The 72,089-nt window shown below is 39.1% G+C and overlaps 2 non-coding genes across 2 annotated transcripts; one reads left to right on the forward strand and one right to left on the reverse strand.

The window, feature by feature from the left end:
- Positions 1–7,655: 7,655 nt before the first annotated feature.
- On the reverse strand, positions 7,656–7,762 carry LOC131224526 (small nucleolar RNA R71). The gene has a single exon (XR_009161002.1). It is a non-coding gene; the product is annotated as a small nucleolar RNA R71 (small nucleolar RNA).
- A 6,179-nt stretch (positions 7,763–13,941) lies between these two features.
- LOC131224536 (small nucleolar RNA R71) lies at positions 13,942–14,048 on the forward strand. The gene has a single exon (XR_009161011.1). It is a non-coding gene; the product is annotated as a small nucleolar RNA R71 (small nucleolar RNA).
- The last annotated feature ends 58,041 nt before the right edge of the window (positions 14,049–72,089 follow it).

Below are 72,089 nucleotides of genomic sequence, written 5' to 3' on the forward strand. Positions count from 1 at the left end.
CTCCCACCTATAATCACCGAAGGACTTTTCAACCAGTGGATCGTTATATTCTGGTCGGTTCTCAATGATAAGTTTAGAAAAATTTTAAGACATAGGCTGTTTCTTAACATAATCATCAGACATCCCTTCCCAATATCTCTTAGCTATCTCAGCATAATGACGTTCCCCCTCTTGCATGTTGAAACCCTAACTCTGAATTTAATCTTAAAAGAGAATACAAGAAAAATCCTGGAACAATATAGAAAGTAAGTAGAGGAGAAGTTAGAAGGAAGTTACCGAATTGGAGAGTTCTATATTAAGATCTCACAAAACAGAAAACAATGTTAGTTCCCTAAAAAAAAAATACAGTAAAAATCCTAAGAATAAAATTCTAAAATTAGAAAGTTCTAAAACCCTTAAATTAGAAAATTTCAAAAAACAAGAAAAATCTAACCTAATCCTAAAAAGAAAAAAACCTAAGACAAATAAGATATCTAGAAAAGAAAGGGAGAGAATTAGAAAGAGGTTACCAAATTAGAAGTTTCTATAACGAGATCTTGCAAAAAAAAAAAGTTAGTTTCTAAAAATAAATTAGGAAAGTTTCTAATTCTAGAAATAGAAAGATGATTTAGTTTTTAAAACTAATTAGGAAAGTTTCTAATCCTAAAAGTAGAAAGATAAGTTAGTTTCTAAAAAAAAAAAAAAAATCCAAACCTAAAAACAAGACAAAACGTTAGTCCTAATCTTAACCTAATTCTAAAACTAATTAAATTCAGAAAATGAAACCGTCAATCCCTGACAATGGTGCCAAAAACTTGTTCACAACCCCAAGTGTAGGGTCGCGATGTAGTAATAATCTCGGTAAGACCAAGGTCGAATCCATGGGGACTGATCTTGTACACTTCTGAAATTAACTAGAAGTAGAACTAGGAGAAAATGTAAACCTAAATCTGAATGAATTGAGAAAGTAATTGTGATTAGAGTTATTAAAACTAATAAATTTAAAGGTGGGAACTAGGGTTTCCAAGGATCCACATGAAGTGATCAGGGAACCCTCTTACTTGATTCAAGTCACACAGTTAGAATTGGAGTCCTATTATATCGAACTAGAAGATATAGTAATTAAATCAATCTGAACTTTCATTGACCTAATTCTCAATGAAAGAGAACTATGATAATTGGTAGGGATTCATCACCAAACCATGCCCAAGAAGCAATGGCAAACAATAAGATTTATAATCTCATAATCTCAGAGCAGGAGAATTGTGAAGATTAGGAAGGATTCCATCACCCTACTATGCCCAAGGGACGATGGTGAATAACAGGACTTACTAATTTCACAATCTCAAATCAGGAAAAGAAGATGCTTAAAGCTATTGTAGATCTGCTGTAATTTGAGTCACAATAAACCATTAAAAACTGAAAGTATTCATTGAATATCAAATTAGAATCCATAAAGGTTTATCATAAACATGAATCAAAGCAATAGAAACAACCCATCATGCTACAAGCTTCACCTCTTAGCCCTATCTAAGAGGTTTAGATAACCATAGACATGATTGGATCTAAAACCTTAGAAGAAAGAATGAAAAACTAAGGAGAAAGAAAAAAGAAAAATGCTTGGCGACGGCTCTTTACCCTTGTGCTTCACTCCTCCCAACCCCTAGATGATCCCCAGGGATGCCGTGGGGACTCCTATTTATAGTTGTACAATACCGCCTTTTGCACCGACTTGGAAAAATCTAGAAACCACCTCAAATTTACGTAATTTTGATTCTATCGAAGTGTCTTCGATATGTCCTTCAATTCTATCGAACAGTCTTTGATAGAATCGAAGATCGGTCCAGAACTGTCCAGCAAGTTTGGCCTAAAATCCTGAATTTCTCGATTCTATTGAAGTATTTTCGATATGTTCTTCAATAGAATCGAAGTCTATTCTGGCAGTTCTCTAGAACTATGCTTTTCTGGCCCAAGAATCTATTTTCAGGACAATTTTCAAGATTCCTTTTCTTCACTTCAAAGCTTCAACTCTTCCTTCATCACTTTGTTTCCTTGGATCTTTGGCATGTGAATTCTTCATTCTTAGTCTCCTAAGATCCATCTCTTGCCTTGGTGATTCTTGATCATTAAATCCATGCTTTTAGCACCCTTTTCAATCCAAGATCTTAAATTTACCTTGCAACACAAACATGAGTAAAATAGAACAATAAGCATTATCATGTTTATAAAACCAAGATATAAATGGATTATAATATGTAATATTTGACCCTCAACACCCACCTCAAATCATACAACTCTAGTTGGAGGAACCATCCAAATTTCAGTTGGAGGAATAGACAAATGACCACTCCTCAAAAGATCCTTAACCAATTTCTGAATCAAAGGAACCCTCAAGAGGATCCGGTCTTAAAACATATTCAAAACCAAGAACTTCTCAATCAGAGTATATTACAAGTCATTCAAGATCTTTCAAAGGTCATATAAGGGCATGAGATAAAAAATTCGATTGGGGAGAAAGGGACCCTTCCGACCCAACCTCTCCCCAACCCTAAGCCACAATACAAAATTAGTGACCCAAGCTCTTCAAATTAGATGGAACAAGCTAAGTCTATCACAACTCTTAGGAGTGAGAAGACAATTGACAAATCTATTCCGGTAAGGGCTGAAAAGTCTAAGGACCCGGAAGTAGATGATAATGATAGACCTAGCAATACTCCACATGGGTTGGAACCGAAACCTCAAAGTAAGCTGACTGCACCATTCCTCCAATGGTCAATTGCACCAAAATCTTTAACTAACTCACAGGATATTCTAGAGGTGTTAAAACAAATGAAAGTCAACATCCCTCTGTTAGACGCCATGAAACAAATCCCCTTGTATGCCAAAATTTTGAAAGATTTATATACAACCAAGAGACGACAAACTATTCAACAGAGAATCTTTCTGACAGAAAAATTGAGTGTCATCCTCAAGCAAGATGTGCCACAAAACTATAAAGATCCTAGTATCCCAACTATCACCCGTATAATTAGGAATCACCAGATAGAGCATGCACTTCTTGACTTGGGAGCAAGCGTTAATTTGATTCCTTTCTCGGTATACAAAAAATTGGGTCTAGGTGAATTAAAACCCACCCGGACCACATTATAACTTGTTGATCATTCGGACTGTGTACCGAGAGGGATAATCGAGGATGTGCTCGTCCAGGTTGACAAATTCTACTATATGGTAGATTTTTCATCCTAGATACTCAACCGATTTTAGATATGAGAACTCAGATCCCTGTCATCCTTGGTTGTCCATTCTTAGGTACATTAAATGCCATAATTAATTGTAAGAATGGAGTTGTGAGTTTATCTTTTGGAAACATGATGTTGGAGCTCAATATCTTTTTCAACATGGGCAAACAGTCAAAAGATGTTAACGATATCCACAACATTAACATGATTAACTCTTTCATGGAAAATAGAGCAACCCTGAATCCATATTTTGATTATCTAGAAACACAGTGTGAGGAAAGTGATCTCAATTCACTTGTGAACTGTACTAAATTAGATAATGATGATGAATGGGATGATAATAATGAGTCTACAACCCAAAATTCCCTGGAATCAATTTCAATTTTGGTCCAGGTAAATGATCATGAGGTACAAGAAGTTGTCAACCATAATGCTCTACTCCCCCTATCTGACACGTTTGATTTAAATGGGGAGGATGAGTTCCTTTGAATTAAACCGCATGATTCTTTTGAGGCATGCTTGGCCCATGCCCCTGATTTAAATGGTGATTTGATTATGGAAATGGATGACTCACTTGATATGACTCTGATATTTGAAACTACCCAGCGGAGGCCACCATTTGAATAGTCATCCCTTAACAATACAAAGTCTCTACTAATTAGTATCAAGGAACTGAGTCTTCTCCTTAAATCTTTGCCTACTAATTCTCAATCTGTCTATGCAGGGCAAGGCAAGACGCATCCAGTGACGATTGATTCTCACCAAGATGAAGAGCAAGAGAGAATGTTTCCCTCTATTCTAAGAAAAGAAGAAGGAATTATTGGGCATATCATCACAGACCTCAATGAGGAAAATGAGCCCCTTTCAACTGAATGTCTCGACTTTTTAGAAGTTTGCTTAGCACACTTTGAGAATTCTAATGACTATACGATTCAAGACATAGTGAATGCCCTGCGAGAAAATACCTTGGTAGTTTATACTGACCGAGGGAATCATTTCTCTGAAGCACGTCCTTTTACAGATCCTGAGTGTTTACTATTAAATGGGGAGGAGCTGAAAATTGAACCGAAGTCTGAGACTTCAGAATGTGTTGAGACTACACTGTCAAATGAGATTTTTTTTTGAATTTCACCTACTTATAATCTTCGATTCACCATGGTGTACTAACATCAAAAAATTTTCTGTCACGATTGAATATTATCCACTTTGGATACCTTAAGGGATTAAAAGAAATTTTTTTGCTAAGCTTCATAAATTTCTCTGGACATGCATGATCCAAGGCATCCAAGCCTATTGCAAAAAAAGCTTTTAGATAATCTTGTTGAGAAACCTACTGAGAAATTTATTGAGATACTGGCCAAAGGAGGAACCTGCTGCATGATTGAGTAACCAGTCCCTGCTTTTTAGGTTTTTGATTAGGTTTATTGCTTTTATAGGATTTAGGACAAGGATAGTTTGCTTTCAGTTGGTTTAGTCTTCTTGCTGACCCACCTTCACATTGAGAATCTTTGAATAGCTTCAATTCTCCTTCTTCAGGTATTACCATTCCATCACTTCTGTTTTCTTTTCGTTGCCTCATGTGCATTGCATACTTATCTCTTTTACATTGAGGACAATGTAGATTGTAGGTTGGGGGGTGTGGATTAGGTAAACTAATCAGTGTTTTTTTTAGTTTTTGAGCAAAAATTGTGAAAATTTTCAAAATTTCAAAGTAAAAACCTACTTGAAAAGCGATAGTTTGTGCTCTTAAGAATGTTTTGAGTATAATAATAAGATAGAGATTGAATTTTGAATTGTTAGAGTTTGATAAACTAAGTAGACTATCACTTGAAGTTCTTTCATTTAATTGATTTAGAGGAAATTTGAATATCATGTTAATCTAATTTACAAGACACGTTCAAGCTACTTTTTGTGAGTGTACTAGAATTTCTAATTGTTAACATGAGAATCATTGATAGATGTTGAGAATTGAGTCTGGAGAACTTTATCCACCTTAAAAGATGAAAAGAACCAGTTAAAAAACAGTGAGATCGACAAAAAGGTCATGTATGAGGAAAAAACTGAAAAAAGTTTTAAAATGAAGGAAAAATTCATAAAAGAATCTGAAGAGAATGAATAATCAAAATAGGACCGTCAATATAAAATTGAAAATTGGAAAAATAATGAAAATGGGATAAGTTCAGAATTAGTACTTGAGTTTTCAACTAATCTTGATATGGTGATCATGGCTAATATTATGAAATGATAGTATGGTTATGAGAAGTAAATTGATTTTCACTGAGCACATTGAAAAACTTGATATATGAACTTATGCTCTGATTTAATTGATAAAGAACCTATTTGATAGATTGCTTATATAATTTAGCTCTAGGTTTTCAAAACCCCACTTTCTCGTCTTAATTCTACTCATTCATACTCAGTTGTACAAAAGATTATTTTTTGAAAAAGGTTTGAACATTGAGAATTGAGGTTCACTTCACGCATGTTTTGCTTAGGACTAACAAAATGCTGGTTAGGGAGTGTGTTGAGTGTCAAATATTGCATATTCTCCCCTGTTTATATCTTAGTTTTATGAACATGATAATGCTTAATGGTATATTTTATACATGTTTGTGTTGCAAGGTGAATCTGAGAGCTTGGATTGAAAAGAATGTTAAAAGCATGGATATGATGCTCAAGAATCACCAATGCAAGGGATGAATCTTACAAGACCAAGATTGAAGAATTCACATGCCAAAGACCCAAGGGAATCAAGTGAGGAATGAAGAGAATCGAAGATTTGAAGTGAAGAAAAGGAATACACGTGAAGTTTCATGAGCCCAAACTCTGGCTCAACCAGCCCAAGAAACTTCGGCTTGAACTCCAGTAACATTATCTTTCAAATTCACATGACCTTCGACCAGTCGAAGATTCCACTCGATTAGTCAAAGGAAACCTTCGACCAGTAGAAGATTGCCCTCGACTAGTCGAAGGTTACGCAGATTTTGCATAGACTGCGTAAATTTGAGGCAATTTCTGAAAATTTTCAACTCAGTGCGAAAGTTGAAGTTTTTCAATAATAAATAGGAGTTCCTAGGATGCTCCAAAGCATATTTTAGGGTTTAAGGAGTGGAGCAAAAGGGTGAAGAGCCGCCGCCAAGAGTTTTCTTCTTTTTCCTTAGTTTGTTTTTATATTTTTCTTAAGACTTCTTAATTTAATCATGTTTATGTTTGGCTAAACCTTTTAGCTAGGGCTAAGAGATGAAGCTTGTAGCATGATTGGGATGTTTACTTTACTTTGATTCATGTTTGATTAATTGTTATATTTTCCAATTGGATAGGATAGGACTCCAATTCCAATTGTGTTACTTAAATCAAGTAAGGTGGCATCTTAATTGCTACAAGTGGATCCTTGGCACCCTAGTTCCCACCTTTAAATTTACAAGTTTCAATTACATCATTCACAATTACTCTTTTCAATTATTCATATTTAACATCTTCTTCTAGTTCTAGTTCTAGTTACTTTCAGAAACGTACAAGATTAGTCCCTGTGGATTCGACCTCGGTCTCATTGAGATTATTACTACATCGTGACACTACACTTGGGGTTGTGAATAAGTTTTTAGTACCGTTATTGGGGACTATGGTTGCACTTTTCTGAATTTAATCAGTTTTAAATCAGGTTAAGATAAGGATTAACTTTCTGTTTTATTCTTAGGTTAGGAATTTTTCTACTTTGTTTGTAGAAACTAACTTTGTTCTTTATTTTGTAAGATCCTTACCTAGCATCTTCTATCTGGTAACTTCGTTCTAAGTCTCTCTCTTACTTCTTATTTCCTATAGTTTCAATTCTTAGATTTTAGGTTAAAATTTGTACTTGAAAGCTGAGAGTGTTTCATGCCCAAGTGGGTCCGTGATAACACTCTATGTCTTTTAAGTGAAGGAGGATTAGTCGAAGGGTTGCCTATACATCACAGGACTAGACAACACTTGAGATCCTCAGAGTCAATAGAAGTAATGGCTATTAATCAACCTGCAAATCAACCTCAACCCCCAGTCGAGGAGGCCCAAGATGAGAATGAACTATACCATGCACCCCCGCCTCATACTTTACGTGACTATTTACAACCGGCAGGGGTGAGCACACCTTCCTATATGTTTTTTCCAAAAGCTACAGGAAATATAGATATTAAGCTAGGAGTGATCCAACTCCTTCTAAAGTTCCATGGACTTGAATATGAAAGTCCATATCTACACTTGAAAGCGTTTGACGAGATAATAACCACTTTATACTTTCCTAATGTGTCTGAGGATACGATCAGGCTGAAACTCTTTCCTTTCCCTTTAAAAGAAAAAACTAAGACATGGTTGCATTCACTACATCCATGCTTTATTGGCAGATGGAATGACATGACAATGTAGTTCATAAAAAAATTCTCCCCATATCATAAGATGAACACCATCAGAAAGTTGAGCATGAACTTCATCCAAAACGAAGATGAAACATTCTTCCAATGTTGGGAGCGGTTTAAGGATCTTGTCAGTTCATGCCCACAACACGTTTTTGAAACATGATGTATAAAAAAAATTCTTCCATGAAGGATTGACGTCTTCTATGTTTTAACTCCATGGGTAAGTGGCAAGCTTTCCCATAGACAAGTTTAAACGGAGACATTCCAATGGGGGTCTTAAAAGCTGTACGGTAAGCCCATAAAGCATTGTTCAAGTGGATTTACCAATCTTTACGGTCAAGGTTAATTATTTTTTTTTTAAATTTGCTTAATTTCCCTACTGGAAATCTTGGCTTACTCGCCTGTCTGTGGGTGGTATGGAGTACTCACCTTATGAGAGATGCCATATTTCTTCATTAAGTTCTCGAATAGCCTATTACAAAAGTGCAACTATCCATCACTAATGATGAATCGAGGCATTCTAAACCGGGAAAGGATAATTTATTTTTTAAAAGAATCGAATGACCATTTTATGATCATTGTTCCAGCACGGGATCGCTTCAACCCACTTAGTGACATAGTCTACTACTAACAATATATAAATATTTTCAAAGGATTAGGGGAATGGCCACATGAAATTGATGCCCCATCAATCGAATGCTTCAATGATAAGTATTGGGTTCAAAGGCATCATATTTTTACGAGACAATCCTCCTAATTTTGACAACTCTCAAAAGCTTTACAAAACTCATGAGCATCTCAGAACATAGTGGGCCAATAAAAGTTGTATTACAGAATTTTGGTCGTAGTCTTTTTAGTAGAAAAGTGACCACCATAGGCCTGAGAGTGACAAAAGTAGATAACACTTTGATGTTCATTGTCTGGCACACATCTCCTTAAAATTTGGTATGGGCAATATTTAAATAGATAAGGATCATCCCAGAAAAACTTACATACCTCAGTGAAGAATTTCTTCTTATCTTACGAGGTCCAATATGTTGGCGTGAAACTTGTGGCAAGATAATTCGCATTGTCAGCAAACCAAGGTAATTAGGAGATTTTAAACAATTGTTCGTTAGGGAAGATGTCATTTATCAGTGTTGGTTCAAGGAAATCTGGAAGATCAAGCCTAGAGAGATGGTCAGCCACTACGTTCTCTACTCCCTTTTTGTCTCGTATTTCTATGTCGAACTCTTGGATTAGAAGGATCCATCTTATCAAGCGGGGCTTACTATCATTCTTAAAAAGAAGGTACTTCAGCGCCGCATGATCACTGTAAATGATAATCTTGGATTCGATCAATTAGGGCCTAAAATTGTCCAAAGCGAACACTACAACTAAGAGTTCCTTTTCCGTAGTGAAGTAGTTAACTTGGGCAGAATTTAGAGTTCTACTCGTATAGTGAATCACATAGGGTTTCTTATCTTTTCTATAGCCTAACACCACCCCAATAGCTTAGTTAGATGCGTTGTACATAATCTCAAATGTATGCTCCAATCGGGTGGCTGCATGATAGGTGCGGTAGTCAACATAGTCTTGAGCTTAGTGAAAGCTTCTTGGCATTGTTCAGTCCACTCTATGGTGCATCCTTTTAAAGTAGATTATATAAAGGACGAGAGAGGTGAATAAAGTCCTTTATGAATCGTCTATTAAATTTGGCATGTCTTAAGAAGGATCGCACTTCATGTATGCTCTTAGGTGGAGGTAAGTTAGAGATAAGGTCAATTTTAGCCTTATCTACCTCAATTCCCTTGGATAAAATTATATGTCCAAGCACTATTCCATTAGGAACCATAAAATGACATTTTTCCCAATATAGAACTAAATTCTTCTCCTCACATTGCTTTAGCACATTTTAAAGATTTTTCAGACACTCGCTGAAGGATGGACCAAAGATAGAGAAGTCGTCCATGAAGACCTCTAAATATTGCCCCATCATGTAAGAAAATATACTCAACATGCATCGCTGAAAGGTGGTGGGGGCATTACACAGTCCAAATGGCATCATTCGATAAGAAAAGATGCCAACGGGGCAAGTGAATGTTGTCTTCTCCTGATCTTCAAGGGCTATCTCTATCTGATTGTAACCTGAATAGTCATCAAGGAAGCAATAGTATGAGTGACCATCTAGGCTTTCTAAAATTTGATTAATGAAGGGTAAAGGAAAGTGGTCCTTCCTTATGATGGTATTCAACTTTCTGTAGTCAATGCACATTCTCCAACCAGTAGTAACTCTTGTTAGCACAAGTTCATTATCAGTATTGGTTACGATGGTGATTTCAGACTTCTTAGGAACCACCTAAGTTGGACTCACCTATTGACTGTCGAATATAGGGTAAATGATACCCACATATAACAACTTAAGTACCTCACCTTTAACCACTTTCTTCATGTTTGGATTTTATCTACGTTGTGGTCGTTAGGAGGTCTTCGCATTATCCTCAAGATGAATACGGTGAGTACAAATCAAATGGTTAATTCGCTTGAGGTCAGTAATCGACCATCCAAGGGTTCCTTTATGCTCAATGAGAGTGAAAATAAGCACACACTCTTGTTCTTTCTTGATGTTGGAAGAGATCACCACTAGGTATGTTTCATCTTGACCTAAATACACATATTTAAGATTAGCGGGCAAAGGTTTTAGGTCAAGCTTCAGTGCTTTGAGACTAAACGGTAGAGGCACTATATCGGTTTGCGGCAATTTCTCAAATTATGGCCTCCACCGGTTAACTTCAAGTACAGGCATAGCATCAAGCATGACATCCATCTCCATAATCATGTCATCATCTAAATCAGGGGAGTGGTCTAAGCACGTCTCTAGAGGGTTAGAGTATAGAGTCAGGAGTGTTCTATCTTCCATGAAAGAATTGATCATATTAATGTCATGGGTATCGTCATCATCCTTTGGTTGTTTGGTTATATTAAAAAAGATGTTGAGCTCCAATGTCATATTTCCAAAAGATAAATTCATAATTCAATTCCTACAATTAATGATGGCAATTGATGTAGCAAGGAATAAACAACCAAGAATGATGGGAATTTGAGTGCTTACATCTATGATGGGTTGAATATCTAAGATAATAAAATCTACTGGATAGTAGAATTTATCAACTTGGACCAATACATTCTTAATCATCCTTCTTGGTATACAAATAGATCGATCATCAAGTTGTAACGTGGTCTGGGTGGGTTTTAATTCACCTAGACCCAGTTGTTTGTAAACCGAGTAAGGGATCAGATTTACACTCGCTCCCAAGTCAAGAAGTAATTGCTTAATTTGGTGGTTCCCAATTACATAAGTGATGGTTGGGCTACTGGGATCTTTGTATTTTTGTAGCACATCTTGCTTAAGGATGACACTCACTTTTTCTGTCAAAAAGATTTTCTTTTGTATGTTTTGCCATCTTTTGGTAATGCATAGATCTTTCAAAAATTTAGCATATGAAGGGATTTGTTTAACAACATCCACTAGAGGGATGTTAACCTTCACTTACTTAAGCACGTCTAGAATACCTGAGAGTTAGTTAGAGGTTTTGGTGTAATCAACTACTGAGGGAATTGAAAAATCCAAGCTATATGTCCTGGGGGGGGGGGGGGGGGGGGGGGGCGGCGACGGTAAATAGGACTATGCCAAATTAAAACTTTAACAATGGAATTTAAATGAATAAAGGAAAGATAACACTTTAAACAAATCACAATACGGAAATGTAAAGCAACCTCAAAATTCTAGTCTTGAGAGGTTGATACAAATGTTGTTCTAAGGACAACGTTGCACCATAAAAACCAAGGGTTTATGGCAGGACAACCTTACTAGAACGGTTTAAGTACCAATATCTCAAACTGAAGAGGAATGAAAAAAAATAACAAGAAATGAAAGTCTAAGCTATTGCAACATTTCCCACAATACTTGAAATATAAATATTACAACATTCACATTCACACATACATCCCACAAACTTGAATGATTAAAGATATAGAAAATAAATCACACATCCATAAAACACAAAGAGTTATAGTGGTTCGTCTGTGTGTACACCAATTGTTAAACAACAGCCACACAGCTTGCTACTCTACTCCTGATATCCTCACACAGGGGATATTCACATTCATTATGAAAATAGGTTTTTCTCAGGTTCACCTAAAACCCTCACAATTGTGTCTTTCAAATGGGCTTACACAATTCAAAAACCCCACACTCTAAGTTTTCTGGCTCTCCTCAGATAACCAACACTTAGAGATTTTTCTGGCTTAATCTCAAAGAAATCAAAAACATAAAAGATTTACACAAATGTAAAATACCTGAATTTCTCCTTTTGTTATAGCTCGGAAGAACTAAGTCGGAGTAGAAGTTCGAATATAGAAGTTCAATGTCCAATACTCACTTTGAAATGGTTCTAGGTTCTAATTGATTTTAAATTAAATAAAGTTGGGCTAGCTGTATTTGATTTTGATTCCAAGAAGTGGAATATCACAATTCCTCTTTCAAATCAAATTAGAATGCAAAAACAAAATCAAATATAAAAAGCTAACAAAAGAGAATATTAAATATGCACAATCTAGCTTAAAAAGAACACAAACTTATCTCTCAAAGTGATGCCTTGATTTTACTTGAATTGGATATCAAACTCTAAAAATCATGCTCTATTTATAGTTGTAGAAATTGCATCTTTGACTGGTCCCGTGGACATTACGACTGATCGTAGGACCAACAACATTTTGAAATTATGAGCGCGATCAGATAAAACCGTTCCACAACTAGTCGTAGGCACTTCACGACCAGTCGTGAGTCCTCCATGACTGGTCATAACTTGCCCACGACTGGTCATGAGACACCAGAATTCTTTGTTGGAGTTTGAGTCGTAGCTGCTAGACTGGTCTTGAACGAGTCGACACTGTTCACACGACCGGTCGAGCAGATTCTAGGACTGGTCGTAGCTCAACCAAAAAATTCTAAAAATTTGCAACAATTTAGGACTGGTCGAGCTAGTTCTAGGACTAGTCGAACAAAGTCTAGGACTAGTCTAAGAACATACCAAACACTTATAAACTGATTCAATTTGAATTATGTATACAAAATGACCTACCCTAAGGTCAATCTAAGGTCATTCATACCTTAAATGTATCAATGTGCTTTAGAGAAGAGAACAATGTACTTGACCTTGGATTACTTGAAGTAGATCATTATTCTTGTCTTGAAGTATTGTCCTTGTACATGTGATGCATTGCCTTGAACAAATGTATCAATGTGTTACACACAAGACACAGATTGTGGTTTTGGCACTACAAAATTTGACAATCAAGGTAACTAATAACCAATGCACTTATAGGAATGACGCAATCGGCTTACACACTTGTCCGGTTCTTCCTCTTATGGAGCAATACTAGGTCCATCATTCTCATCTTCTTCTGGGTCCTTAAGCTTTTCAGACCTCACTGGAATGGATTTTTCAATTGTCTTTCCACTCCTAAGAGTAGTGATAGACTTAGCTTGCTCTATTTGATTTGAGGAGCTTAGGTCACTAATTTCATACTGCGGTTTTGGATTGGGAAGGTGTTAGGCTAGAAGCATCCTTTTCTCCCCATTCACTAAGTGTGACTCAATCCTTTGAATTGATGATGCAAACATTCCCATTGTTGTTTTCAAATCATGAAATGCTTGCACTGTATTTTGGTTAAATAGCTCTTGGTTTTGCATGAATTTTTGAACCTATCCTCTTGAGGCTTCTTTTAATTTAAGAATTGCATAAGAGACTCTTATACGTTATCCATTTATTTATTCCTCCAACTGAAATTTGGATGGTTCCTCCAGCTGAAGTTATATGTATATGAGGTGGGTCCTCTGAAAGGTCTTTGGCAGTTGTTCATGGCATTTGATTTCTCATTCAATATCTCTTGAAAGTAAGAATTGTTAAACAATTTTCATTTGTATGTATGTTGCAAGCACAAATACCACAAATAACTTTCACAGCCTTATCGGGTTTAATAGGTTCTGCCTTCTTAAGTTCCATTGGCTTGACTTTGCTTTTGAGATTGGCCACCCTTGCACTCATATCATCTTTCTCTTTTAAAACATAAATTTCACCCCTTTCCTTTGATTGAGTAGGCTTAGAAGTGGTGGGTCTTGGGGAGGTGTCCCATGATTGCACATTTTTTGCTAATTGATCAAGGTAATCCCATGCATCATCAGCCTCCTTATTCATGAATTCACAGTTACACATCATCTATACGAACTGGCGCATCAATGAAGTCAATCCATTATAAAAAAAAAAAAAAAAACTTATTACCATATTTCATAGCCATGATGTGGACAGGAATTCATGAGATCCTTGAACCTTTCCCAACATTGGAAGAAGGTCTCTTCCTTTTTTTGAGCAAAGTACATGATTCCCTTCTTAAAGTGTTAGTTTTATGAAATGGGAAAAACTTTTTAACAAATTCCCGAGTTGTCTTGGCCCATGTGCTGATAGATCGTGGCTTTAAGGAGTGCATCCACGTCTCAACTTTCTCATTCAATGGAAGGGAAACAATTTAAGTCGCACTATATTTTCAAACACGTTTAGAAAGTGTAATATGGTGACTACCTCATCAAACTCGTTGGTGTGCAAGTATGGACTTTCAGAATCTAGTCCATGGAATTTAGGAAGTAGTTGTGTCATTCCAGGTTTAACATCCACGATTCCTACATTCAATGGGAATATCATGCAGGAAGGTATACACACTGTTGAGTGTCAAATATTGCATATTTTTCCTAATTTATATCTTGGTTTTATGAACATGATAATGCTTAATGGGTATATTTTATACATGTTTGTATTGCGAGGTGAATTGAGAGCTTGGATTGAAAAGAATGTTAAAAGCATGGATTTGATGCTCAAGAATTACTAAGGCAATGGATGGATCTTAGGAGACCAAGATTAAAGAATTTACATGCCAAAGATCCAAGGAAACCATGTAAGGAATGAAGAGAATCAAAGATTTGAAGTAAACATTCGGCTAGCTCGAGTTTTGGTTCGACTAGCCCAAGATTGAAATCGAAATCTTGCATGTGCTGCTGGATAGCAGCCAAGTAAAGTTGATGCCAATGATGATTGGACTGTTGAATGGCTATAAAATTTGGCCCAGAGTTAGCTCATATTGTGGTTCATATTATTCCCAAGTTTTAACTCTGATCATAACATAGTTGATTTTATATGATTTTTAGAAGAAGTTGTCCAGATACAAAAATGAGATTACAAGTGAAGGGTATTGATACAATGTTCATCATGGTGGACCATACTGACATGGGCTACCATGCTGATCACCATATCCATTAGTACATGCACCCATGGGGCTCCACACTAGTGGGCCTCACATGCATCAAGAAAATATAAAAGGTGGAAAGAGAAGGATGAGGAGGATGGAAGGTGGGGTGTAGACACACCTCAAATGGATGGATGGCTTGATGATGATGTGTGGTCCACTCCCTCTAGGTTGATGATAGACCACACCTTGGCCCAACCATCTCTCACTATCTCTTAAAATCTTAGAATTTTTATAAGTATAGTGAAAAGGTGACTGAAGAGAACTCCTACTTTTATATAGAATTGGGGGTTGAAGTGGCAAATTTATGAGGTCTTATTGGTGCTAAAAGTGAGGTTCAAGGTATTTTATGGTATGGGTACTGGATGGATGAGGTGGATGGTGCTAATAATGCATCGGCAAAGGTGGAAGAAATCTAGGCATACATTGGCTAATAGATGCATATAAAGGCTTTGGGTTGTAGGTGATGCATGGTGGATGATGAAGTGAAGTGTAATAATTGGTTGTTTGAAGTGATGTAGCACAAAATAAGGCATGCATTGTGTTCACAACCCCAAGCGTAGGGTCGCGATGCAGTAATAATCTCAGTGAGACTGAGGTTGAATCCACAGGGACTGAACTTGTGTATCTTCTGAAAGTAACTAGAACTAGAATTAGAAGAAGATGAAAATATAAATCTGGAATATTTGAGAGAGTAATTGTGATTAAAATAATTAAAACTAGTGAATTTAAATGTAGGAACTAGGGTGCCAAGGATCCACTTGTATCAATTGGAAAGTTACCTTGCATGATTCAAGGACACAACTGAAACTAGAGTCCTATCTTATCCAGTTGGTAAGAAGAGATTTGTCAGATCTTTGAACTTCTCATGGATCTAATCATCAATGGATGAGAGTGGTGAAGATTTGGAAGTGATTCTGTCACCTAACCATACCCAGGATACAAGGCAAACGACATGATTTACCAATCCCACAACCAATCATAAGAGAATTGTGAAAGTTAGGAAGGATTCCATCACCCTACCATGCCCAAGGGACATTGGTGAACAACGAGACTTACTAATTTCATAATCTCAATTCAAGAAAAGAAGATATCTTAAGCTATCACAGATCTTTTGTAATTTTAGTCACAATAAACCATTAAAAATTAAAAATATTCCTTCATAATCAAACTAGAATCCAAGATAGTTTAACAAAACATGAATCAAAACAAAGAAAACATCTCAATCAAGCTACAAGCTTCACCTCTTAGCCATAACTAAGAGGTTTAGCCAATCATAGACATGATTGAACTAAGAACTCTTAAACAAAAAGATCAGCTAAAGAGGAAGAAGAAGAACTCCCGGACGGCGGATCCACCCTTTTGCTATACTCCTTAAACCTTAGAAGATGCTTAGGGATGCCCTAGGGAGCCCTATTTATAGTTTTAAGCCTTAGACTTTCGTACCGAGTTAGAAATTTCTTGAAACTGCTTCAAATTTTCGCACTTTGTGTGCTGGCTGCGTAACCCAGGACTGGTCGAGGGTTTCCTTCAGCTGGTCGAGGATGATGAGATTTTGTAGTATTTATTCACTGGAGTTTGATTGGAGACACCTTTGACCGGTCGAGCCTCGACTGGTCAAGCAGAGTCCAGGACTGGTCGAGCGTATGCAGGATTGGTCAAGTTGGAGCCAAGACTAGTCGAGGATCACTGAATTTCACTTTAAAATTCCAATTTTCTTCATTCTTGACTTGGTTTTCCTAGATCTTCAGTATGTGCATTCTTCATTCTTGGTTACATCAGATCTAATCTTGGCTTTGGTGATTCTTGAGCGTTAAATCCATGCTTTTAACAACTTTTTCAATCGAAGCTCTTAAATTCACCTTGCAACACAAACATGATTAAAATAGAACATTAAGCATTATCATGTTCATAAAACCAAGTAATAAATAGGGTCCAATATACAATATTTGACCCTCAACACAATCCCCAATCAACATTTTACTAGTCCCGAGCAAAGTATGCGAAAAATAATCCAGATAATAGAATTTTAAGATACATCAATGTTGAGCATCACCTTCTCCTCAGCTCTAGCACTCAGTAAATTTCACAATCTACCTCAAAGTATTAATCTACAAATTAGAATAATTCTAAACATTGAGTTACATGAGTGTATAATGAAGCTTAGACTTTTCACAATAAAAGGTTCAATTCTCAAGTTCCATGATAACATTGATAATTGAAAGAGCATTCAGGATAACCAAAACCTAAACCAAAACTTGCCTTATAGTTCATCTTTTCATTCTTCCAGCTTTTGATTTTTCTATCGATGGCTTTCACGCTATGTTAACCTTTTTAAAGATCTTTAATAGGTAGCCATTTTCGACAACAATTATTTTTTAGCTGAGTATATTTTTATTTTTCTTTCTTTTTAATTCTTCTTATTGAACGTGATGGAAAAATTCCCCAGGTTGGTTCCTTTCATGCTTAATAATCATCAAGTTAACAATTCAATATCAAACTGACACCTTAATATGCTAGATGTGACATGTGAAATCATGACTTAATCAATGCTTAAAACTTCTAATCATGGATAAATAATTCAAACTTAACTGTGAAATCTAATAAGTAACTGAATCCAAGAGTCACAAATCACCAACATTAAGTATCTTATACTTCTAAATCATGGATAAACTTCAAAATCACTTGAATTTACAAAATTGTCAGAAAAATTTTCACCAATTTTTTCTTAAAAGACTAAGAAAACCTGATTAGCTTGCCTAATCCACACCCCCAACCTAAAATCTACATTTTCCTCAATGTAGAAGATATAAGCATGCAATGAACATGAGACAATGAAAGTGAAGGATAAGTGATGGAAAGGTAGTATCTAAAGAAGGAATTTTTGAAGTTTTTCCAAAGGATCTCAGCACGAAGGTGGGTTACCACAAGAGTTAAACCAACAAAAAGAAAACTATCCTAAACAAATGGGAAACAAACTATCCTAAACAGCATAAAGCTGACTATCCTAGACATAACATGAAAGTAATAAACTAATCCTAAACTAAGAAAGCAAGGGAAAGCTACTCAGTCATGCCGCAAGGTTCCTCCTCCGGCCAATATCTTGATAAATTTCTCAGTAGGTTTCTTAACAAGATCATCCAAAAGCTCTTTTTGCAATAAGCCTGGATGCCCTGGAGCATGACTTTCTAGAGAAATTTATGGACCTCAACAAAAATTTGTCGTTAAATCGCTTGAGGTATCCAAAGTATATATGATTCACCTATGATAAAAAGTTTCAATGTTAGTATTCCATGGTGAATCAGAGACTACAAGTAGAGAGAATTCTGAAAAATTCTCAGTAGATGATGTAGTCTCAATACATTCCGAAGTTCCAGACTTTGGTTCAATTTCTAGCTTTCTCTCCTATGGTAGTAAACATTCAAGATCTATGGAGGGAAGGATTTCAAAATAAGGGTTCTCTCATTCAGTAACAACTACCAAGTTGTTGTCTTGTAAGGCATTCACTATTTCTTTTATCATAGGATCATTTGAATATGCAAAGTGTGCCAAGCAATCATCTAAAGAGTTGGAAAATTCAGCTGAGAGTAACTTATTTTCCTCATTGAAGTTTGTAATGATCTATCTAAGGATTTCATCGTTTTTGGAAGTGGATGGATGCATGCTCTCTTGCTCTTGCCCTGCATAGACAGATTGAAGATCAATAGGTGAAGCATTGATGTGAAAACTCTGTTCATCGATACCACTTAATAAAGGCATTGTGTTGTCAATGGTTGACAACTCAGATGGTGGCCTCAACTGGATGGTTTCAAATTCCAAAGTCATATCGAGCAACTCGTCCATTTCCCATATCTTATCATCATTCAATTTAGGGGAGTGCTCTAACCATACCTCACAAAAGTTGGAAGCATTAGTTGAAAATGGTTTATCCTCCACATTTAAATCGGTCATGTCATATAGGTAGAGTAGATTATTATGGTTGACATCTTCCTAAACCTCTTGATCATTGACTGGGCCAAACTTAAGATCGATTCTAGTGAAATTTGGGCTGAACATTCATGATTGTCATCCCAAAACTCATCATCTTCTAATTCAGTGCAATACACACTTGGGATGGGTTCGCTTTCCTCACATTCTGTTTTTAAATTGGTTTGAGGTTCGAATAAATTAACCTCTCCCTCATTATTAAAACCAAGTGTGTTATATGAGTGAAGTGTGTCATTATCATTATATTTGAAAGACACCCACGTCTCTTGATCATTCCTTTGGATTGTCATCAAGATTGACTCTTCGAAAAATTGAACCGTATGCTCATTAATAGAATCCAACTCCTCATTCTAAATTCCAAAGTTCTCCACAAACGAGTTAGGATCACTCTTCTCGTATTGTGTTTCTGGATTGAGTTGTGGCTGGGACGAACGAGCCTCTAATGTCTTATTGATGGGCAATGCAAGTGCTTCTATCATTCTTCTGATGTCAGCAGAATCATATATGTTACCCTGAAGTGACTCCTCTTGGGTCGTTTCTGATTGGGTTTTAAAGGTAGAGGACCCAAGAGAATGTTCACTAGGGTGTATTACTGGTTCATCTTCCCAACATTGATGTTTCCACTGATTCTAGTAATACAGATCATATGTGAAAGAATCTGATGGTTGTTGATATATATTATCACCCATAATATAATCTCTCATTATTTTCTTCTTGTTTGATGGGTGATAATAATTCTCACTCCCATAGTTATGATAACCTCAACACTCACGTACTGTTTTATTAATTCGTGAGGTGTAATTTTTCTCCCACATATGATCACATAAGGACTTCTTAACCGGTGGAGCATTATATTCCGGTCAGTTCTCGATGATGATTTTAGAAAAAAATTGAGATATTGGTTAATTTCTATCATAATCATCATATATCCCTTCCCAATATCTCTTATCCATCTCAGCATATTGTCCATGGTGAAACCCTAAATCTGAATCTACTCCTAAAATAGAATAAAAGAAAACTCCAACAACAATATGGAAAGTAAGTAGAGGGAAGAAGTTACCGGATTGGAGAGTTCTATGTTAAGATCCTACAAAACAGAAAAACAATGTTAGTTTCTCAAAAAAAAAAATTTACAGGAAGAATCCTAAAAATAAAATTCTAAAAACAAAAATAGAAAGATGAGTTAGTTTCTAAAAAGGAAAACAACCTAGTTTCTAAAAATAGAAAATAGAAAGTTTCTAAACCTAGAAATAGAAAGTAAGTTAGTTTCTAAAATAATTCAGAAAAACCCTAATCCTAAAAATAGAAACTAGAAAAACCCTAATCTTAAACTGTCACGCCCCAAACTCGGAAACCGGACTCACAAAAATTCTCGATCGCCGAATCCAGTGTCGACAACCTCCGTAGTACTACATTCTCGGCTTCTAGCGCCCATACGCTAGATTTTGATCCTCGGATCCTCTAAGGATGACTTTCCAACATACATTTATCTTATAAAAAGCATAGCCACAACTTTACCCAAATTACAAAGGCAACATCATCATCACATATCTATTAATATAAACAGTTGAATACAGTGCTGAAAGGGAAATAATATATCGATAATTAAAGCTCCAGAAGATAGCAACACACTTCAAGCTCGACGCTGCTACGACCTAACGCCACCTGCACACATCTATAGTTTATAAGCTTATAGAAAGCTTAGAGGGTGTTGTAAGTGTGTGCACAAGGTAAGTGTCAAGTATGCAATATCAGAGCAATGCACAAACATGTTGGTAAGTCCATAATTACCACCAGCCTTATCCAGGCTATGCGATAAAAAATATAATAAGCTAATATCATATACTAAGGAAACAATGTAGATTAGTTATGCAATGCGGAGTCATAGTAAGCCAAATATCATATACTGAGAATATAATGCAATATGCAAATCCTGACGAGTCCACGAATACCGTCAACCTCATCTAAGCCATATAAATGCAGAAACATAGCAACCCAAAATGCCATATACCACGGATGTAATGTAATATGCGGTGCAAATGAAATGACCAAGTTGGAGTGTAAAGTTGGGATGATAGTACGTAGTATCGCAGACTATGGGGTTCATCATAAGGGACTTCTATCCAAATTAGTTCCATACCTAAATTTGGATAGCCAGACTCAATGTGGTAAATTCCTGATCTCAGGTTAGTTGCGCGCCCTAACCAAAATTTTGGCCATTGCATAGGTACACAACAATTAGTTGCGCACCACCTGCCCGAGTGGATGTGAATGAATTAAATGCTGAGTATGCTACTGCTGCTTACTAAGTCCACATATTAGTATCGTACATCTCTGGGATCATCACCAGGGTCTAGTACACTCCAAGATGGCTACCGCCCCTACCGCTCGCGAAGCCCAGCGAGTGGAAAAGACCTCACTACCTGCCTACCAATATTGGCCCTGCTCATTAATAGCGGACCCATTTGTAAGCTGATTAAACTAAGCCTAGCTTACAGCCCCCTCACTCGAGCAGATAAGGCCACACCCTTCTCAACTGACCATGACACAGTGGGAAGCGCGGCCACCTGGTATTTGGCACTCGATGCTCATGTCTTCCACTCGGTCTAGATATTGGAGCATCCCCTGTCCACGGGAGTTTAGGGACTTTTACCCGTAGACATCCAAAGTACCCATATGCTCAAACTAAACATTTTCGGTGTCCCATCTGGCCATCCACGATATGCTCGTGGAGGCCGCAGCCCTGATGTCGCTAGGGCGTCAAATGATCATGTCACAAAATGTGAGACGCATGACCCATACCATCCAATCATGTATTAACCTGCGCCTACTTCGCGCTCATGTGGGACAACTTCATTTCTCGGGGAGTCCCATAAACAATCAGCCCAATGACACATGCTATGTTCAATCACTCCTCATAACAAGCATGCGAATGATGTGTATGAGCATATATCATAAAGTATACTAAGTATGATTATAATCACATACATCATGATGGGCCTGTATAAGATGGCCCATGGCCCATAATAACGAACGAGTGGCGTGCACACAATCACATACACATGGTGGGTCTCACACATCACAATTGGGCCTCGCACTTACAAGGGGCTTAACACAATCACATACACATGGTGGGTCTCACACATCACAATTGGGCCTCGCAATTACAAGGGGCTTCACACAATCACAATAGGCCTTATATTGTAAGTGCAATAGTTATTTGTTACCTTGATTGTCAAATTTTGTAGTGCCAAAACCACAATCTGTGTCTTGTGTAGCACATTGATACATTTGCTCAAGGCAATAAATCACATGTACAAGGACAATGCTTCTAGTCAAGAACAATGATCTACTTCAAGTAATGCAAGGTCAAGTACATTGTTCTCTTCTCTAAGGCTTCAGAGTTTTAAAGCTATGAGATCTTGTTCAAGACTCAAGGTGAAATACAACTCAAGAACTACAAGTTCAAGGTTTCAAAGATCTCAAGTTCAAGCTTCATCATGTGTCAAGATCTAAAGTCTCATGAACTTCAAAGATCATTCATCATCTGAAGAAATGAAGGTTCAATGTCCATACTTCACATTTAAGGTATGAATAACCTTAAATTGACCTTAGGGTAGGTCATTTTGTATACATAATTTAAATTGAATCATTTTATAAGTGTTTGGTCTGTTCTTAGACTAGTCATGGACTCGGTTCGACTAGACCTAGAACTGGCTTGACCAGTCCAAGAAATTCCAAGACCAGTCCTAAGTTGTTGCAAAACTTCAAAATTTTTTAGTTGAGGTACGACCAGTCCTGGAGTCTACTCGACTGGTCGTGTGAACAGTGTCGACTCGTTCACGACCAGTCCAGCAGCTACGACTCAAACTCCAGTAACTATTCCTGGCTCCTCATGACCAGTCGTGGGTAAGTCACGACCAGTCATGGAGGACTCACGACCAGTCGTGAAGTGCCTATGACCAGTCATGGAACGATTTTATCCGATCGCGCTCAAAATCTCAAAATGCTGTTGGTCCTACGACTAGTCGTAGTGTCCACAGGACCAGTCGAAGATGCGATTTCTTCAACTATAAATAGAGCACGATTTTCAAAGTTTGATAATTCAATTCAAGTAAAATCAAGACATCAATCTGAGAGATAAGTTTGTGTTTTTATGCTATATTGTGCATATTTAATATTGAGGTTGCTTTACATTTCCGTATTGTGATTGCTTTAAAGTGCTATCTTTCCTTTATTCATTTAAATTCCGCTGTTAAAGTTTTAATTTGGCATAGTCCTATTCACCCCCCCCCCCCCCTCTCTAGGACATATAGCTTGGCCCTTTCAAGTGGTATCAAAGCCTAATAACTCATCTTAATTGTTATATTTTTTTGGATTTATTTCCTAAGCTAATCGATCTAAGCTATTTATAAGATGTTAAATTTTGATAGCCTTTTAGTCACTAGGCTTCCTCCATTTAATGGCTCCAATTATGCCTATTGGAAAGCAAGGATGAGAATTTTTTTTAAATTTGTGGATGAGAGTGTGTAGTAAGCCACGGTGAATGAATGAACCCCTCCTACCATTGAAGTAACTGGTATCGATGGATCCAAATCTATGAAAATCTCACCTTATTTTTCTTGGACCACTCTTCAGAAAAGTGAGAGTAGTGCCAATGCAAAAGCACTAAATGCAATCACTTGCACACTATCACCGGATGAATTCAAAAGAATTATATCCTGTGATACTGCAAAGCAAGCCTAAGATATTTGAGAAATGACACATGAGAGAACATCAATTATCAAGAAATCTAAAATCCAAATCCTCACAACCAAATTTGAGGAAATACACATGGAAGAAAATGAAATGTTTATGGATTTCTATGCTAGATTAAATGACATTGTGAACTCTATGTGGGGTCTTGGTGACAAAATCCCTGAAAGTAAAGTATGTACAAAGATACTGCGCTCACTTCCTGAGTTCAATTCTAAGGTAACTGCAATCTAAGAACTTCGTGATACGGATAATATGAGGGTAGAAGAATTAGTTGGGTCTTTACAACCGTATGAGTTAAATTTTAAAGTTCCTAAAGGTAAATCTATTGCCTTTAAATCTTCTAAAAATGTTTCTTAAGAAAACAATAACAATTCTGATTTAGAAAACTCAGAAGATGATATGGCCCTTCTAGCGAAAAAGTTTTACAAAATTTTTAAAAGTAATAAGAGGGTTGATTTTCAAAAATCTAATGATAAGAAAAGATCTAAATCTAAAACATGAAAATCTTTAAAAGATAATCAATGTTACAACTACCAAGAATATGGGCATTTAGGAAACAAGTGTCCTAAAAAGGACAAGCCTAAAAGAAAAGGTATGTTGGCTACTTGGGATGAATCCTCTGGCTCTGAAGCCTCTTCTGAATCAAAAGATTCTGAAACTGAGTTGGGCAATGAAGTCAAAACCCTTGTGACTCTGGCCAAGTTCACTTTTTTAGATAATGATGATTCAACTAATGAAGAAAATCACAATAGTGATAATGAAAATGAAGAAGATCTTCAAGATGCTTATAATGCCCTTTACAAGGAAAGTTGTAAAATTGTTGTTAAACTTAAACTTCAGAAAAAAAAGTTTTTAAATCTTAAAGAAAATTTTGAAACTCTTGTTTTAGAAAAATCTCACATTTCAGATTGCTTTGAAAAATTGAAATGTGATTTAGAATGCAAAACCTCCCAGATTAAAAATCTGAAATCTGAAAATGAAAAAATTAAACTTGAAGTTCCTTCACTTTTGAGTTTAAAGGATACATGGAAGTATGCCCAAGGTGATCCAAAATTAGAAAAATTTTTATCTGGATCAAGAAAATGTGGTGACCAATCCAGTTTGCGCTACGATAGAGATATTCCTCCTAAACAAAAGAATACTCCTCCTAAGTTTGTAAAAGGAGAGTCTTCAAACTCAAAAGAGAAAAGTTCTAATCAAAAGTTTTCTAAAAATACCAAAACATTTCAATCTTTTAGACTTAAAAGTAACCATATCAACTATAATAAACAGAACCGAAACCCTTTAGCTGAAAAAATTGTTGATTTGCTTAAGGAGCTCTTAAAATCTAAGTTAGTGGGTCATTTTTACAATAACTACAAACATAAGAAGACCAACTATACTCCTAAACTTAAAACAGTTATGAAATGGGTTCTTAAGGTTACTTGCTTGGTTGCCCACATGGCTTTCAAAGCTACAAGTCACTCAAAGTGGTACTTAGACAGTGGATGCTCAAGGCATATGACTGGTGATAAAGGTCTATTCACCAATCTTAAAGACATGGCTGATGGTTCAGTCACATTTGGTGATGGTAGCAATTGCAGGATTATTGGCCAAGGTACGATCTCTTTAACCTTCCCTTATTTGAGAATGTGTTATATGTTGAAGGGTTAAAACATAATCTGTTAAGCATATCTCAAATATGTGATAAAAATCATAGCGTAAAATTTACTAATCAAGGTTGTGAAATTTTAAACAAAAAGGGTTCTGTAATATTAACTGGTCGTAGAACATCTAAAAACTGCTATATTGTTAGTGATTCTAGGTCATCTAATCAATTGTGTTACATTGTCCATACCGATGAGACTGAGTTATGGCATAAACATCTTGGACATGTACATTACCGCAATCTATATAGATTAAATAAAAGAGAACTGATAAGAGGTCTACCTAAATTACAGAAAGTAGATAAAACATGTGGCGAATGCCAGATTGGGAAACAAACTAAGCGTACTCACAAAAAGGTGAACTCCAATGCCACATCAAAATCGCTCGAGCTTCTCCATATGGATCTTATAGGACCAACCAGAATGGAGAGTCGAGGTTGTAAAAATATATATTGGTAATCCTGGATGACTATACCAGATTCACTTAGGTAACCTTCTTAAGGGATAAATCAGAAACCCTTGATGAAGTGAAAAGAGTTCTCAAACGAATCCAAACGGAAAAGGTTCTCAAGTCTGTAAGATCCATAGTGATCATGGATCAGAATTTAAGAATATTAGTCTTGAGAAATTCTGTTGTAATTAGGGAATATCGCATGAATTCGCTGCACCCAAAACACCATAACAAAATGGTATTGTTGAAAGGAAAAATAGAGTGCTTTAAGAAATGGCTAATGTAATGTTGAATAGCATGAAGCTCCCTAAAAATCTTTAGGCCGAAGTTGTAAATACTGCATGCTATATAATCAACCGGGTTTATACAAGTAAAACTTATAATAAAACGGCTTATGAAATGTGGTTCGATAAGAAGCCTACTGTCAAATACTTTCAAGTTTTTGGCAGTAAGTGCTATATTTCACGTAACCGTGAAAATCTGGGCAAGTTTGACACTAAAAGTGATGAAGGGATCTTTTTAGTATATTCATTAAATAGTTGAGCATATCGAGTACTGAATAAGAGGACCGATGTTATTCAAGAGTCCATTAATGTGGTCATTGATGATCGCTTGAATACACCTGCCACAAGTTCAGATAATGATAAAGTTCTTTTAATTGACAATCCAGATACTTCATCAAGTCAAAATAACTCTAAACTGAGGACTGTCAAAGATTATCCAACCACTCAGATTCTTGAAAACCCTCTCACTGGTGTGCTTACTCATAAACAACTAGAAGATATATGTAATTACGTGTGCTTTACATCCAAGATAGAACCGGCAAACGTAAAAGAAGCTCTTACTGATGAAAACTGGATAGTTGTGATGCAAGAAGAGCTTAATCAATTTGTGAGAAATGATGTTTGGTATCTTGTTCCTAAACCTAAAGATAAACGTATTATTGAAACTAAGTGAATTTTTAAAAATAAGTTTGATGAACTTGGTAATATAATTAGAAACAAGGCTACACTGGTTGTACAAGGGTACACTCAAATTGAAGGCATAGATTATGATGAAACCTTTGCCCCAGTAGCTCGTCTTGAATCAATCAAACTATTTATATCCATTGCTTGCTTTAGAAAATTCAAAATTTATCAAATGGATGTAAAGAGTGCCTTCTTAAATGGCGATCTGCATGAAGAAGTTTATGTTGAACAACTAACGGGTTTTGAAGACCCTAAGAATGCTGATCATGTCTATCACCTAAAAAAGGCTCTCTACGGTTTGAAACAAGCTCCTAGGGCATGGTACGAAAAATTGACTAAGACTTTACTAAGTCATAATTTTCTAATGGGAAGTGTTGATAAGACTCTTTTTGTTAAGAAACATAACAATCATATCTTAATTATTCAAATCTATGTTGATGATATTATTTATGGATCTACCTCTACTAACATGACTATTGAGTTTGCAGATTTAATGAAATCTAAGTTCAAAATGAGCATGGTTGGGGAATTGAATTATTTCCTAGGGTTGCAAGTAAAACAACAACCTGATGGTATTTTTATTTCTCAAACCAAATATGCTCTGAACTTAATTAAAAAGTTCGGATTTGAGAATGGGAAAAATTTTGATACTCCTATGAGTACAACTTTAAGACTCTCAAAAGACTCTATAGGTAAATATGTGGATCCTAAATTATATCGTAGTATGATTGGCAGTTTACTTTATTTAACTGCAAGTAGACCTGATATTGCTTTTAGTGTTGGTATTTATGCTAGATATCAATCTGACCCTAAAGAGTCTCATCTAACTGTTGTTAAGCGGATTATGTGATGCGTCACAAGTTCAGCTAATTTGGGTCTCTGGTATCCATATGATACTAGTGTTTAGTTGGCTGGGTACACTGATGCTGATTGGGCTGGAAATATCAATGATAGGAAATCAACCAGTGGTGGTTGTTTCTATATCAGAAATTGTTTACTTTCTTGGTTTAGTAAAAAGCAAAGTTCTGTGTCGCTCTCAACTGCTGAGGTTGAATATATCGCAGCTAGAAATGCATGTACTCAACTTGTATGGATGAATAGAATGTTAAGCGATTACGGGATTGCACAAGATTCAATGGTTTTATATTATGATAATTCCAGTACAAAAAATATAAATAAAAATCTAATCCAGTATTCACGAACCAAGCACACTGACATTAGATATCACTACATTCGTGAATTAGTAGAAGAAAAGACAATCTCTTTAGAATACATTTTGACCGAGACTCAACTTGCTGACATTTTCACTAAACCGCTCGACAAAAGAAGGTTTAATAAATTGAAATTTGATCTTGGTATGTGCAATTTAAATTAATTAATCATGCATTTCTGTATTATAGTATATATATTGTTAATTTATTTATTTAAATTTTATAAGAAAAATGTATGTTTTTGTGTTTACACGACTAGTTGAGGACGTACTCGACCAGTCGTGGCACGACCGGTCAAGGACGTCCCACGACCAGTCGGGTAGCACGTTGGATCACTTTAATTTGGGGAAAAACTCCTTCCTCATTTCCTCTTTACTCTCTAACGGGTCCTAGCACGACTAGTCGTACCCAACTTCTTGATTCTTCAAGGTTAGTCCATTATTTTCACTTTCCTTCTAGATTTAAATGCATATCACTTCATTTTCTTTCTTGGAGTGCTTGATTTTAAGTTTCCATGAAGATTTTGGGGTTTTCTTCACCCAAATCTATTTTTGAGAAAACCCATTCCACATCTTTTGCAACTCCTTGCTTCTTTAATTTTTCTTGTTGTAAATGGATGCTAGAGGGAAAAAGAAAACTTCCTGTGGTGCTTCCTCATTTAGAGCAGCTCCTTTAACAAGGCGCCATCTTCCATCACCCGAAAATGATCCATCACATGTGCGAGATTTATGATTACGCAATGTTATTGTTGAGCGACCTGTGCATATTGAACACATTGCTCCTTTTGGTCTCCTTCCACTTCTTCAATCTGTAGTTAGGATAACATTCTACATTGGGGTGGGCCAGCATACCAGTCTATTGCGCAGGCTATGTTTGCTTGCATTTCTGATTTTTCAACTAAGAATTTAACGTTTATAATAGTGACTAGGGAAGGTCCATTTGAAATTGACCATCATCTGATTTCAGCTCTAATGGACATACCTGCTAATGACGAGGGTATTCCTATTCACACTCTAATTGAGAAACCTTCGGAATCGGAAAAATGCATGCTCACTAGAGCATTATACAATATAGATGTGCAATGGACTCATAAGGGGAATGTGCTTGCTTCCAAGTACTTGTTACCCAGATACAAGGTTCTTCACAAAATCTTTATTTCAAATCTGTATTCACGTTCAGGTAACAAAACCGAACTCACCTCTTTCATGGTTTGGATTTTGCATTCCGTCATCTCTTGTACTAAAGTTTGTCTTCCTTCTCTGATCTGTCATTCTATCATTCAATTTCGTCTCCATCCTGGACACAGTGATATTCCATTTGCATATCTTCTGACTGTGTTAGCTACTCACATGCTAGTTGCTATGCCTGTTGGAGAGGCTCCTATTCATCATCTTATTTTCAACAATTTAAATATAAATAAGATGAAATTGGAACATGCTCCTGGCCAAGTGGATGTGGGTGGTGATGGAGCTAAAGCAGGGAATGTAGAAGAAGGTGATGATCTTCCTCCTGATGATATCAATATGGATGACATTTTTAATGAAATTGAATCAAACTCTACTAATTATCCTAACTATGAGCCATCTGATTTTGATGCTCGTGTTCGTGCACTTAAGGAGAAGGTAGAGAACATGAATGTTGCCCATGATTTATAATTTAAATATATGCGCAAGTATCTTAGGCGCTTAAACAAGGGCCTTCATCAACTTGATCCTACCATACCTGCTCCTTCTTTAGGATCTGATTAAGTGTTTTTATCCTATGGTCTGTAATAACTCTTATACTACTGTGCCTTCTTTCAGTTTGCGAGACTTACTTTGGTTGTCTTTGGAATATATTGGTTAATGATATGTGAACTTTGAATTTGCTTATATATCTTTCATATCTTTCTTAATTAACTCCTTTATTACTCTCTTGTTAAGTCTTCCTCTTCCATTTCTTCTTTGCTTCCTTTGTCATATTGTGACAAAAAGGGGGAGAATATTTCTTTGGATTGATTGATTTTTAATAGATGTGGCATAGTAACATAATTTTTATGGATTTATGTGTGCTATTCAGGGGGAGTAAGTAAGGTGGAGTTTTACCTACTTGATGATGTGTGCTAGTTGATAATAACTGGTGCATGATTCTTTAACCAGGTTGTAACTGGTTTTCTTTTATAAGTGCATGATTCTTTATTGAGCATGTGATGCTACTCTTACTCTTATTCTTAATGGAGTGTGTTTTGTCACAAATTTGACAAAGGGGGAGATTGTAAGTGCAATAGTTATTTGTTACCTTGATTGTCAAATTTTGTAGTGCCAAAACCACAATCTGTGTCTTGTGTAGCACATTGATACATTTGTTCAAGGCAATGAATCACATGTACAAGGACAATGCTTCTAGTCAAGAACAATGATCTACTTCAAGTAATGCAAGGTCAAGTACATTGTTCTCTTCTCTGAAGCTTTAGAGTTTTAAAGCTACGAGATCTTGTTCAAGAATCAAGGTAAAATATAACTTAAGAACTATAAGTTCAAGCTTTCAAAGATCTCAAGTTCAAGCTTCATCCTGTGTCGAGATCTCAAGTCTCATGAACTTCAAAGATCATTCATCATCTGAAGAAATGAAGGTTCAATGTCCATACTTCACATTTAAGGTATGAATGACCTTAGATTAACCTTAGGGTATGTCATTTTGTATACATAATTCAAATTGAATCATTTTATAAGTGTTTAGTCTGTTCTTAGACTAGTCCAGGACTCTGTTCGACTAGACCTAAAACTGGCTCGACCAGTCCAAGAAATTTCAAGACCAGTCCTAAGTTGTTGCAAAATTTCAGAATTTTTTGGTTGAGTTACGACCAGTCCTAGAGTCTGCTCGACCGGTCGTGTGAACAGTATCGACTCGTTCACGACCAGTCCAGCAGCTACGACTCAAACTCCAGCAACTATTCCTGGCTCCTCACGACCAGTCGTGGGCAAGTCACGACCAGTCATGGAGGCTTCACGACCGATCGTGAAGTGCCTACGACCAGTCGTAGAACGGTTTTATCTAATCGCCCTCAAAATTTTAAAATGTTGTTGGTCCTACGACCAGTCGTAGTGTCCACAGGACTAATCGAAGATGCAATTTTTGCAATTATAAATAGAGCATGATTTTCAGAGTTTGATAATTTAATTCAATTAAAATCAAGGCATCACTTTGAGAGATAAGTTTGTGTTTTAAGCTACATTGTGCATATTTAATATTCTCTTTTGTTTAGCTTTTTATATTTGATTTTGTTTCTGCATTCCAATCTGATTTGAAAGAGGAATTGTAATATTCCACTTCTTGGAATCAAAATCAAATAGAGTTAGCCCAACTTGATTTAATTTAAAATCAATTAGAACTTAGAACCATTTCAAAGTGAGTATTGGACATTGAACTTCTACATTCGAACCTCTACTCCGACTTGGTTCTTCCGGGCTGTAACAAAAGGAGAAATCCAGGTATTTTACATTTGTGTAAATCTTCTATGTTTTTGATTTCTTTGAGATTAAGCTAGAAAAATATCTAAGTGTTGGTTATCTGAGGAGAGAGAAAACTCAGAGTGTGGGGTTTTTGAATTGTGTAAGCCCATTTGAAAGACACAATTGTGAGGGTTTTAGGAGAACTTGAGAAAAACCTATTTTCATAGTGAACGCTAATATCCCCTATGTGAGGATATTAGGAGTGGAGTAGCAAGCTGTGTGGCTGTTTAAAAGTTGTTATACACATAGGCGAACCACATAACTCTTTGTGTTTTGTGAATGTGTGATTTATTTTCTATATCTTTAATCATTCAAGTTTGTGAGATGTATGTGTGAATGTGATTGTTGTAATATTTACATTTCAAGCATTGTGGGGAATGTTGTAATAGTTTAGACTTTCTATTTCTTGCTATTTCCTTTCATTCCTCTTCAGTTTGAGATATTGACACTTAAAACCGTTCTAGTAAGGTTGTCCTGCCATAAACCCTTGGTTTTTATGGTGTAAGGTTGTCCTGAGAACAACATTTGTATCAACCTCTCAAGACTAGAATTTTGAGGTTGCTTCACATTTCCGTACTGTGATTTATTTAAAGTGCTATCTTTCCTTTATTCATTTAAATTCCGCTATTAAAGTTTTAATTTGGCATAGTCCTATGCACCCCCCCTCTAGGACATATAGCTTGGCCTTTTCACATATAATCACAATGAGCCTTATATAATCACAATAGGCCTCATATAATCATAATGGGCCTCATATAATCACACAATGGGCCTTATACAATCACGATGGGCCTCACATAATCTCAATGGACCTCATACAATTGCAATGTTATGCAAACATATACTCAATGTGTATACTAATAATAGTTGTAATCAATAAATGGCCTATATATATGGCGGGGTTCATAGAAGGACAGTAGATCTAATCCATAACATGAGGATCGGTCCTCAATAGTAGATATACCAAACCTGATACCATTGATCTTTCCATCTACGGTGACGATGTTCTCACCTCATATCAAGGAAGGGCCTAGATGGCCTACTCTTATCAAGAATGGGCCTAAGAACAGGGAGAGGGCTTCCTTGCCCGTTCCATCACGTAGTAATCTGGACTGCCTAAGGGCCCAATAAGCACATGGTGGACCACATTCCTTATATAAGGCTCGATATGAACATAAGATGGGCTCCAAGGCTTGGGTGGTCCTACAGGGTATGGTGGAAAGCATCATTATCAAATGGGGGCCCAATGGTTTGGGTTAGCCCAATGGGATTAGATGGATCATGTAAATGGGGCCCAATGATTAGAGTCAACCCACTCAGAGAAGGATGAGAATGGGCCTAACAAGGCCTAAGGGAAGGTCACAATGTGGACATTTAACCATCATTGCCCATCAATGAGGACATTTAACCCACACTGCTCCCAAGGAGTGGCCCACATAAAGCCCAACGTATAGTGGGCCCATGGCCTCAGACAAAGGGCCTAATATATATCACGATGGGCCTCACTCATGGTCCACATATGGATCGCATTAAGCCTCACTCATGGGCCACATATACATCATAATGGGTCGCATCAAATGGGCTTCATAGACAACATGTCCGGCATCAGTCATGGGCCACATTTACATCATAATGGGCCACATCACATGAGCCCGATGGGCAGCCCATAATCCATGCAAAATGGATGGGAAGCCTAGATATACAATGCGTTCATCAAGGTGGGCCACTGCCATGGACGGTGTGAGAAAGCACATGCATCATGGAGGTCCCATAGATGGACAACAGGGATTAAACAGATACATCTTGGTACGTCCGATGGACAGTGTGGATATACAACACATCATCAAGGTAGGCCTCTCAAGGCAACCCCTCAATGGGCTTACAACATATACATCATGGTGGACCTCTCAAGGCAGCCCACGGACCTAAAATGGGTGAACAGTATGTATATAACACTTACATCATAGTGGGCCTTACAAGGCAGCCCGCAACTGGGCGTATAACACATAAGTCAGGGTGGGCCTCATAAGACAGCCCTCGGCCCGAAAATGAATGAACAATATGCATATAACACACGTATCATAGTGGGCCTCCTATGGAAGCCCCAACATGGGACGCCTAGCCCAGACAGTGCAAATTGCTTCCTATAGCATGTCCATCTGAGATTTGGGTCTGCTACTCATAATTTGGGCCCCTACAGTGGAGTGGGCCTTGGGGAAGTGATAGAGGGTGCGGGGGATCCCCACACCTCACCAGTGGGCCCAACAATTTGTGGCAGCATGGGTAACATACATACAGCAGGGGCCTCTTGCTGGACGTCTAGCCCACCCAACGAATTAGGCCTGCTAGACGTCCAGTAAATGGATGACCTGGATACCACACACATCGTGGGTGTAGGGGCCTCATACACCACAATGGGCCCCCACAATAGATGGGTCACATGAATATACAACACACACTGCTAGGTGGGCCAGCAGCTGGGCGTCTAGCCCATCTACACACTAGGCTTGCTAGGCAGCTTAGATAGAACACATACATAATGGGTCTCATCAGTGGCCTCATAGCCCCTAGCTGGGCTTTCTCACAAACATTGCAGTGGCCCTATGAGGGTTTCAATGATGGATGACAGCCCCGCTGCTTCCTGCGGTGTGGATCAATTGAGATTTGGATCTATCCCTATTCCAGACCCATGGCCTAAATTGATATGGAAAATTAGATAGATGGTTTAGATAAAATACATATCACTGTGGGTCCCACTTAGACATGGGTCATCCAAAAGATGGGCCGACCCCCAGCCGTCCTCCCAGCCAAAATGGGCCGGACAGATACATCATCGTGGGCCTAGCTGTTTGTTAGGCAGTTCTGCTCGACTAGATCTGTCCAGCTCTAGGACCATGCCCAAAATGATCTCTCCAAAATGGATGGTGTGGATATTACAAATGTTGCATGAGTTCCACGGTTATCCTGTGTATATTAGAAACACATACACTGGTTGAGATGGGCCAATATACGTGATTTCCACTCATACCAGCCGGTGCCACCTGCTAGACAGGTCAGATACCAAACCATACTACAGGCCCTGAGAGTATTTAATGTGGCCAATGGATTGCCACTGATCTAAGGTGGGGCGCACAGGAGTACGGGATCGAGATGATACTTGTGTTTTCTACCATCCAGTGTCCAGGCCTGTGGCCTTCCCAATCTGGACAGACAGTGTGGATTGTAGATACATTTGAGGTGGGTTCCATGGTGTGGGATAAAACCCATACATCGCGGACGGACCCACAGAACTTGCTGATGTTGCTACAGCAGCCTTGCTGCTCATCTAACAAATGGATGGTTGGATGAAATACAAGCATCTTGGTGGCCCATAAGACTTGCCGACATTAGTCAGCACTGGGACCCACCGTCTTAAAAAAATAGATGGATGACAGGGATATAATACATACATCAATGTGGGTGCCGCCCGTCCAGAACAGAAGGGCGACTAGGATATAGAATACGTACATCAATGTGGGCCCCACCTGTCCCACGTGGGAAACAGATGGGCGGCTTGGATAAAATACATGAATTAGGTGGGTCCACATGTGTGGCCCACCAGCAGCTTGTACAAAGTTGATATTTGTATTATCCCTTCATTAAGGTCTACCCAAACAGGCATCATTGCTGTCACTGAACGGTCAGTAGGTGACCCCTGCTTGGTGGATGGTCTGGATCAGGTGGGCAACACACCATCATAAGAGAGAGAGAGAGAGAGAATCATGTGATGGAAGGGAGCTTCGCCACTATGAGAGAGAGAATCATGTGATGGAAGGGAGCTCCGCCACTATGAGCTCCTTGGGCTACAATACATACATCAAGATGGGACCCAAATAGGATCGATACCATCAATCGGTAGGCCCCACTTGGTCCATAACAAAAATTGAAATCTAATCCTACAAAACACCCACCGATGGTCTTCTTCTTCAGCTCCTTGGACTTCTAAGCTCCTTGGCTTCGATTTTGATAGAGGATGATGAAGATTGAAGGGTGAAGATGGGAGATTAAGGGGTAGGAAGTGGGCCACACCTAACTTCTCTCTTTGGGAAGCTTGGACATCCACTCTCCCTTGGTTGCTTAGGAAAAATGGTGGAGAAAAGGAGATTTAGAGAAGATGTAAGGAGAGCGAGATGGGAGGAATGATTTGTTTCAAGGAAGGGTTGACTTTGGGGATGGGAGAGAGAGGAGTGCCATGCTTTATTGGTAAGAGAGGGATGGGTAGTACTTGACTTAATTGATTGATCGATGTGATGGATGGTAGAGATTCTTTTCTCGGGATTTGTAATGTGTGGCGTTTTCTCAAAATAAACGTGGGCCCACAATTCCTAGCCTGGTTATCGCATCGGTGCTCGAGACGCGACGTTGGAACCGTGGTGATGGTGCGGTCACAAAGGAACAAGTCTCGAGTCGAGCAGACTCAGATTTATGGGATACAACTTAGGGACATGCACAAAAGTATATTACAGGTCATGAGATGTCGAAATTCGATGAGGAGGATCGCGAGTGTCTAAGGAATGGTATGGACTAGGATACAAGCTTGACAGCTCTCCCCTAATAAAAATTTTATCCTCGAAATTTATAGAATAGACAAGGGAAGAGGAAGCATCATCATAAATATATGTCAAGGCATAATCAATTTATAAAATGATGGGGATAACGCTCTCTAATATCAATCTCATGCTCCCAAGACACTCTGTAATCGTTGACAACTCCTCCTAGCGACTGAGGGTCCTGCTGAGCTACATAGAACCTGCCCTAGGCCTGCTGGGGAGGTGTATGCCCTCCCCCCCCCCCTAAAGAGGTCATTGCTGCTGAAAATGGGGGCACTCACACTTACGACGCCCTATCTCATCACATCTGAAGCAAACGCCTATGAACGGTCTCTGTGGTGGTGTTGAAGGTGTTGCTGGTGCTCAAAAGGATGGACGGTTCCTATCCCTCTGCAGCCGTCGATGTTGCTGCTGCTAGGAACTACTAGAGGGGGTCTTCCTCTTCCAGTCTCCTCTATGGTCACAGACCCTCTGCGAATCGTTCTATTCTGCCTTGTAAATCTGGGCCCTCTAAACTACCTGCTTAAAGTTCAGGAGCATGTGTCTAACGACACGGCTCTTGAGGCAAAAACATAACCATTCTCAAAACGACGGGCCTTTTGCTCCTCATCATCATCCAAATACAGCGCGAACCTTAATAATGCCACGAAACGAGCAGCATACTGCGCCATAGACATGTCTCCCTGCACCAAGGTCTCGAACTCTAACGCTCGTTACCGACGAAAGTGGTCGGGGAAGTACTGTTGGTCGAATCGATAAATGAAATCCTCCCATGTCCAGACAAAGTCAACTCCTGTAACACGGGTGATAGAGGTCCATTAGTGCTCGGCCTTACCCTGGAGAAGAAATATGGCTAACCAGACCTGCTACTGGGTCGTACATCCCATCGTATTAAAATCTTCTCCACCTCGGAGCGCCATATCTCGGCTGCTGTCGGGTCTAGCTCACCCTGGAAAGATGGGGGATCGAGCTGTTGGAACTCTCGAAGAAGGGCACTCGTGCACTACTGCTCTGCTTGGGTTGGAGAAATAATGGGGTGCCTGCCCTATGCTTGAAGGGCGACCGTCACAGCCTGCAACATCTGCTGTACCAGGGAGGCACTCACATGTACAGTCAAATCTGCACTGGTCTCGAGTAGAGGAGCGGCATCCTCAAGCTAGGGAGCAGGAGTCTCTGGTGGTGGAGTGGGAGTCGAAAGTGGTGGAGCGGAAGTCGCTCGGGTTGCTTTCCTGGGTGGCATGTCCTATAGGGAAGAACAAAGGCATCTATCAACCTTGAGAACTCTCGAAGGCATGCACGTTAAGGGTCTATAAAAGAAGATTGCTAAGTTATTCGAAGGCACGCACGTTAAGGGTCTATAAAAGAAGATCGCTAAGTTATTCGAACTCGGGACCTAATCATTCTAAGTTCTCAACAATCATAGAGTGTAGAGTAGTTATTAGCAGATATGTGATGTTATCCTTAGGTATTTCCAAGTTATGCTCTGATACCAACTTCTGTCACGCCCCAAACTCAGAAATCGGACTCACAAAATTTTTTTATCACCAAATCCGGTGCTGATAGCCTCCATAGTACCCCCATTCTCAGCTTCCAGCGCTGATACGTCAGATTCCGATCCTGGGATCCTACAAGGAGGATTTTCCAATGTACATTTATCTCGTAAAAAGCATAACCACAAGTTTACCCAAATTACAAAGGTAATATCATTATCACATATCCACTAATATAAACAGTTGAATACAGTGCTGAAAGGGAAATACATATATCAATAATCAAAGCTCCAGAAGACAGCTGCACGCTTCAAGCTCAACGCTGTTACGACTAATGCCACCTGCACACATCTATCGTGCATAAGCTTATAAAAAGCTTAGAGGGTGGTGTAAGTGTGTGTGTAAGGTAAGTGTCAAGTATATAATATCAGAACAATGCGGAAACATGCCGATAAGTCCACAATTACCATCAGCCATATCCAAGCTATGCGATGCAAAACATAATAAGCCAATATCATATACTGTGGAAACAATGTAGATTAACTATGCAATGTAGAGTCATAGCAAGCTAAATATCATATACTAAGGATACAATGCAATATACAAATCCTAACGGGTCCGTGAATACCTTCAACCTCATCTAATCCATATAAATGCAGAAATATAGTAACCCAAAATGTCATATGCTGCGGATGTAATGCAATATGTGGTGTGAATGAAATGACCAAGCTGGAGTGTGAAGTTGGAATGATAGTACATAGTATTGTAGGCTATCAGGTTCATCACAAGGGACTTCTATCCAAACCAGTCCCATACCTAAATTTGGATAGCCAGACTCAATGTGGTAAACTCCTGATCTCAGGTTAGTCACGCACCCCAACCAAAATCTTGGCCATTGTAATGGTACACAACAATTAATCATGCACCACTGGCCCGAGTAGATAGTGAATGAATGAATCAATTAAATGCTGAGTACACAACTGCTACTTAGTAAGTCCACACATCAGTATCGTACATCTCTGGGATCATCACCGGGGTTTAGTACACTTCAAGCTGGCTACCGCCCCTACCGGCCGCGCAGCCCAGCGAGTAGAAAAGACCTCACTACCCGCCTACCAATATAGGCTCAACACATTGATAGCAGACTCATTTGTGAGATGGTCAAACTCATCCTAGCTTACAGCCCCCTCACTCAGGTTGATAAGGCCACACCTCCTCCCAATCTACTACGACATAGTGGCAAGCCCGGCCTCCTGGTATTCGGCACTCAACGCTCATCTCTTCTACTTGGTCTAGACATTGGAGCATCTCCTAGCCACGGGAGTTTAGGGACTTTCACCCACGGACATCCAAAGTGCCCATGTGCTCAAACCAAACATTTTCAGTGTCTCATCTGGCCATCCACGATATGCCTGTGGAGGCCATAGCCCTGATGTCACTAGGGCGCCAAATGATCATGTCCTAAAATGTGAGACGCATGAGCTATGCCATCCAGTCATGCATTAAAGCTACGTGTATTGCGCGCTCATGTGGGGCAACTCCATTTCTTGGGGAGTCCCATAAACAATCAGCCCAATGGTATATGCTATGTTCAATCACTCCTCATGCGAATGATGCGTATGGGCATGTATCATGTAGTATACTAAGCATGATTATAATCACATACATCATGGTGGGCCTATATAAGACAACCCATGGCCTGTAATAATGAACGAGTGGCGTGCACACAATCACATACACATGGTGGGTCTCACACATCACAATTGGGCCTCGCACATACAAGGGGCTTCACACAATTACAATGGACCTCATATAATCACAATGACCCTTATATAATCGTAATGGGCCTCATTTAATCATGATGGGCCTCATACAATCACACAATGGGCCTTATACAATCACGATGGGCCTCACATAGTCTCAATGGGCCTCATACAATCACAATGTTATACTAACACATACTTAATGTGTATACTAATAATAGTTGTAATCAATAATTGGCCCATATATATGGCGGGGTTCATAGAAGGATAGCAAATCTAATCCATAACATGAGGATCGGTCCTCAATAGTAGATATACCAAACCTGATACCATTGATCTTTCCATCTACGGTGACGATGTTCTCACCTCATATCAAGGAAGGGCCTAGATGGCCTACTCTTATCAAGAATGGGCCTAAGAACAGGGAGAGGGCTTCCTTGCCCGTTCCATCACGTAGTAATCTGGACTGCCTAAGGGCCCAATAAGCACATGGTGGACCACATTCCTTATATAAGGCTCGATATGAACATAAGATGGGCTCCAAGGCTTGGGTGGTCCTACAGGGTATGGTGGAAAGCATCATTATCAAATGGGGGCCCAATGGTTTGGGTTAGCCCAATGGGATTAGATGGATCATGTAAATGGGGCCCAATGATTAGGGTCAACCCACTCAGAGAAGGATGAGAATGGGCCTAACAAGGCCTAAGGGAAGGTCATAATGTGGACATTTAACCATCATTGCCCATCAATGAGGACATTTAACCCACACTGCTCCCAAGGAGTGGCCCACATAAAGCCCAACGTATAGTGGGCCCATGGCCTCAGACAAAGGGCCTAATATATATCACGATGGGCCTCACCCATGGACCACATATGAATCGCATTAAGCCTCACTCATGGGCCACATATACATCATAATGGGTCGCATCACATGGGCTTCATACACAACATGTCCGGCCTCAGTCATGGGCCACATTTACATCATAATGGGCCGCATCACATGAGCTCGATGGGCAGCCCATAATCCATGCAAAATGGATAGGAAGCCTAGATATACAACGCGTTCATCAAGGTGGGCCGCTGCCATGGACGATGTGAGAAAGCACATGCATCATGGAGGTCCCGTAGATGGACAACAACGATTAAACAGATACATCTTGGTACATCCGATGGACAGTGTGGATATACAACACATCATCAAGGTGGGCCTCTCAAGGCAACCCCTCAATGGGCTTACAACATATACATCACGGTGGACCTCTCAAGGCAGCCCACAGCCCTAAAATGAGTGAACAATATGTACATAACACTTACATCATAGTGGGCCTTACAAGGCAGCCCACAACTGGGCATATAACATATAAGTCAGGGTGGGCCTCACAAGACATCCCCCGGCCTGAAAATGAATGAAAAATATGCATATAACACACGTATCATGGTGGGCCTCCTGTGAAAAGGCCGAGCTAAACGTCTTGGGGGGGGGGGGGGGGTGAATAGGAGTATGCCAAATTAAAAATAAATGTGGAATATAAAGATAGACAGCACAATCAAATAATAAAGAAGCACAAGTAAATAGCAACCTTAAATGCACTAGTCTTGAGAGGTTGATACAAAACTTAGTTCTAAGGACAACCTAACACCAAAAACCAAAGGCTTATGGCAGGACAACCTTATTAGAACGTTTGTAAGTATAAAAAACCCAAACCAATAAAGAGGCAAAGAAAATAAACTAAGTTATTACAACATTCACCACAAGTGCATAAAATAAATTACACCATTCACCACAAATGCTCAAAGTAAATTACAACATTCACACACATAAGCACATTCAATCATCCACCACAACTCCAGGAATTATAGTGGTTCATTTGTGTCTATACCAACTATTAGAAAACAGCCACACAACTACTCCACTCCCAATATCCACACCCATGGGATATTGGCTTTCACTATGAAAAAGGTTTTCCAAGGTTCACCTTAAAACCTTTACAATTGTGTCTTTAGATGGGCTTACACAATTACAAAAACCCCACACTCTAAGATTTTCTGGATTACCTCGGGCAAAACCAAAAATAAGATTTTCCTGGCACAACCTTAGAAACCACAAAAGATATACAAAATGTAAATGGTACTTATCTGGAAATTCTCCTTCTGAAAAAGCCTAGTAGAACCAATCTGATATAAACGAAGATGTTCAATGTCCAGTCTCACAAATGAAAGGTTCTAAATCTAAATGATTTTTAGATTAATTTAGCTTGGGCTAGCTTGATTTGATTTTGATCTCAAAGAGGGTAAAATCACAATTCCCTTCTTTAAAGAAATAAAGTTGAATAGAGATCACAAAATCAAATGTAAAAAGCTATTTAAGAGAATTTAAAATGAACCCAATATAGCTTAACAAATGTATGAACTTATCTCTCAGAGTGATGGCTTGATATTTCTTGGAATGAATGAAAAACTCTGAGATTTGTCCTCTATTTATAGGTGAAAAACTGTTCACTCAACTGGTCTAAGGGTCGGTTTGACTGGTCGAAGGACCAACCAAATTTTAAAATTTCTGGCATGATAATAAGATAAAGTCGTTACTCGACTAGTCGAGTGGCCTGCTCTACTGGTCGAGCAATGCACTCGACTGGTTGAGTGGGACCAAAAAACCTTGCTGGACTTTGAGTTGAGCCTACACGACTGGTCAAGCACTGTTCACTCGACAGGTCGATCAGTTCCACAATTAGTCAAGGGTCCAACAAAAAATTTTAAAAATTCACAACAAACCTTGGACTAGTCGAGCCAAAGCTTGGACTAGTCAAACAAAGACTAAGACTAGTTGAGGAAATGGCCTATAATGTAACACTCCGGATTTCGAGGGTCAAGTAAAGCTCAACTCCCGAGATCCAACGCACCACTTACGTAATATAGATAATGATGTTTAAATGTTGTCTATATTAATACATTAAACATGAGAGGTATTACACTAAATCGGCATATCATACTCCAGAATTAATGTAATTAAGCAAGCGGAAGACTAAGACAGATATATAAGGTATATGTACGTGTTTCACAACCTCCAGAGTACGAGTATATTACCGAGCCAAATATATATATGTTTTAACTCAAAATATACAAAATAACAAAATGTAAGTGTCCGACTAATCCATATATCCCTGAAATCCCATTGAAGCAGCACGAGGTCTACATAGACCTGCCAAATAGCTGAACATAGGAGAACTCTTCCTCCTCATCTGCGAAGTCCAACTCCACTGCATATACATCCTCATCACCTGTATCTATAACAGAGTTTGGTTGGTGTTTTAAAACACCGTCCCAGAGTGGGAGTGAGTGATCAACTCAGTGGTACTATAAGGCAAAGGTTAACATGTTATCAATTCAATCAAGCAGTACAACAATCATTCCCTAACTACTCTTATTAATGAAGGAATGGTATGCAGTAATGATACATGCCCTCGTACGACACTCCCTCAAGTGACTACATCAACCATTCATGCATGGCAAACTCCCTAAAGTGCACTTCCTTGCTAAAGCACATGCAATGCGGTGCATGATCGTGTTGGCCGAGTACTTAATTAGGCTTATTCATACAGCAGATTCAGGAAGCTAAGGTACCTCCATTTATATCATTTACTCAACTGAAAGATCCATCTAGGGTCATCAATCCTAGTTAATCATATATGATAGGCAAGTTATAAGGCATTACTCCTAATGAAAAACAATGGATAGATAAGTTCGAGAGTTTATACTCGAGGTCACTACGGGGCGGCTCGTCACCTCAGCGCAGGACGACAACTCGAATACAGTGTCTCATACCACCATATTCGGCTCACGAGTTTGGGTTGCTCACTGGTGACTATGGGGAGGCTCGTCACCCCAACGTAGGCTGACAATTCAACCACGGTGTCCCATACCACCATGCTTGGCTCATGAGTCTTAACGGATCGTAGTACCATAGTTGAAACGGGTCTTTAAATTGGTAAGTGGTACCTTAAATTCAAGCAGTGATGCCTATACATGATAAACACACAATACGCCAGTCGGTTGATTATACAAGTTTGATTAGTATGAGCGCACGCTGAACGTAATCGACATAGAGCGCGTAAGCACTCCCCGTGGCCTAACCGCTATCCACAATCATCGTACGACTTGGATTCACCGAACGTATCAATGTGGTGAGACTAATTCGGCCACTCAAACGAGAATTGTTACCGACTTCCTGGACTACATTGTAGTCCCAATCTTACTCAAATATAGCATGTGGATACATGTGATAATCATATAAGCATTTAGCGAACAATCCAAATACAACACTTATTTGAGCATTTTATCAAACATATGGAACATGTCGCTAAACACTTGCATTAAATCCATAAGTTGTGTAGCGGCGATATGATTTCATGAAAGAAGCCATACATATGGTTAAGGAAATTAAGAATCCTATCTTATTACCCTTAATAAATACAAACCATCAATATTTTTTTCATTCAGACATTTTATCAAACACTTAAATTACACCTTACTAAATACATAGACTAAATTAGTTATGACATTCACTATAACAGCTCATTTCACAACATCGGTCATAAAGCATATAACACACATGGATCTTAGATTAGTAATCATGACAAGCACAAATCAAGATTTCACATTCATTCAAACATTTCAATAAACACATGGAATGCATTTTCATACAACATAGTTCATACATGTGTAATATATCGAAATTGACATGTCTAAGATGATATGGCAACAGTCAAGTGAAACATAAATCATTAGCTGACATTGAAAGTCATGAAAACCATAACCTAAATATTTATAGTCTGCACCTTTCGTCAAAAAGCTCGATTCGGACCTAGTTCAGACTGTACGTTTCCGAAAACGAGACGACAAACACCTACACGATGTAATAGGTTAGCTAGGTCGATAAACTACCAACTTGGATTTCTACAACGAGATTAGGGTTAGAATTTCTTACCCAAATCTTAGTTGAAAATGATAGTGTAGCGAAACGGGAGAGGTGATTCAGCCCGTGGAGTAGTGGGAGTGAATCCTAGCAACGATCTCCCTATCTCTCTCTCTCTCTTTTCCTCACTCTTTTCTCCTCTTTTCTCTCTTCTCTTCTAGTGTTAGAGAAATTCGTATGAAATGGGAATGGGGTGGTTTAAGGGCATCACATAGGCCCAGAACTGCTGTAAATGGCCCCAAGGCCATGGTATACTTAAGTTACAACCAAAGGGTGCCTATTTCGGGCAAACGGGACTCATATGGATGTCCATTACTCACCTACGACATATAGTAAGTTCTCTAACTATAGATCTAAGCCAAGTTATGATTTGGTACGATCAGATTAGCCGATCGACCGTGGAGGACCCGTGTCAGATCAACGGTCGTTACCGTTCGATCAGGGCCATAAGTATACAGATATGTGCAGAGAAATTTCCCTGATCCATGGTTAAAGTTCAGTCAGAAACTGACGGTCTGAAATCTTCAATTTTGCCCGCAAGTGAATGGCCCAAATCACTTAAGTTTCAATACATTTTATAAGGATATTCGCATTTCTCACACACTTTGCTCAGGGCTCAAGTTGTACATTTTTGGATACTATTTGGGCTCGATTCCTACGCTGGTCATCAAGCCCAATAAGGCGGACATAACCATATAGTTTCGCGGTCATCGGACTTTTGAAGTGCGGTACAGGTCTGATTCGGAGTTTCAATGTGCTCCCGAGAGCAACTGGCTTTTGGAATTTCTCCTAGGCTATTAAGTAGTGTTGAGTCATTGCTTTTGATAGTTTTGGGTCTTACCATTTGTATAGATAGTGGTTCAAGCTAAATCCACTGCCTATTTAGTTTAATATTTAACTAAATTTCACCTAAATTTCTACAGGATACGATCCTTTGGGATTTCTGTCTGAGGTGGTACTCGAGCTTTTATATGGATTTTTCCGAGACGTAACATATAAACTTATGAAATGACCCACAACATATTCAAAGAATGTGACTTAACCAATGGTCAATCTAGGGTCATCCATACCTTATTTGTGAGTTTGAATAATTGAAACATCGTTCGCCCTGTAAATGCACACACTTGAATTACTTGAAGCTTGTCTTCAAATCTTGAACTTGAGCTTGAGTAAAGACTTGTGTTCTTGAGTCTTTAAAGTACTGAACTTGGAGATTATACTCGAACTTGAGCCTTGAACTTGTACATGTACTTGAGCTTGAAATCTTGAACTTTGACAACGCTTCTTCAACTTGAATACATAGAGAAGTTCGACGACGACTTGGATAACTGTAAAATGCATGAAGTTGATCTAATCATCTCATCAAAACATGATACAGATTCTAAATGATTTGCCACAACAAAATTTGACAAACCTGGGTACTAGATTTACAATATAGCATTTACATCCTATGGTAGCCCCAACATGGGACGCCCAGCCCAAACAATCCAAATTGCTCCTTGTAGCATGTCCATATGAGATTTGGGTCTGTTGCTCATAATCTGGGCCCCTAGAGCGGAGTGGGCCCTGGGGAAGTGATAGAGGGTGTGGGGGAGCCCCACACCTTACTAGTGAACCCAACAATTTGTGGGTAGCATGGGTAACATACATGCAACAGGGGCCTCTTACTACACGTCCAACCCACCCAACAAGCTAGGCCTGCTAGACGTTTAATAAATGGACGTCCTGGATACCACACACATCGTGGGTGTAGGGGCCTCATACACCATAATGGGCCCCCACAATGGATGGGTCACATGAATATACAACACAGACTGCCAAGTGGGCCAGCAGCTAGGCGTCCAACACATTGACACACTAGGCTTGCTGGGCGGCTTGGATAGAACACATACATAATGGGTCTCATCAATGGCGTCATAGCCCCTAGCTGGGCTTTCTCACAAACATTGCAGTGGGCCTATGAGGGTTTCAATGATGGACGACAGCCCCACTACTTCCTGTGGTGTGGATCAATTGAGAGTTGGATCTGTCCCTATTCCAGACCCATGGCCTAAATTGATATGGAAAATTGGATAGACGGTCTGGATAAAATACATATCACTTTGGGTCCCACTTAGACGTGGGTCGTCCAAAAGATGGGCCGACCCCCAGTCGTCCTCCCAGCCAAAATGGGCTAGACAGATACATCACCGTGGGCCTGGCTATCTGCTGGGCAGTTCTGCTCAGCTGGATCTGTCCAGCTCTAGGTCCATGCCCAAAATGATCACTCCAAAATGGATGACGTGGATATTACACATGTTGCACGAGTTCCACGGTTATCCTGTGTATATTAGAATCACATACTCTGGTTGAGATGGGCCAATATACGTGATTTCCACTCATACTAGCCGATGCCACCTGCTGGACAGGTCAGATACCAAACCATACTACAAGCCCTGAGAGTATTCAACGTGGCCATTGGATTGCCACTGATCTAAGGTGGGGCGCACAGGAGTACGGGATTGAGATAATACTTGTGTTTTCTGCCATCCAACGTCCAGGCCTATGGCCTTCCCAATCTGGACGGACGGTGTGGATTGTAGATACATCTGAGGTGGGTCCCACCATCTAGCAACTGTTGGATGGTGCGAGATAAGACCCATACATTGCGGACGGACCCACAAAACTTATTGACGTTGGTACAGTAGCCTTGCTGCTAACAGATGGACGGTTGGATGAAATACATGCATCTTGGTGGCCCACAGGACTTGCTGATGTCAGTTTGCAGTGGGACCCACCGTCCTAAAAAAATAGATGGACGACGGGGATACAATACGTACGTCAATGTGGGCCCCGCCTGTCCAGAACGGACAGACAGCTAGGATATAGAATACGTACATCAATGTGGACCCCACTGGTCTCATGTGGGAAACAGATGGGTGGCTTTGATAAAATACATGAATCATGTGAGTCCACACGTATGGCCCACCAATAGCTTGTACAAAGATAATATTTGTATTATCCCTTCATCAAGGTCAGCCCAAACGGGCAGATTACTGCCGCTGAATGGTCAGCAGGGTGACCCCTGCTTGCTGGATGGTCTGGATCAGGTGGACACACACCATCACAAAAGAGAGAGAGAGAGAGAGAGAGAGAGAGAGAGAGAGAGAGAGAGAGAGAGAATCGTGTGATGGAAGGGAGCTCTGCCACTATGAGCTCCCTTGGGCTACAGTACATACATCAAGATGGAACCCAAATAGGATCCATACCATCAATCAGTAGGCCCCACTTGGTCTATAACAAAAATTGAAATCTAATCCTACAAAACACCCACCGATGGTCTTCTTCTTTAGTTCCTTGGACTTCTAAGCTCCTTGGCTTCGATTTTGATGGAGGATGATGAAGATTGAAGGGTGGAGATGGGAGATTAAGGGGTAAGAAGTGGTCCACACCTAGCTTCTCTCTTTGGGAAGCTTGAACGTCTACTCTCCCTTGGTTTCTTAAGGAAAATGGTGGAGAAAATGAGAGTTAGAGGAGATGTAAGGAGAGAGGATGGGACAAATGATTTGTTTCAAGGAAGGTTGACTTTGGGGATGGGAGAGAGAGGGGTGCCATGCTTTGTTGGTAAGAGAGGGATAGGTAGTACTTGACTTGATTGATTGATTGATGTGATGGATGGTAGAGATTCTTTTGTCAGGATTTGCAACGCGCGGCGTTTTCTCGAAATAAATGCGGGCCCACAACTCCTAACCTGGATATCGCATTGGTGCATAAGACGCGGCGTTGGAAACGCAGTGTTGGAACCGTGGCGACGGCGTGGTCGTAAGGGTATAAGTCTCGGGTCGAGCTAACTCAGATCTATGGGATACGACTTAGGATCCTGCGCAAATTCCGATTACAGTTCACGGGTTGCCGGAATTCGACTGGGAGGATCGCAAGAATCTACAAAATGGTATGGACTAGGATACAGGCTTGACATAAATTAATTCAAAAACTAGTTAATCTCAGAAAAATGCAACCATCAATCCTCGACAATGGCACCAAAAACTTATTCACAACCCCAAGTGTAGGGTTACGATGCAGTAATAATCTTGGTGAGACTGAGGTCGAATCCACAGGGACTGAACTTGTGTGTCTTTTGAAAGTAATTAGAACTAGAACTAGAAGAAGATGAAAACTTAAATCTAAAATATTTGAGAGAGTAATTGTGATTAAAGTAATCAAAACTAGTGAATGTAAAGGTAGGAACTAGGGTGCCAAGGACCCACTTGTATCAATTGGGAAACTACCTTTCATGATTCAAGGACACAACTGGAATCAAAGTCTTATCTTATCCGGTTGGTAAGAAGAGATTTGTCAGATCTTTAAACTTCTCATGGATCTAATTATCAATAGATGAGAGTGGTGAAGATTTGAAAGTGATCCCGTCACTTAACCATGCCCAGGAGACAAGGCAAATAACAAGATTTACCAATCCCACAACCAATTATAAGAGAATTATGAAAGTTATGAAGGATTTCATCACGCTATCATGCCCAAGGGATGATGGTTAACAACGGGACTGATAAGGGTCGAATATTGCATATCAGACCCTAATTAGTGCATGATTTTACGTACATGATAATGCTTAATGGAATATTTTAATTATATTTTTGTTACAGGATGAAATCAGGAGCGTTGATGGAAAAAGAGTACTACAAGCGTGGATTTGATGTTCCAAAGTCACCAGAGTAAGGGACTCACTCGAGAGAACTAAAACTGAATAATTCACATGCCAGGGACCCGAGGAAATCAAGCCGTGCACATTAAAAAGGCCCGAAAATGGTCCAGAATGCAAGATCACATGGTTCCCGCCATCCGATTGACTCGAAACTTCATGCATAGCCTGGATGCCATAAATAAACCGTACATATTAAATTTCAACCATTGGATATCTCGAGAAGTGGGTCAATGGACACATCAGCCCATTAATCTCCAATTTTAGGCCCACATACAATCTGGATATACTTCAAATTTGACTTAAACGGTTTAAAGAAGATGAGCAATAGGATGGATGGATTGGATTTCTCGAAATCATCACAGTGGACCCATATCTATAGCGTGTGTACACAGTGCACATGTGCACTGCCTGAGCACCGAACGGACTTAAGTCGGTCAGCGCTGCTGACCCGAGTTTCTTATTTCAAAAACGGAAATTTCCGTTTCAGCGCGTGTAACGGACGGAAAGTCCGTTTTTACGGACCGCTGTGGGCCCCACCGATAGCATGTACGTCTGATCCAAGCCATTCATCGTGTAGAAGGGTTCAATATCTATAAGGCCATGTTTACAGTTTGTGCCCATACGTGCACATGTGTGAGATATAGAGGTCACAAGCGGGCTGCCCTGTAACATTCAAAAAGATCTCAGCATGATTCCTTCTCTGGGCAACGTCCACGCAAATTCAAAACCACCCATATGCGGTCGAAATTCCGTCCTGCATCCAATGGATGGATTGGATTTATCAAAAGAACATCGACGTGGGGCCCACCAACACCACAGCGGACGGAATCCGCGTACCCTCTTTTAGCGCGCCGGACGCTGTCCGATTTCTGCAGCAGTTTTAGCCCACCATACTTGATCGTATGTACAATCCAAGCCGTCCATCATGTAGACGATTCGAAAATGTCCTAAGGGACGGTCTTTATTTGGAAACCGAGCAAGGAAAGATGGGGCTGTTTTGCATCCGAACTCGGCAGCGAAAGGGAGTCCGCACGCGGCTGTTGCTGCGACAGCGTTTCCACCGTCCTTCCAGCTGCTATAAGAAAGAGAGAGAGAGAGCTCGTTTTGAAGGGGAAGCCAGAGGGAAAAAGGCTAGAAATCGAGAGTTTTGAGGAGATCAAGAGAAAGAGAAGAGAAAGAAGAGAAAGAAAAGAAAAGAAAAGAAAAGAAAAGAGAAGAAAAGAGAAGAAAGTTTAGCAGGATGTTTTCATTCCATCATTGTTATTTTTCTTACTTTTTAACTAATCACATGGATAGCTAAATCCTTTAGCTAGGGCTGAGATGAAGCCTCCAACTTGAATAGTCCTTGTTTGTTGATTTAATCCTAATTTAATTGATTTGTTTCTTTCTCTAGTAGGCTTAATTGAAAGTTTTGTGCTTCTCCATTCTAGGAGTTTAACCAAAGACTAGTTATGGATGTTGTTTGGAACATTATCTAGGTGCTTGTGTCTGACCATGAACAGGTTCCTATAGAGGAAGAAACAGGAATTTACATCTCTTCATGCCTGACCATGGATGGAAAGTTGTAATCCATATGCTTTAAGGAATTATACATTCTGTGTGCCCGACCAAGGACATAGAGTGCACTTTATTTATTTTGATATCAATCTGGATTAGGGTGAATCAACAGGCAGAACAAGGTTTATGATAGTTAGGGGTGGATTCGAAAGTCCTAGTCTTCTTTTTGATTGAATTTTCCTCATTATTCTTGGTTATTTTCCCATTGATTTTTATTTAGTTTATTTAATTACTATCGCAAATATCTGTTGGATTAGTTAAGAAGAGTCTTTAATTTTGAATTGTGACGACCAGTCCTCGTGGGAACGATCTCGTAATACGTACCATATCTACATCTGATTCGTATACTTGCGAGTTTAAAAATCATTTAAATCAGGTTGGTTTAAATAAAACATCAGGGACTTACTAATTTTACAATATCAATTCAAGACAAGAAAATATCTCAAGCTATCGCAGATCTATTGTAATTTAAGTCACAACAAACCATTAAAAATTAAAAATATTCCTTCATAATCAAACTAGAATCCAAGAGAGTTCAACAAAACATGAATCAAAACAAAGCAAACATCTCAATCACGCTACAAACTTCACCTCTTAGCCCTAGCTAAGAGGTTTAGCTAACCATAGACATGATTGAACTAAGAACTCTTAAACAAAAAGATCAACTAAAGAGGAAGAAGAAGAACTCTCGGATGGCAGTTCTACCCTTTTGCTCCACTCCTCAAACCCTAGAAAATGCTTAGGGATGCCCTAGGGAGCCCTATTTATAGTTTTAGGACTTAGACTTTCGCACCAAGTTGGAAATTTTCAAAAACCGCTTCAAATTTTTGCACTTTATGTGCTGGCTACGTAACCTAGGACTGTTCGAGGATGATGGGATTTTTAAGTATTTAGTTGTTGGAGTTCAAGTCAAGACACCTTTAACCGGTAGAGCCTCGACTGGTCGAGAAGAGTCCAGGACTGGTAGAGCGTACGCAGGACTAGTTGAGCCGGAGCCAAGACTAGTCGAGGATCACCGAATTTCACTTTAAAATTCTGATTTTCTTCATTTTTGACATGGTTTGCTTGGATCTTCAGTATGTGCATTCTTCATTCTTGGTTTCGTCAAATCCAATCTTTGCTTTGGTGATTCTTGAGTGTTAAATCCATGCTTTTAATATCTTTTTCAATCCAAGCTCTTAAATTCACCTTGCAACACAAACATGATTAAAATAGAACATTAAACATTATCTTGTTCATAAAACCAAGTAATAAATAGGGTCCAATATGCAATATTTGACCCTCAACACATTGGATAAATGTGTAGGATGGGGTGGACATGGGCCATGATTAGTTTCTAAGGCATGGGGAGAGGGCTAATGATGGATTTTGGGGTAGAACTCATTTTTATCTTGTGTAAATTGTCTTATATGTTCTAACTCATTTTTTTTATCATGTAGTAATTGTCTTATTTTGTGATAATTTCTATGCTCTAGAAACTGGGCTTTAGGCCGACATGGGCCCAAGTCCAATGGGCATAACACAATAAATGTTGCTCATGTTATAGGATATGTAATTTTGGCCGTGGATTTGATGGGTTGTATCTTACTAACGGAGGGTCGGATTGATGCACAGTTTTTGTCGTGGCGACTGTAGCAACGACGTGGTCCACATGATAGAGGTTTCGAAGGTATCTGGAACAAATCACTCAATCGGGCGATTTTGGTGGATCCAAGGTCACTCCTTTTGGTCCAAACATGTGCGAATACACTCATAGATATACACTCAAGTCGATAAATCAAAGGTACTGCCCAAGGACATCCAATTCCCAGCTAGCAAAAATCCAAAGCATTACAATTTACCCCCGTTAAAAATAATTTCATCCCCGAAATTGGGTAAGGCTATTATTACGTTCGTATTAACGAGCCGATTTGTGAATACACTGACCTCGGCTAATGTGATTTAGCTCGTACCCATTATTGGGCCTATTTTTAATGATATGATCTACTTATATGACTTAGTCTAGTTCTTGAACCCTAATTGTTTCCCTTCGATGAGTTCATTACTAATATTTAGGTACGATTTAGATCCTATTTAGCAATCTAACCTTATGTATAACCTGGATCAATTTCCTTCGATCCTAGGCCAGTGGGCTATGGGCCCACCATGCTTTTACTGTGCCACCCTGATCGGATGGGCACATTTATCAATATAAATAGACTGGATTCTTAATGTTCTATCCACCTTAAAAATATTTTTACCATCAAAGCAAAATCTATGCCTCCATTTGTACGTCGAAACAGGTTGTAATTTAGGACCTAACTTTCTAACTATCTGGTGCCCACTAGAAGGATTTCATTGGTCCTAAACCCCTATCGACTATCCTTAACACTTCCCAAGGGTGAAGTGACAAATTTTCAGTTGTCATTGGTTGGGCCAACACGGAAAGAAGGTTGTGTAGTAGGTTTGAGCCGGATACATCGACCTTCTGCCTGGCCATGACAGAAAGTTCATTGTACATTTCTTAATCCTGATTGATCTAAATCCTCTACCTGATTAGAGCATTGAGTTCATTGATAACTAACAGGATTTAGAACTTGATTCAAACCACAAATACTTCGCTTGTCCATAGTTTCTCCACTTCGTGTTCCCGATTGTAATAAGTCCTTGGGAAGGCAGTTCTAGAGGGCGTATTGATTTGACCTAACACTTAATCTGAGGGATATATAAGTTTCCACCAATCTTAAATAGTTTCTAAGTCTAAATGGTCATCCTAAGGGTTATAAAGAAGCCTATAAATATCAAGGGAATTCAACGAAGGGGATCTCACCCCAACCTAATCAACCAAACTAACTAAGTCTATCCTCCAATTATCCTAGCATAATCAGTTACTTATGTTCATTTGCATAACCAGTAGCCTAGTCCTAACTTAAGAGTAGTGCTAATATAGTAGCTCTAATCCAAAGTCTACGCTCATACATTGGACAATTTTATTTTCTAATACAAGCAGTTCTTATGGCGCTTGGGGTCAAAAGTTGTCCGGTTGGAACCATGCCATCCAAACTTCAATTTTCGAGCACTCGAGCACTTCACACGTGATAATACTGACTAAGGAGGTCTTGGGGTTCAAAATTATAGATATATATTTAAAAGCATCACAAATCGGGGATTTAATCCTATTGTTCATCATTCTTAAGTTTGAGTTCTTAATCATAGAAAACTAGGGAATTTGGTCCAAGGGTTCATTGTTCCTAATTTATTGGATTTCCTATACTGCCAGATTTTTGAAATCTAGGAGTACTGATTCGAGGTCCAAAAATCTAAATGTCCCAACATCCGATCATTGTGGTTTGTATAATCATCATTCTCAATGTCCTAATTATCTCAATATTCCGCTCTAATACCATCTTGTAACGCCTCGAAATTCGGCACCCAAGTATTTAAACTCCAATCCTGAGTTTTCAGGTGTTAACCAAATAAAATGCATGCATGACCTTGTTCATATTCACACTCATTTGACACACGAGTAATTAAAGTAGCACAATTCAAATTATCGGATCCAAAGCAAGGTAGAGATAACAAAATTTAATAAATATGGGGCTAACAATAAAGATACAATTAAAATATGGTTTCCGCCCAAATGAGGATTAAACAAGACACAATATACATACCCAAAATGATTAAAGTGCAAGTTTTCAATTTGGTCTAATCCTCTAAAACACAACGTTGATGGTGCAAGCCACTTTATGTCTATCCATCTGAAATCTCGATAGTACTTGCATCGATAATATCACCTCGTTGGTGTTTTAAAACATTGTCCCAGAGTGGGAGTGAGTGATTAACTCAGTGGGTTCCATTAGAAATGAGTTACACATGTCATCAATTCCATATACGTAATTAATGAAAAACATCAAATACAAAGTTCCTAGCTACTCTTTTTAATGCATATGCATGTTATTATGATATGAAATATGCCCTCGTCATCCAATACTCCCTCGAGCGACACCATCTTATGTTCGTAATGCCCAACACTCCCTCAATGCGACCTCGACTGCCGAGTCGCCGACCTATGCTAATGCAATACCATGAATATTCATGTTAACCAAGTATTTAATTAAGTTCGTTCATCCAGCAAGATTGAAAAAGCTGAAACACCTCCATTTAATTAATGGCCTTATCCAGATCACTTGGCACAGGACGACCGTAGTAGCTCTGAGCCCGCTATCCGTGATCCAAATTTAGGTGTCATCCATCTATCTCACAAATTAATAATTTCAAAGGTAAGGCATGATACCCAAAGGTATGAAGATCAACTCGATATGGGTTATCACCCAAACACAGAATATGATCACTCAGTTCTAAGGTGCAAACTTGTCACATAACCAAATCACCAAAGGAAGTGCTTGTCACCCAATTCCATTTATGCCCGGGTCATTCGAACGGTACTCTAGCACAAAACGATCAGTCAGATAATTTGATGGGGGTCGTTCGAACAAGAACCTGTCACCTCTTATGCTCGTTGGTCACTATGGGGAGGCTCGTCACCCCAACGTAGGCCGATAGCATGGACACAGTGTCCCATTCCACCATGCCTGGCTCCCGAGACTTGGCTGCTCACTAGTCACTATGGGGATGCTTGTCACCCCATTGTAGGCCGACAGCTTGGACACAGTGTCTCATTCCACTATAGCCAGCTCATGAGTCTTAGTGGGATCGTATCACTAACAGTTATCAGTAGGCCTCTCAAAAGTATGGGGTGCTTCAGATTCAGGCAGGTGTGACCATACATGGTGAACATTCATAGTTAGCCAACTAGTGGACTAATTCAGCTGACTTAAATGAACTATGGTGCAGTTGACACTGGGTACAAGCATCCCATGTAGTCCAAGTACTGTCAGTTGTCCGTCTTCGGCCTTAATTGGTCAGATTGGCCCAGGGCAGCTGATCCAGTAGAGCTGCCCTTGTGAATTTTTTCAGTTTGCTCACCACCCCAATTACCAATAGACTAATATTTTACAGCTTGCCACAATCAATTCTATTTAGGAATAGGCAACCAACTAAATAGTATTTCAGGATATTCCAACTAATATGGGCAAACAAATTGGCATACAAGTGCATTATTCAATCATCGCACAATTTACCACAATCAACTAATTAGGTGCATGTATCAGGGAAAAATATGGAACATGTGGGCATACAAATTTTAGTGTATCCGGTCTATTCTAGCATGTAATCAATAATCGGCAACCATAAACGAAAATTTCACTTCATGAAGGATAATAAGCCTAAGGATTAGTCACTAGTTAGCATGCAATTCACAATTTTCACTACACGGTCATTATTTGTGACATAGGTCTGATAATTGGCAACCTAGAGGTAATACTCTACACCTAGGAGTAGTTTGTCGATTTTTAGTGTCACCCCTAGGGTTAGGGTCCGTTGATTAGCGTGTCGGTGCCCTCTCTCTTGTTGTCGGGTTGTTTCCTTTCAGGGGCCCACTTCCAAAGGAGAAAAATATCCATATGATAGTTCTATGTATAGGCATCAAAAATCAAAATTCAGTTCTCATTAATCATGCATGTACAAGTATTTGTGAAGGCCCAAACATGGGTGCTTGGGAGAGATGTGCAAAAAAACTATACAAAAAAGACTCTTGGCCATTTTTGGGCATGTCCCACGATTAGGTGGGGTCACCTTTTCGCATGCCATTTAGTTCCTTTGGTAGCCCTATGTGTGGCCTTCAAAATACAAATAGTTTGGTTCACTGGATTTGCATATATGATTTTTGGCATAAGGCCAAACATAGGCATTTCAATTTTTCAACGCAGGATTTTTTGCACAATTACACCCGATCCTATTTGAGATCCACTCCCTAGTTATATGGGGTCCACTACTTTCGAAGGAAAAAGATAATTTGGTAGAATTTTATATGTACTTCAAAATCCATAAGGTAACCCTACTTAATCATGCATATACAAATTTTGGTGAAGACTCAAACTTGGGTGCTTGGAAGAAATGTGCAGGAAACACAGCGCAGGATTAGTTTTAGAATGTTTTTGAGTATGTCCCATGATCACAAGGGACCACCTTTCAGTATGCCATGAGGTGACCTTGGTAGTAATATATATGTACTTCAAACAGTATAAGTTGGGACCAACTGGTTGTGCACACATAGGACAAACATAGGTATTTTAATTTTTCGCGCAAAATTTTCTACACAATTGTGCCTTGCCCTATTTTGAGATCCACTCCCTAATCATGTGGGGTCTTATTTGGCCTAGGTAAAATATAATTTCTCTATTCATTAGTATAGATTAAAGGTTCCAAGTGGTGGCCTACTCATATCTTGTGCGTGGGGTCCACTACAGAGGCCCAAAGTTGGTATAAAACATAAAATAATCAGACAGTTTTTAGCAATGGGGTCTGTCACAACTTAGGGCCCAATTTCCAAACACTTAGGGATCATTCTAGGTAAAAAGGTGGGACATCCTATCTCACTGATGTAAGAATTAAACATCCCCCATAGTGGTACCCATAACTACAGAGCGTGGGGTCCACTACAAGGTGTCAAAGAGGCCTACATACAATACAGTTAGGTACTTGGAAAATTTTCAGCAAACAGAGAGGGCAAAGGAAATGAAATAGATCTAATGACAAGTGGGGCCCACACGTTAGCAAACCATAAATAAGAGACACAAAACAATGTACATTGGTATCCATATTGGATGAACCAGTAAAATGTATAAATCACAAGTGGTCCCACACCCAAGTGGGTCAATAAGAGGATGAATGTTATGTACAACATAGATCCAACATGCACATCAAGTAGCACATGAAATGTGTTTATCAAATCTCTATGATTAGATCCTCTGTTGGAAAATCTCATCCAATGGATGGTTTAGAAATAAGTCATTTATACTTTATATAGGTTTTCAACCATAAAGAGCTTTAGATTCATTTGGACCATACAAAATAATTCAAGGTTTATCCTTATGGAAGTATCTATCAGTCCAGAATTTTCTAAATTTTATAATGAAAGAATCTGACCATAGGGACCATACATATGATTATTAACTATCTCAAGTATGTTAAGAATAAAAATCAAATATATCTAACCGTTGGAATCACGGATATGGCGCACAAAGGAATGGTGATAACAAGCTCCCAAATACATTTTCGTAGAAGGACAAGATCTCAGTCATCCGAACTCCGATCAAGGCTTATTATCTATCATTGGAAATCTGCATTGATTTTCTATGAATCCAACAGAATGTATATTTTTATTGTATTTAATAAAGTAAAAATGGTTTCATTTTTGGCAAATCGGAATCTTGCATGTGCTGCTGGATAACAGCCAAGTAAAGTTAATGCCACTGATGATTGGACCATTGGATGACTATGAAATTTGGCATTAAGTTAGATCATATTGTGGTTCATATTATTCCCAAGTTTTAACTTCGATCATAGCATGGTTGATTTTATATTATTTTTAGAAGATGCTATCCAGATACAAAAATGGGATTATAAGTGAAGGGTGTTGATACAATGTTCATCATGGTGGACCATACTAATGTGGACCACCATGCTGATCACCATAGCTATTAATACATGCACCCATGGGGCTCCACACTAGTGGGCCTCACATGCGTCAAGAAAATATAAAAGGTAGAAAGAGGAGGATGAGGAGGATGGAAGGTGGGGTGTAAACTCACCTCAAATTGATGGATGGCTTGATGATGATGTGTGGTCCACTCCCTCTAGGTTGATGATGTACCACAACTTGGCCCCACCATCTCTCAATCTCTCTTAAAATCTGAGAATTTTTATTAGTATAGCAAAAGGGTGAGTGTAAGAGAGCTCCTACTCTTATATAGGGAATTGGGGGTTGAGGTGGTAAGATAATGTGGCAAGTTTATGAGGTCTTATTGGTACTAAAAGTGAGGTGGAAGGTGGTTTATGGTATGGGTACTGGATGGATGAGGTGGATGGTGCTAATCATGCATTGGCCAAGGTGGAAGAAATCTAGGCATGCATTGGCTAATGGATGAATAAGGGTTGTAGGATGTAGGTGATGTATGGTGGATGATGAAGTAGAGTATTACAATTGGTTGTTTGAAGTGATGTAGCACAAATCAAGGCATGTATTGGATGCATGCGTAGGATGAGGTGGACATGTGCCATGATTAGTTTCTAAGGCATGGGGAGAGGGCTAATGATAAATTTTGGGGTAGAACTCATTTTTATCTCATGTGCATTATCTTATATGTGTTAGCTCATTTTTTGTCATGTAGTAATTGTCTTATTTTGTGATAATTTCTATGTTTTAGAAATTGGGCTTTAAGCCCACATGGGGCCCAAGTCCAATGGGCCTAGCACAATAAATGTTGCTCATGTTACAGGATATGTAACTTTGGCTGTGGTTTTGATGGGTCGTATCTTACTAACGAAGCATCGGATTGACGCACGATTTTTACCGTGGTGACCGCAACAATAATGCGGTCCACATGACAAAGGTTTCGAAGGCATCTTGAATAAGTCACTCGGTCAGGTAGTTTTGATGGATCCAAGGTCACTCCTTTTGGTCCAAACATGTGCAAATACACACATAAATATACACTCAAGTCGATAAATCAAAGGTACTGCCCAAGCACATCCAATTCCCAATTGGCAAAAATCTAGAGCGTTACATGAAGTATGGATGGTTCCTCTAATTGAAATTATGTGTTTGAGGTGGGTCCGCTGAATGGTCATTGGTAAGTATTTACGACATTTGATTACTCATTTAATAAATCTTGAAAAGCAGGGATTGTGGGACAATCCTACGTCGCATGTATGTTGCTAGCACAAATACCATAAACGACTTCCACAACTTCCTTTGGTTTGATAGCTTCCACCTTCTTAAGTTCTGTTGGGGCATAAAAATATTCCAATCTCATCTCATACTTAACAGGAGAATTCCTTTGTACAGATCCCTCCTAAGGTTGTGCGCTCATGACAGTATAGAAACCTTGTGAAGCGTTGCTCCATGATAGAGGAGGTTGTACGCTCCACATTCTGATGTAGAAGAATGGATGGACATCATTTGATGTAGAGGAATGGACAGGTGTCATCTAATATAGAAGAATAGATGGGCATCATCTGATATGAAGGGGTGCATAGGCATCATTTGGCAAGAAGAAGGGATGGACGTTGTCGTATATGAAGGAAGAAGTGGGTGGTCACCGCTATTTAAGGGAGAGCTAGGTGGACACCATTATCTAAGAAAGGAGGTTGGATATTGTGTGAAGGAAAAAGTGGTGGTGATCACCACTATTTAAGAAGTGAGGGGGTTGGGAGGCCTATGAATACCCCCTCCCATTCCTCATTTGAGAGGTTGGAGTGAGGAGAGCGTGGAGAGAGAGAGTTACACTAGGGAATTGCGCGCTCCCATGCAACTCAAGGAGAAGAGATGAGTTGCACCACCTTATGTGGAAACCTTGTCTTGATGCAAGGAGTTGCGTGCCACTTTTGGTGGAGAGAATGCGCAACTTCTCAGAGAGCTTTGTGCTCATTTGTCCTAAGTGGAAAGAGTTGCGCGCTAGGAAGGAGTTGCGCTCTTCCGCGCAACTCAAGGAGAGATGTTGTCTACTTGTCCTAAAGGCTGGCCTAGTGCACCACTTAATATGGAATCATGTCCTAAGAGATGGCTTTATTCGCCACTTTGAGAGGAGTTCTTGTCTTAATACATACTCCCTACGCCACTTCTTGTGGATTCATGTCTTGATGCAAAGCTCTTATGCCACTTTGAATGGAGCTTTGTCCTAAGGCCAACCTCCCTGTGCCACTTTGTGTGGAGCATGGTCCTGATGCAAGGCTTTTGCATGCACTTGTCTTGAGGAGAAGCTCTTGTGCACCACTTCTTAGGGAGACATGTCTTGAAGCCTGGCTCTTGCGCCACTTCTCATGGAACATTGTCTTGAAGCCTAGTTCTTGCGCCATTTTGCATGGGACATTGTCCTAATGCATGGACTTTTGTCCTGAAATAAGCCTTGTGCACTCCACATTCCCTGTCTAAGCTTGTGCACTTTTACCTTCAAGCAGATGACCTCCACACCTATTGAGTCTATCCATGTGATTGGAAGGATGAATGGAAGAATGATCAATACCTATTGCACGACCAAATCAAGGGTTTTAAGTCTGCACGAGGCTTCAGACCCACACAACTCATCTCCCCTGGAGATATGACCAAAAAGCATCAAAATGCTGCTGAAATTTCCATTAGACTTCTCTCTCTTATTCATTATATTCATGCATTGTACTTTATTTTCAGAATCAAGGGAAATGTGAGGATGTAAAAGAACTCAGACTGAATAAAATACTCTGTGATATTGCTCTCTCATGCTTTCTTTGTTATCATTGAATGAATTCCCCTAAATCAAATGCCTTTTGTTTCTGGTCAAAACAAAATGGCGACTCTGCTAGAGAATTTTCATTGATGACTTAGAAAATATTCAGAGAACATTTATCACTTTTTGGCATTGTATAAATGCCAAAATGGCGACTCTTAACGGGAACATCCTCCCCTTCATCTCTGAAGCAAAGTACAATTTTTATTTAATCAAAATAACTAACACTCTGTTCCGAATAATAGGTACACCCAATGACTTTTCTCCCAACCAACGTGGTTGTCTACTTCACACCTAATGATATGGCTCTACTAGCAAAAGGATAATGAAGAACTTGGGCTTCGATTGTGAAGAACCGACTGGCTTAAATAGTGGAAAGGGTATCTTGATCCCAATTGGGGTCAATGAGAAAAAATGAGAAAAGTTCCATGGATTGGGAGGAGAATCTTCGATAAATATGATCACTGTAGAACCAATAGAAGAAAAACAAGTTGAAATGATCAAACATCCCGGGATAGCTCCAAAGCAAATGGAAGATGGGGGGCAACCGATGATTAATAGCTTACGAGAAATAAATCTAGGGATAGAAGAAGAACCATGGAATATATTCATAAGCGCCAGTCTCTCTGAACAAGAAGCTAACCAGTATATTAAACTTTTATAAGAAAACAAAGATGTGTTTCCTTGGACATATGCTGAAATGCCAGGTCTGGAACCATCACTAGCGATGCATCAGTTAAATATTTCTAAAGACAAGAGGCTAGTTAAATAGGCGCAGCAACGATTCCATCCAGAGCTAGTCCCTTTGATTGAAGAAGAAGTGAATAAGCTAATTAAAGTTGGGTTTATCGAAGAAGTCAAGTATCCTAAATGGATATCAAACATTGTCCCATTGAAAAAGAAGAACGGACAAATCAGAGTATGTATTGACTTCAGGGACTTAAATGACGCATGTCTGAAAGATGATTTCCCATTGCCGATCACTGAGCTGTTAATTGACAATATGACTAAGTCCACCATTATGTCTTTTATGGATGGTTATGCTAGGTATAATCAGATAAGAATGGCCCCGAAAGACGAAGAAGCTATGGCATTCAGAGCGTCACTAGGAATTTATTGTTACAAGGTCATATCATTTGGTCTCAAGAATGCTAGCGCAACATATCAGAGGGCGATGCAGAATATATTCTAAGACATGATGCATAAGCATGTTGAATGTTATGTGGATGATTTAGTGGTCAGGTCGAATGACCATGAGAAATATTATGAACATTTGGTCTCAATATTTCGTCGACTTAGAAAGAAGCAACTAAGGATGAACCCATCTAAATGCACGTTCGGTGTTTCGTCGGGAAAGTTCCTCGGTTTTATTGTCAAGCACCGGGGAACTGAAGTTGATCTGGGGAAGATCAGCGCTATACAGGAAATGCTACCTCCAAAAACATCGAAAGAATTAAATAGTTTGCAGGGAAAGCTGGCATATATTCATCGTTTTATTTCTAATCTCGCAGGAAGATGTTAGCCATTTACTCATCTAATGAAGAAAGGAGTGGAATTTGTATGGGACCAATCATGCCAGAACGCATTCGATTCAATCAAGGAATTGTTAAAACAACCCCCTGTACTAGCAGCGCCTGTGAAAGGTAGACCCCTCATTCTTTATATTTCTACAGTAGAGAATTCATTGGGGGCCTTGTTGGCACAAACAAGCAAGGGAAGGAGATCGTGTTGTATTATCTGAGTAGAACTTTGATAGGAGCTGAGGGCAATTATTCACCCATTGAGAGAGTGTGTTAGCCCTGATCTTTGTAGTACAAAAATTAAGGCATTATTGTCTCTCCCATGATATAATTTTGATTTCACGAGCAGATCCTCTGAAATTCTTAATGACAAGGCCAATGCTATTAGGGAGGTTGGCCAAGTGGATGCTTTTACTTTTAGAATATGTGATTACATATGAACTAACAAAAGTAGTAAAGGGACAGGTAATGGCAGATTTCCAAGCAGCCCACCCTGTGTCGGATAATGAAATGATCAGTGATGACTTTCCAGATGACCAGGTAATGATAATAGAACCGCACGATTTATGGAAAATGTATTTTGATGGCACTTCTAGAACTTTAGGGACGGGTGCTGGGGTAATATTTATTAGTCCGCAAGGTGACCTGTTGCCATATTCCTTTACGTTAGGTGCAATGTGCACTAACAACTAGGTCGAATATCAAGCTCTCATTATAGAATTGGAAATAGCTTAAGAAATGAAGATAAAAGCATTACAGATTTTTGGCGATTCTAAGCTAGTGATAAGCCAGCTTACGATATAATTCAAAATAAGGAAGTAAGAGCTCCTCCCATATCATCATCGCGCATAATAGTTGTTGGAACAATTTTAAGATGTCGAAATCAAACATATACCAAGGTCAGAGAATGTAAGGGCAGATGCCTTGGCTAGTTTGGCTGCAGCCTTGGCTTTGTCGTAATCTAAGTCCTCTCCAAGTAACAATCAAAGGAAGAAGGTTTTTTGCTCCCTGCTGAAGATGTCGAAGTTGCTGAAGTATTTCCTGTTTCATGTTTAGAGATTATAATTGACGATTAGCGCCAGCCTTTTGTGGATTATCTCAAATATGATATCTTGCCGAAGGATCTAGCGCAAAAGTTACAAATAAGGCAAAGGGCGAAGAAATTCACTATGTGTAATGAAGAGCATTACAGAAAGTCCTATAATGAGGTGTTGTTGAGATACTTGGATACGAAAGAGGCAAATAAAATATTGCATGAAGTACATTCACGAGAATGCAGGGCTCATCAAGCTGATAGAAATTTGTTTCATTGAATACGTCGAATGGGGTATTACTGACTTACAATGTTCAAGGACGCAGCTGATTATGCACGACGATGTCACGAATGTCTACCCCTTGAAGATTTACATCAGTCAGTAACTTCTTGCCCTTCACAGCTTGGGGACTCGATGTTATCGGTCCTATAAACCCACCATCATCCAGAGGAAAACAGTACATTTTTTTTGCCGCCACAGATTACTTCTCAAAATGGACTGAAGCCATCGTGTTGAGATGTGTCAAAGAGAAGGACGTCGTGAATTTCATACGACATGCAATAATATATCGTTATGGTATTCCGTAGAAGATCATCACTGATAATGGAATGCCATTTAAGAACAAGGGAATGGAGAAATTATGTCAAAAATTCAATATCTAGCTTTCATTCTCGACACCTTATCACCCGCCGGCTAATGGATTGGCCGAAGCATTTAACAAGACGATTGTGAATATACTTAAGAAAAAATAGTTGCAGGAAATAAGCACGACAGGGATGAGAAGTTGTAAGAAGCTCTATGGACCTATCAAACTATTCATCATATTGCTACTATAAAGGCAACACCATATTCTTCGGTTTATGGAGTTGAAGTTGTTATCCCCATTGAAACACAAGTTGCATCGCCCAAAGTAGCAGTATATCAGTCGATTAAGCCAAGATCAGAAAGGACAAGCATCGCTCCCTCAAAAAAAGTGATGTTGTATTGATGCTGAAAAGACCAATAGTGGTCACGCATAAGACTGGGGGCAAGTTCGACCTTAAATAGGACGGCCCATACATAATATCAGAAGTATACTCCAATAGGGCCTATGGGTGATAGATCAAGATGGCAAGGCATAAGTATACCGGTCAATGCTCTTTTCATGAAAATATATCATTCTTGACTGTACATGAAGTTTTGATTCAGAAGATTTATGACATAATTCTTCTCAATCAAAAGGGGGCAGACAAAAGCATACGAAGGTAAGAATTCTATATTTCTTTTTAATATTGTATTTATCTTTGAATACTAATGAAATGCATGCCTTCAAAGCATATCAAATCCAAGGGACTCAATATAAAACGCCAATGATTATTGTTCGCTAAATGCTAATCACCAATGATTATCGCCGAATCACCAAAAATCTCACCAATGCGGCAATGATTATCGTCCAATCGCCAAAGCTACTATTATTATTATCATCGTCGTACTAACACAAGGCCATTTAAATTTATCAAAATCAATAGCATCGCTAGGCTGATATATTATCTTAACTACAAAATTTTGTTTCATATCATTAGCAAATATGGTATATTAATTTCGATTCATTACCCCAGCAAGGCCGATTCATCATTTGCAGGTGGCAGAATAAGCTTATAAAGCTAAGGATAAGAATCGCGATAACAATGACGATCTATCACATATAACAGCAAGAAAGACGTCGCCATGAAGCTGAACATGCATAAGGCTTATCATTATGGGCGATGGCATATGACAGAACTATATGGGTAGCGGTGTCGCCTGTGCCCTTAAAAATCCCGAATAGAGCTCACGCGCACCCATGCAGGCAGTGACCTATGCCATCTGTACAGCTTCAGACAGTGTCAAGTAGGTGGCCAGAGAGCACCCCCTCATGAATGGGTCTGGCCTGGTAGGTGAAGGAAAAGTGAGTCTCTGAAGTAGGATGGCTCCCCAGATCCATGGTTTGATTTCAGTAGTAACGCATAACGATAGGTCTCTGAAGTAAGATGACAAGTCTCTGAAGCAAGAGACCCCTCATTGATGGACTGGCGGCCTTGGATTTGGTACCCTATGGTAGCCTTGTGCGCCCTGTGAACTCTAGAGAGTTATTGTGGCCAACCCTATTGTTGGAGCAGAAAAATAATGAAGAAAGATAGAAAGCGTAGAAGATCAAAAGAAAATTAGAGAAATGAGAAAGAAAGAAGAAAATCAAATATCATAGTCAATGGTTGCATGACCTGGTTGCGCCGGCCGTGCAATCAACTTCCTCCATTGTGTGAGTCGCGCAACTAAGATCAGAGGCAGTTTATTATGGAAGGTCAGATCTGATGCAAGGTGGGCCCCATGGCTTAAAGATCGAGGGTTCACACGTGTGAAGGCCTATAAATACCCCACTCCCCCTCTCATTTGAGAGAGAGAAGAATTTTGGAAGAAGAGCAGAGCTCCAGAGGAAGATCAAAGGTGAGAGAGAGAAGTGACAAGTTGGTTGCGCGAGTTTATTATGGAAGGTCAGATTTGATGCAAGGTGGGCCCCATGGCAAAAAGATCGAGGGTTCACACGTGTGGAGGCCTATAAATACCCCACTGCCCCTCTCATTTGAGAGAGAAGAATTTTGGAAGAAAAGCAGAGCTCCAGAGGTATCGAAGGTGAGAGAGAAAAGTGACAAGTTGGTTGCGTGGGTCGCACAACCAATAATTGGTTAGGCTGGCCACGCAACCAGGCTATTATACAGCCAATAATGAAAGGGGCCAAGGTGCTACCAAAATCACCAAGTTCAATCTTCATCGCTTCATGCTCTCTTTTTGCATAAGGGATTAAATCCGTACAACATTCCTCCTAAGGAGATGACTAAAGCACAAGTCGAAATACTGCCGAATATCAGATTCGACATTCGAACTTTTTTAATTTATGTATTTCAAATGATTTATCTTAGAATCAAGGGATATTAAAGGATGTAAATGAACTCAGTATTATTAATACAATGATTCTTCTGTGTATTCTTTCTTTGTTATGTTCAAATGAGATAATTCCCCAAATCAAATGCATTTATTTCTTGTTCGAAAGACTTGTGTGTAAATCGTATTGAGTTCACTACCCTAGTAACTTCACTAGGCCTCTTTGATGGATCGCGGTTTGTGAACTCCCTCGCCGCGATAAGCCCCGTGAACTTTGGAGAGTTACAGCGGCTATTCGCGTTAGTCCAACTCCAACTACTTATGAGCTTAAAATGTGTGTGCAAATAACTGGAACCAAAACTTAGTTCCGCCCATTCTAAAACCCCCCTTAGGCGATGCTATGCTAACAATTATAAATAGATTATCACTTTGATTAGCATGTGTCTATCAAATATGCTTACGAAAATTGCTCAAACTTACAAATATTATGAATCTTGAATCAGTATACAATTCTGAAGATGCGTATGTTCATATGTCTCATATAAAACTGCACTATTAGAGATAAATGCAAGAAAGGAAAAATTTTATATTTCCTGTTCAAATACAATGATGTCAAGTTGATCAGAACATTTGCTATTTTCTACTCTAAAGAGGATAAATCTGCAATGATAATATGTTTATCCTTTTAAGGAGAACAACGACATCTATCTGTTTCTCGTCTTTCTGACGTTATAGGAGTACTATCTCTTAAAATCTTCAAAGGAGTGGGAGAATAAAATTACAAAGAGTTATCATTCTCTTCCAGAAAATCTGAAGATTTACGAGTATCTTCAAAAGCGTACCAAAGGCTATTTACCCTCAAGAGTATGAGCTGGTTTTATTTCAGAAATATTATCTGCAAAAGAAATTTTTATGCAGATTTGGCCTGGAGAGGGGCACAATCTGCTTGTTCAAAATATTCAACGTCTTAGTCTTTCTATAAATCTCTTAAGCAAGGGGGAAGAATCTATATGGCATGATCTATTGGGTAGCAATATTCAATTAAAATACTAGTGAACCCACCACCGCATCCAAGAATAAGAAGTGCTAAGAGGGTAATTATAACCAAGAATTCTGAAATGCAAGCCGATATGAACATTCAAGAGCTGCTTCCATATCAAAGCCTAATTATATGGTCCAATGCCATAACTTTTCATTGCTCTGGTGGCAATATCGCAAGTCTCCAGAAAAGTATGATCAAATCTGAATTGGAATGTTCGCCAAATGAAATGGAATCATCATTAATGGCTGCTATATCGTCAGGATGGCCTGAGAAAAGGGAATTGATAAAAAGGAAGGTGATCAAGGTGGTCAGGGTTCGAATACGCTCTACCAGAGTCAGCAAATGTCCAAAGGGAACCATACTCTCAGCCAGCTTGTGAAGAAGTGCCATGGGATACAGATAGGAAAAGATTTAGAAAAAGGACCCTTAGAACCAGAGACAACATCTTTGAGAGCATGATATAATGAACAAATAATACAACAAATGCAATGCAAAGTATGTTAACAAGTACAAGACTAAATCATCATCATATTGTGTATATTACAATTATTTTAAAAACCTTTAATTTATTTCACAATTATTAATACTTTATGAAACTAAATTGGAAAATTATGATATCTTGAGATACTGATTCCAATTAACTTGGCAGGAAAGATTACCATTCGAAATCTTAGACTATGCAGACTATGAATAAAGGAGATAATTGAAGAGATTGTTGTAGTAGGAGCAATATTAAAGAACAATTCCCTAGCCATAGAGTTCAAAGAAAGAATTGTCGGAGTTGATCAAAGAAATTGTTGCAGTAGAAGCGACATTGAAAGAATAGTTCTCCGATCAAGATACTCGAAGATAAAGTTGCTATATCCGCCACAGTGGTAAGTTTCGACGAAGAGAAAGTTATGCGAATAAGGGAGTTGAAGCGGTGGAAATGCAATGCAGCTCTGTTTATGAAAAGGTGTTCTATAAAGACGGAGAGCTTTCGTTGCCGCATTATCCTCCCTATTGATCATTCGCTCGATGCTTTTGATTGGGGGCTTTTAGTCTTCCGTTCGAGCGCGATCATTCAGTCTTTCGTTTGAACGTGATCATTCAGTTTTTCATTCGAATGTGATCATTCAATCTTCCATTCGAGTGCGATCATTCAGTCTTCTATTCAAGCATGGTCATCCAATCATCCTTCGGTTGCAGTTCGTTTGGTTCTTCTGTCAGGCGATTCTTCTCCGTCATGCGACTACATTTCATGAAGAATCCTTTTTTGAAGTGAAGGGATTTTTGTGCAGAAGAAGATTGATCCTCCATTTAATCTCATAAATCAATCAAAGAAGGATCGAGGGGGCATCTGTTTGGGCCCAAAAATATTCCAATCTCATCTCATACTTAACAGGAGAATTCCTTTGTACAGATCCCTCCCAAGGTTGTGCACTCATGACAGTATAGAAACCTTATGAAGTGTTGCTCCATGCTAGAGGAGGTTGTACGCTCCACATTCTGATGTGGAAGAATGGATGGATGTAATCTGATGTAGGGGAATGGACAGATGTCATCTAATATAGAAGAATGGATGGGCATCATCTGATATGAAGGGGTGCATAGGCGTCATTTGGCAAGAAGAAGGGATGGACGTTGTCTTATATGAAGGAAGAAGTGGGTGGTCACCACTGTTTAAGGGAGAGCTTAGTAGACACCATTGTCTAACAAAGGAGGTTGGATATTATGTGAAGGAAGAAGTGGTGGTGATCACCACTATTTTAGAAGTGAGGGGGTGGGAGGCCCATAAATACCCCCTCCCATTCCTCATTTGAGAGTTTGGAGTGAGGAGAGCGTGGAGAGAGAGAGAGAGAGTTGTGCCAGAGAATTGCTCACTCTCATGCAACTCAAGGAGAAGAGATGAGTTACGCTACCTTATGTGGAAACCTTGTCATGATGTAAGGAGGTGTGCACCACTTTTGGTGGAGAGAATGCGCAACTTCTCAGAGAGCTTTGTGCTCTTTTGTCCTAAGTGGAAAGAGTTGCGTGCCTGGAAGGAGTTGTGCACTTCTGCGCAACTCAAGGAGAGATGTTGTGTACTTGTCTTAAAGGCTGGCCTGGTGCACCACTTGATATGGAATCATGTCTTAAGAGATGGCTTTATGCACCACTTTGAGAGGAGTTCTTATCTTAATACATACTCCTTGCTCCACTTCTTGTGGATTCATGTCCTGATGCAAAGGGCTTGCACCAGTTTGAATGGAGCTTTGTCTTAAGGCTAGCCACCCTACGCCACTTTGTGTAGAGCATGGTCTTGATGCAAGGCTTTTGCATGCACTTGTCTTAAGGAGAAGCTCTTGTACACCACTTCTTAGGGAGACATGTCTTGAAGCCTGGCTCTTGCGCCACTTCTCATGGAACATTGTCATGAAGCCTAGTTCTTGTGCCATTTTGCATGGGACACTGTCCTAATGCATGGACTTTTGTCCTGAAATAAGCATTGTGCACTCCACATTCCCTGTCTAACCTTGTGCACTTTTACCTTCAAGCAGATGACCTCTACACCTATTGAGTCTATCCCTGTGATTGGAAGGATGAATGGAAGAACGATCAATACCTATTGCATGACCAAATCAAGGGTTCTAAGTCTGTACGAGGCTTCAAACCTGCACAGCTCATCTCCCCTGGAGATATGATCAAAAAGCATCGAAATGCTACTAAAAATTCCATTAGACTTCTCTCTCTTATTCATTATATTCATGCATTGTACTTTGTTTTCAAAATCAAGGGAAATGTGAGGATGTAAAATAGCTCAGACTAAATAAAATACTCCATGATATCTATTCTCTCATGCTTTATTTGTTATCATTGAATGAATTCTCCTAAATCAAATGCTTTTCATTTCTGGTCGAAACAAGTTCCATGGCCTCGACTTTTCTTGTTAGATTGACCACCCTTACACTGATATTATTTTCTTCTTTTAAGGCATACATTCCTCATCTTTTCTTTGATTAAGTTGGCTTAGAAGTGGTGGGTCTTGGGGATGTGTCCCATGAATGCGTGTTTTCTGCCAATTGATTAAGGTAATCCCGCGCATCATTGGCCTCCTTATTCATGAATTCACCGTTACACATCATCTCTATGAATTGCGCATTAGCGAAGTTAATCCATTATAGAAAAAGTTTATTATCTGCCAAATTTTGTAGCTATGATGTGGACAGGAATTTGTGAGATCTTTGAACCTTTCCCATCATTGGAAGAAGGTCTCTTCCTCTTTTTGGTCAAAGTTCATGATTGTCTTCCTTAAAGTGTCAGTTTTATGAAATGGGAAAAACTTTTTAAGAAATTTTCGGGTCATCTCGGCCCATGTGCCGATAAATCAAGGCTTTAAGGAGTGCATCCATGTCTTAGCCTTCTCCTTCAATGAAAAGGGGAACAATTTAAGTCGCAGTGTCCTCAGACACGTTTGGAAAGTGTAATGTGGCGACTATCTCATCAAACTCTTTAATGTGCAAGCAAGGACTTTCAGAGTCTAGTCCATGGAATTTAGGAAGGAATTGTATCACTCCAAGTTTAACATCCACGTTTCCTGCATTAAGTGGAAACACCATGCAGGAGGGTGTACTCACTCCCGCCAGTTGTAAATAATCTTGTAAAATACAAGGTGGGGGAGCATTATGCATCTCATTCTCATCTTGAACCTCCTCAACTGAAGGTTAAGGTTGATTTGCAGCCATTACTTCAATTAACTAAGAGAACCTCAAGTGGTGTGTAATCCTTTGATGAATAGGCAACCCTTTGACTAATCCTCCTTCACTCAAGAGACGGAGAGTGTTATCACGAACCCAATTGGGCATGAAACACGCATAACCCTCATGCACCAAACAACTAAAACCTAGAAGAAAGAAAAATAAAGCAAATAAGAAATCTAGAAAAGAAAGAAAGAATTAGAAAGATGTTACCGAATTGGAGTTGCTATGTTAAGATCCTACAAAATAGAAAACAATGTTAGTTTCTAAAAATAATTTCAGAAAAAAAATCCTAACCTTGAAAAAAAAGTTAACCCTAATCTTAACCTAATTTTAATACCAATTAATCTCAAAAAAATGTAGCCGTAATCCACATCAACGGCGCCAAAAACTTGTTCACAACCCCAAGTGCAGGGTCGTGATGTAGTAATAACTCGGTGAGACCGAGGTCAAATCCACAGGGACTAAACTCGTACGTAATCTGAAAATAACTAGAACTAAAACTAGAAAAAGATCTAAATTGAATTCTGGAATAGTTGAGAGCAATTGTGAATAAAGTATCAATAATCAAAAGGAAACTAAAGCACCAAGGATCCATTTGTAGCTATCAGGATGTTACCTTACTTGATTCAATAAACACAAATGGAATCAGAGTCCTATCCTATCCAATTGGAAGATGAAGCAATTAAATCAAATCTCTAAACTTTTCATTGATGTAGTCCTCAATGAAGTAGTATTATGATGATTGGAAAGAAATTCATGCATCCACCATGCCCAGGAGACGATGGTGAATCAGGAGTTTTTCCAATCTCGCAATCTCAAAACAGGAAAAGAAGATATTCAAAGCTATCACAACATCTATCATAATTTGAGTCATAATAAATCATAGAAAATTGAAAATATTCCTTAAATTCAAACTAGAAATCAATGACGTTCAACATAAAAAAGAATCAAAGCAAATGAAGCATCAAAATAAACTATAGCTT

Source organism: Magnolia sinica, chromosome 13 (genome assembly GCF_029962835.1).
Source record: "Magnolia sinica isolate HGM2019 chromosome 13, MsV1, whole genome shotgun sequence".
Classification (NCBI taxonomy): domain Eukaryota; kingdom Viridiplantae; phylum Streptophyta; class Magnoliopsida; order Magnoliales; family Magnoliaceae; genus Magnolia; species Magnolia sinica.